The sequence below is a fragment of the Girardinichthys multiradiatus genome, chromosome 23 (genome assembly GCF_021462225.1).
Source record: "Girardinichthys multiradiatus isolate DD_20200921_A chromosome 23, DD_fGirMul_XY1, whole genome shotgun sequence".
Lineage (NCBI taxonomy): Eukaryota > Metazoa > Chordata > Actinopteri > Cyprinodontiformes > Goodeidae > Girardinichthys > Girardinichthys multiradiatus.
Genome location: NC_061815.1, coordinates 1,361,358 through 1,433,446, shown reverse-complemented (window position 1 = coordinate 1,433,446; position 72,089 = coordinate 1,361,358). Strand labels below are relative to the sequence as shown.

General features: G+C 40.4%; 1 protein-coding gene across 2 annotated transcripts; it reads left to right on the top strand.

Moving 5' to 3' along the window:
* Window positions 1-38,735: 38,735 nt before the first annotated feature.
* c23h5orf22 (chromosome 23 C5orf22 homolog) lies at window positions 38,736-69,316 on the top strand. 2 transcript variants are annotated; one of them, XM_047354548.1, is made up of 10 exons: window positions 38,736-38,997; window positions 43,603-43,748; window positions 48,094-48,243; window positions 48,934-49,067; window positions 57,273-57,577; window positions 57,838-57,900; window positions 58,122-58,243; window positions 63,908-63,974; window positions 68,585-68,724; window positions 68,809-69,316. In XM_047354548.1, the coding sequence occupies exons 1-10, from the start codon at window positions 38,929-38,931 to the stop codon at window positions 68,963-68,965; spliced, it is 1,353 nt and encodes a 450-aa protein (XP_047210504.1). In that variant the 5' UTR covers window positions 38,736-38,928; the 3' UTR covers window positions 68,966-69,316. The 2 variants fall into 2 exon arrangements, with proteins under 2 accessions (XP_047210504.1, XP_047210505.1); XM_047354549.1 differs by having other exon boundaries at window positions 38,986-39,119.
* The last annotated feature ends 2,773 nt before the right edge of the window (window positions 69,317-72,089 follow it).

The window sequence follows — 72,089 nt, the reverse complement described above, 5'->3', positions numbered from 1 at the left end:
AATATTTCCATAGTTTCAGAAAACCCAAAAATAATTTCAAAAATGGTCTAATCTGTGGAGATGTAAAATTTCACAAAAGAATCAACACCATACTTTCAGAGAGGTTTTCAGAATGTGGTCTTAGGGAGCTATGCACCATTTATATAAACAAAGTACAACGTCTCTCTCGCATTGTCACTAAGTCCTCACTGGAGGTCTGAGCTACCCTTTTTCCCATGAGTGCTAAAACTTTTGGAACCCCATGTTACTTTATTCTGACATTCCCCTCTTCTGGCGCAGGGTCCAACCCATGCAACAATCCAGCAAAAAGTTTGTACAAAAACATTCTAGTAACCAAGATCACATAACCTAGAACCAAAGAAATGAATTCTGACATAACTATGTGTCACTATGAATTTAACGAAAGCAACATAAATGAAATCCAGATGTTTTTAACTGTAACTCAGTTCCATTAACAACAAAACACAAACTTCAGTTATTCAGTTCATCAATATTTCACTTAGAAATTAGTTACATATCATCCTGATTTGTCTTGTATGAAGATGAGTATTAGATTAATGGAAATCTAATGTAATTCTGATGCATACACTCTACAAATTTGACCTAATAAATAATTCCTGTTAAGTATGAAATCATAACTCTGATTCTTTATCAAAAATACTGTCAGCCAGCTTAATGGCACCAGGGAAAACTTTCAATCTAATAAATCACCAATGATTCTGTATGAAAAACTAATTCTTCAAACTAGTTTAAACTATTTCATTAACCTTTTAATAGTAAAACACATAAATCTAAATGTCATGCTACATCCTTAATTATTATGATATAAAAACATGTTAAAGCAACAATCACTACAAGCATTTTGATTCTATTGTCTCTTAAACAGCGTTAAAACTCAAGAAGGGAGGTGCTGATCGTCACCATGAAACCAAAGGCATGAACCAACCTGGTAGGTGGGCGGAGTCAGGCAGAACTAACCTCTGATTGGCAGCCTATGGGCGGACCCACAGTTTCTTCATTCCAACCCATCTTAGTGAACCTTAAACTGCAAAACTGTTAACATGCACCTACCTCAGAAACAAGCTGCTTCTTAACTCTCCTGAAAACTCAAAGTTTTAATCAATCTGGGATTTAGAAACATTATTCTAAACATGGATTATTGTTTCATGCAACATATAAACAAACATTTATTCCAACAAAACAAAAACAAAACATCAAAGACAGACAAATGGCCAAATTTGAAGCTTCAAGAATTCAAAGAAATTTTTAACAATCTCTTTTCAGAATATGTTTTCTCAGCCATATCTTTTAATGCTATAATTGATCAATTTTGTTATGACAATCTTCAGGATCCTTTTTAAGATGAGTGCACATAGTCCAAAAAGATCTCAAAGTATTTAGAAGCACAGCAACAGTTTTCTCTTAAATGAATCCAAATTCACTGATGCTGAAACATTTTGCCAATTCTTTGTACTGTAACTCTATAATAATAACTACAATCCTGAGAGTTATTGTTATAATTCTCTTTTTGTTTTGCTCAATTTGATTGCAGCTGCATTCAAGAATTTCTCTGCTCAGGTTAAATGCAAAGAAGTATTATAAGCCGGCGTTGACATTTTTATGCAGTGTTAAACTTAACCAGGAATTAAGCTAAGAAACGTGACTCCAAACTGGACTTTTTCCCACATAGCGTTTCAAAGGGAGGACACATATAATTTTCCTTAATTTGGCATATAAATTTTGAGAGTTGGGGAGAAAATTATTACTAGAACCCCTCTTTAATAATCCAAATGCTGATAAATGTTCCAATATTTTATCTCTTAGTAATCTGAAATTACCTTGTGTACCTTTCTACTCCTGTGTATTCTTTTAATCTTTAAAACCCTAAGAAATCAAACAAGGAGACTGGAGTTTTAGCCGACCATCCTCTTTAGTGTTGAGAAAGCCTTTATTTCTTTTTTTTTTTCCTAAAATGAAGGATTATCTTTATACTGTTATAAAAATCCTAACCTTGGTTCCAAAACAAAACTCTTCAACCCCAGTCTGTGTTCCCCAGAGTAGAAATTTTGAGTATTATTGCATTTCAAAGCCACCAAATGACTGGAACCCATCATTGGCTTAGATCTATTTTAATAGGTAATCGGTCTACCTTTAATTAAGTATTATAATTTTATGGACCCAAAATCTATGGCTCACGGGCTTCAGGAGTCCAGGAACCACAGGTTGAGTACTACTACATTGAACAATGATGTTAGCTCTCTTGGAGGATTGGCTAAATATCCCCAGACCTGTTAGTGTATTATTTCTGCTTGGACAATAATCAGATTTAAAAATCACTAGTTCACAGCTCCTAATTTACCTCAGATCATATTTGCTCCTAACCCAGTTCATAAGAAGCTTCAGACAAACATTATGCCAAAAAAAAAATCAAGAACAAAACAAAAACACAGATCTGTTTTAAAATAAAGAAAAAGCATGCTTAAAAAACTTGGTACTGTGGTGAAAAATAACTCCACGGTTCTGAAGGACTTTTCATGCAGAGTCTTTTAGGGAACATGAGATTAGTTTAATTTTTGTGTGGTACCACTGTCCAATCAGATTCTTTCTTACCTTCAAAAATAACCCAATTTGTTTTCCATTCTCATTTTAAAGGTTTGTTTTACCAAGGAAAATGTGTTTAACAAAACCAATTACTCTCAAAAGTTTTAAAAGTTTTAGCCGGTGATATCTTAGAAAACAACAAGTGTTTTAATATTTCTGTGCAGCACAGAACTGATTAGGTTTCCTTTCCTTCCCCAAAGGGAGAAAAAAGAACCTGCAGAACCAAGCCTTTCATAGTTTTTGTCAGGACCTGATATAAGGTACAGTGTAACTCAACACGCTGCATGAATCAGAAGAGGGAAGAAAAACCTAATATAACCTCTTTCCAGCAGCTGCTGTGAAAAACAATGAATTTGTACTTTCCATAACACTTGCGGACAAAAACTGCACCAAACTGTAAGTACTGTGTCAGAGACTGTATGAAGACCATCTGCAGTAGAACTAAGCCTGTTTTAATGAGGTCTCTACCCATTAGATTTATGGGATACAAAATCTGACAACAGAAAAGAATATCTGAAGGAGAAACCCATCAGGTATTACGCATGCAATGGGTTTTAAAAATGCTCCTTCATGAGATCTGTCCTGAGAATAACATAGAAACACATGGTTACTGCTGAGTTTTGGAGATGTTGTAACTTCCTCTGCATTTTAATAACTTTTAATAACTAGAATAATTGACCCTGAATATTCCACGACGAAAGAGAACTTGCTTCTCTAAAAGAATTAACTGGAAAGTATCAAATTAGTTAAGTTATCACCCTTTTGACAATACTTTTCTAACCCTAAAATAATATTTTAACCCGCTATATCTGTCAACGTCAAGCAAGCGTCACATGAGCAGCGGTTAATAAGCGTTCTTCATTGCAGAAAATAGGAAAAGATTTATGCAAATGTGTGTGTGTTTGTACGTTACCCCCATCAGTTTCTAAATTGCTCCAGAGTCAGACTGTCATGGCACACAGTCCTCTATCAGTCCAAAAAAAAAAAAAACAACCCAGGCCTTTCAGGTCTGTTGGTGAGACATTCAATCCTTCTTTGTCCACTTTAACTTCTCCAGGAGGGAGAAAGAACTTTGCTCCGGCCTGTTTCTCTTCTGCCCGCATAAGATGTGCTTTCAATATAAATCCAGTGGATCACTCTTCTGGCTCTGGCAGACAGCATGGATCGCTGTCCATCTCAGTGGGTTTGTGCCAGACTTCTTCTGAGTTTCGTTCTGGTGGAAACTCACACTGTGATTTGCAGCAGGCAGACAGGCTCTCTCTCTTTCAGGTCATGATGAAGAAGCATCTCTGGTGGAGTAGCCATGGGAAGGGCAGGTTTCTAAATCTAGACTCAAAAACACAGATGTTGCACTCAAATCCCATATATGTGTGGATGTGTGAGAGAGGCAGATGAAAAAGTTTAGTATAGGTTCAGATTTTGCACACAGAAATATTATCAGTCAGTCAGTCAGTTGTCCACCATAACATGCACTATACTCCTTTCTTTTCCGACTGATCGCAATATTTAAGACAAACGAAACTTCCTGCAGGAAAGTTTTAACTCTTTAACACCTTAATTGATGGACTCTGTGCTTTTTAATCTTTTTCTTATGTTTTTTATTTGTCTTATCTCCATCCATCAACTGTTTTACTTGAAACTATTTAAACTATTTAACTTATTTACACTCAAACTTCCACTCTGTGAAAAACCAAACTCATCTTCCCAAGTTAAAGCACATTTAACACAATCATCCCCACCTTGATGTTTAGGAGATGATGGTTAATGTGTAATAAAAATAATAATATACATTATATCATACAGAGCAACTTCTCACCCAGATATATTTGTAGACAAATAGTTCAGATCCAATCGGCCAGAAGCCGCAGGCGGGCACCAGGACTCCCCTCCGTAAAATGGAGGTGGACTGACAACAACGTCTCCAGGCTGGCCAGGTGTCCGTGTCCCCTCCTGCGGTTTCCTCCGGCACGTTAGATCCTGTTCGTGATGCTAAAATTGTTGTGGAATTTTCTTATCAAAGTGGGAGAGAAGCTGACTCACAACAAAAGAAAATCCGGACTTTGTCCTTATAAGTTTTATTCAAAGGCATTCAGCGTTTGAAGACCCTGTCACTGAGGTTAGTCAGTTAAGCAGAGCCCCGATCAACATTTACACACAGTATTTATACCAAACATGACAGTGTTATCTCAACTTCAAAGAGTCTGTGTTTTATGACTTAGACCCTCCTCAGGTTCAGAGGTGACAAAGTTATCTAGGAACAAACCATCTGCTCTTCCTGAGGCATCACCCTAAAGCATGGGTTTTAACCATTAAACTTCTGATAATGGATTTACAGCTACTTCCTCTAACACAGATGTTCTGAGGAGTGAGGTAACCTAAAGGTCATACACTTTGGAACACTTAATAAAATAATTTCCATCACAGCGGAGCCGGGCCTTCAATTCCGACACCCTCCCCTCCAAAGCTACAAAAATGCTACATTTATTACACGTACCATTATCACTACAGGAGGCAGAGGAGTAACTGAACATCTGGCACAGAGAGCAGGAGAGAGGAGGAGACTCAGAGAGAGAAACAGCAGAACAGGTAGCCATGGTGGAGCTAAAACTAACGCTAAGCCAGCGACCCCTTACCACTACTAGAAAAAAATGTGTAAAACATGGAGAGTCCCCAAACGTTAAAAGCAGCAACAGAAAGTATGTATTTTATGTATTAGAACAAGTAAAAGGTATCACAGTAGAGAGAAATCAGATCAAACGAATACGCTTTACCACGCTTGTCCCTGTACATAGACCATTCTAATCGGCCTGATTAAAGTTCCACTTCCTATTTTCTTTTATATTATTTTCCATTTTTAGTTTAATTTCTACTATTTTCTTGCCTTTGATGAAGGCACTGGCACACACTTTCCCTTTTTTCAGCTCTGCGTCCAAAGGTTTCCATTTTTGTTGATCTATGAAGAGTGTCTCTCCATTCTCGAGGCACAGCTCACAAACAGTCAAACATACCAGTGGTGGTAATAGACGTCCATTCTTCTCCTTTCTGCTGTTAAAACAGTACAACATATTTTTACCAAACACATAACACACACTTTGTTAACATAATCAGAGAATGCTGTAAACCATACTCTAGACTGACACTGGAAATATGAATTGAACATTTTATAATAGTGTCAAAAGGCTTTATGAATTTGGGTCCAAGACATACAGTCTATTTTATGTCTACCTGCCTTTATGTCTATAAACATGTCTGCAGTATTGCTATATATCCCTAAATATACTGTATATCTCTGTACCACAACCAACACTCACTGTTTGAATAATTATCTAAATTAAGAAGGACTTGCAAAAGTGTTCATACTTCATGAACCTTTCCACATTTTGTCACATTACAACCACAGTATTTAATTGAGATTTTATGTGACAGACCAACACAATGTGTCACAGTATTGTAACGAAAATGATACAAGGTTTCCATTTTTGTTTTTATAGAAAAATGAGAATTGTGGCCCGTATTGTATATCTCCATATAACCACAGGGTTCAGTACTTGGGCCAATTCTCTTTACTATATATATGCTTTGAATAGGTCAAAGTATCAGCCACCATAGGATACATTTTCACTGTTACACTGATGATACTCAGCTTTACTTATCCATAAATCCTAATGAGCCCAACCAGTTAGATAGACTACAAGCATGTCTTGAAGACATAAAAACTCGGATGACTTTTCTGCTTCTAAATTCAGACAAGACAGAAGTTGTGTTATTTGGACTAGAGTCTTTAAAAAAGACATAACCTGGATGGCATTAAATTGACCTCTTGTAATAAAGTAAAAAACCTTGCTGTTATTTTTGACCAGGACATGTCATTTAAATCCCTTTAAATGACATGTCCTGGTCAAAAGGACAGGTTTCTAGTGCACTTCCTCTGAAGAACTGTGTTCTTTTATTTATATTAATTTGATATGGAGGAGCTTGCCCCCTGAGGTCATGGCCCCTCAAAATATAGCTTTCCCCCACAGCAACTCTGTGGGCAAACTCCTCATACGTTACTTTGTTCAAGGTCTCTCTATCTGACAGAACAGCTAGTTTATTCATTTTGGTGCTCACTGCCCTTGCAGCTAGTAGCTACAAGACAGGCAAGCGGCTTGTGTTAAAGGCACATCACTGTGGTCCACTTTTCGATAACGATCTAGATGGTTTATAAGCATCTTTCCCAATTTAGACCCACTGGTAAATAATTTGATAAAGATAATTAACCGAATTTCCATTACATATTTCACATTAAATATCCTACCTCTTTTTAGTCAACTGTAGCTATTGTTTCAACATGGAGTGTCAGACAGAAAAAGCAAAAAGTCTGTCCAAGTTGACCGCACCTGTGGTTTCTATAAGTGACGTAGCCTGTTGTCAAGGCTCTAATTCATTTAATGCTATTCTTTTAACTGTCTCATTGGTTAAAATTTTGTCATGTGTGTATATATGTGTGTACTTGTGAGTGTGTGTGCTTGCCGCTTGCTCCAGCTGAAATAAACATTTAACAAAGAGTAAACATAATGTACAGCGGAACCTTTTAATAATTTTCCTTTAAAGTTTCCGCTGCTCTCTGTAGCTTCTAGAAGTCACGCAGACTGTTACCAAGACTCTAACTTAATGCCATTGTTTTGATTGTCCCATTGGTTAAAACAGGGATGTCCACAATCAGTCACCGATGGTCGGTGTCCTATATTACATGGTTCCCGGCTTTTTTAACATACAAAATTCAGATACTTGTAGTTCTGCAAAGGCCAGTTAAACAACCAAAAATGGAAATTGGGTGTGTTGAAGCAGGGAAAAATTTAAAACATGCAGACTTATGGCCCTGTGCCGACTTAGGTGGGCCATAAGCTAAATCTAACATCAACAGCCTAATAAGTATCTTCTGCGACATGATTAGGAAAGGATAACATCATCCCCACGGTTCTGGTGGGGATGATGTTATCCACACAGAAGTTTATATAGTCGGTTACACACTCAGTCATGGCATTGATGTCCTCTCCATGTGGCTGGCACATTGCGTCCCAGTCTGTAGCCTCAAAGCAACCTTGCAGGGCTTCTTCAGCTTCCTGTGACCATTTCCTCACAGTCCTCTTTATTACAGGTTGCCTCTGAACAAGGGGCTTATATTTTGAGCAGAGAAAAACAAGATTGTGATCTGATTTGCCTAGAGGAGGTCTTGCTGTAGAGATGTAAGAGTCCTTGAGATTTGCATAAAACAAATCCAACGTTTTGTTTTCGCTTGTAGAGCAGCTGACAAACTGTTGAAACGTTGGAAGTGTTGCAGAGAGTGAAGCATGGTTAAAATCACCAGAAATTTCCCCAAAAGCTTTGGGGATTTGTGTCTGTATCTTAGCAACAACTGAGCTGATGGCATCACATGCAGTGTCGGCAACAGCGGAAGGTGGAACGTAAACTGTCGCCAAAATAACACTGGTGAACTCTCTGGGTAAATAATATGGACGAAAACTTACTGCCAACAGTTCAATATGTGGACTGCAGAGATGACACTTCACAGTTACATGTCCTGGATTACACCATCTGTTGTTCACAAGTACTGCCAGTCCACCTCCTTTACATTTGCCGCTCCTCTTTAAATCTCTATCTGCTCGTATGGTTAAAAAGCCTGCCAGAGAGACGCTGGAGTCGGGGATATGATCCTGCAGCCATGTCTCAGTAAAACACATAATACTGCACGCCCGGTACTCTGGCTGGGTCCTTTGTAGGGCTTGGAGTTCATCCAACTTGTTTCCCAACAATCTCACAGTGCCCATCATAATCGATGGAAGAGTTGGCTAGAACTTCCTTCTTCTCTCTGTTCTTTTAGCTCCTGCTCTGCATCCACGGCGTCTCCTTTTCAACTCATCAGGGATTTGGGATTGTAGTATATATATTAAAGTATTATTTGAGCTTTTGAGATATTAATCAGCTGCTCCTGGTTGTAAGAAACAACCCCGTTGCCATGGCAATGCATCATAACAAATGTCCAAAAATAGAAAGTATTAGGAAAAATCCTCCAAGCTGCACAGCATCTGACACCGGAGAGGACAGTCGTCCAAAAAAAATCAACTGTATCCACCACAAGAGGAATAGTTCCCAAAAAAGAATAAATCAACGTTGGATTTATTTTATGCAAATCTCAAGGACTCTTACATCTCTACAGCAAGACCTCCTCTAGGCAAATCAGATCACAATTTTGTTTTTCTTTGCTCAAAATATAAGCCCCTTGTTCAGAGGCAACCTGTAATAAAGAGGACTGTGAGGAAATGGTCACAGGACGCTCAAGAAGCCCTGCAAGGTTGCTTTGAGGCTACATACTGGGACGCACAGTGCCAGCCACATGGAGAGGACATCAATGCCATGACTGAGTGTGTAACCGACTATATAAACTTCTGTGTGGATAACATCATCCCCACCAGAACCGTGAGATGCTTCCCCAATAACAAACCTTGGATCACCAGTGACCTGAAGGACCTGCTTAACAAGAAAAAAATAGCCTTCAGAGAGGGAGACAGAGAATTATTGAGGAGTTTACAGAAGCAACTTAAAGTCAAGATAAGAGACAGCAAGGAGGTGTACAAGAAGAAGCTGGAGAGCAAGCTCCAGCAAAACGATATCAGAGATGTGTGGACAGGGATGAAGAAGATCACAGGCTTCAATCAGATGGATGATCGGACGGATGGAGGTCTGGACAGAGCCAATGAACTGAACACATTCTTCAATAGGTTCAGTTCAGAAACAAGTTTGGCATCCTCCTCTCCTGCTCACAGCCAAACAGACATTCCACCCTCCTTTGACTCACGGGACCCACAGCTGTCCAGTAACACCTCACATTTTTTATCTTCCACCTCAGCCCTAGACCCTTCTGCTTCTACATGTTTGCCTTCAACCATATCAGAAGATGCTGATGCTTCTTTTGCTTCCCCCTTTCACCTGTGTGTCTCAAGAAGTCAAGTGAAGATGCAACTGGAGAGACTGAATCAGAATAAGGCTGCAGGTCCAGATCATGTCAGCCCTAGAGTCCTGAAGGCCTGTGTAGAGCAGCTCTGTGGGATTCTGTAGCACCTCTTCAACCTTAGTCTGGCCCAGAAGAAGGTTCCGGTGTTGTGGAAGACCTCCTGTCTTCCGGTACCAAAGAAAACTCACCCATCAGTCCTCAATGACTATAGACCTGTTGCCCTGACATCCCACATCATGAAGGTCCTAGAGAGACTCCTGTTGGCCCACCTGAGTAAGCAAACAGTAAACCATCAGGACCCCCTTCAGTTTGCTTATCGCTGTGGAGTTGGAGTTGAAGATGCCATCATACACCTGCTTCAACAAACCCACTGTCATCTGGACAAAGCCAGTAGCACTGTGAGGATCATTTTCTTTGATTTCTCTAGTACATTTAATACAATCCAACCTGATTTTCTTTGTCTGAAACTCCAGAAGACTCAGGTGGAGGCCTCAACAATCTCCTGGATCAAAGACTACCTGACAAACAGACCACAGTTTGTGAGACTGAAGGGTTATGAGTTTAACCACAGGGGACTGTACTCTCACCATTCCTTTTCACTCTGTACACCTCAGACTTCCAGTACAAGAAAGACTCCTGTCATCTGCAGAAATACTCGGATGATTCTGCAGTCGTAGGGTGGATCAGAGATGGACAAGAAGCTGAGTACAGGAAGGTGGTGGACCGCTTTGCGGAATGGTGTGGAAACAATCATCTCATTTTGAACATGACTTAAACAAAGGAGATGATTGTAGATTTTAAGAGAAACAGGAATAAGTCAAAAACTATTTCTATCATGGGAGAAGAAGTGGAGGTGGTGGAGGAGTATAAATACCTCGGTGTTCACCTGGACAACAGACTAGAGTGGAGATGCAACAGTGAAGCCATCTACAAGAACGGACAGAGCAGACTGTACTTCTTGAGGAAGCTTAGGTCCTTTGGTGTTTGTAGCAAGATGCTGTATATCTTCTATAAGTCTGTTGTGGAAAGTGTGATCAACAGGGAGGGAGGAAGGCTCCCTCCCTGTTGGATGGAGTAAGGGGGAGTCAGGTTTAGCCTAAACCGGCTCAGTTAAGGTTGCGGTGCAAACACACCCTCCATTTATTCTACCTGTATGACCCCTTCTCTTTTCCAATGGTTATAATCAATCTGACAGAGAGAGGTATCCCAATCCTTGTGGTTTTTAGTATAACAATGACCATCAGTGGGACCCTTTGTGGGGTGCCTTGGGACGACATTGTTGTAGATAGGCGCCGTTTAACTAAATAATCTCAACTCAAACTATCTGTGTAGTTATGCTGCTATAGGCTTATGCTGCTGGAGGACATAATGACCACTTTCACCCTCTTCGCTACATTCTCACACTACTGTCCAATTTTGCATTATTTGGTCTTATTTCAGCTTTTAACTTTGTTCTCTCTTTTCTCTTCCTAGAAGCTACACCTGGCCTGACTCTGTGTCTACCTGTGACACCTTTCTGGAGAGGGGAATCGTCCGAGCTTCTGCTGGCAACAACTTAATGCTCACCTTCTACAGTTGATCCACATGGCCCTGTCTTTCACTATTTAACCCTTTCTCTCTCCTAGACATGGCGATTGACTGAGCTTAAATGTAACAAACTCTATGTGCTCTCTTTCAGACTCTAACCTTGAAAACTGGCTCAGAGTTATTCTGTTCTTTCTTTCTAGGTGAAATGACTAAAGGAGCTACATCCATTAACATTTACTTTTCCTTCCCATAGAAAGGACTCCTGAATCAGTGCTTCTTTGTTCTCTTTGTGTCTCTGCTCTGTTCTCTCAAACCCCCAGTCGGTCGTGGCAGATGGCTGCACACACTGAGCCTGGTTCTGGTTCTGCTGGAGGTTTCTTCCTGTTAAAAGGGAGTTTTTCCTCTCCACTGTCGCTACATGCATGCTCAGTATGAGGGATTGCTGCAAAGTCAACGCCAGTGACAGTCCACTGTCTCTACGTGCTCATCCGGGAGGAGGGAATGCTACAAGTCACTGACTGGATGCAATCTGCTGGGTTTCCTTAGACAGAAAAACTTTTTATCCAATTTGAATAAATAACTAACTCTGACTGCACTGTTCAATGATTAGGATTAATTGGAATGTATGTACCTGACTTTTGTGAAGTGCCTTGAGACAACATGTGTTGTGAATTGGCACTATATAAATAAACTGAACTGAAATTAATTGAATTACAGTACACAGCTGATAGTCCTACTGAATAGACTATTAGAATTTGTATTATGGCAAGAAAAAAGCAGCTACGTAAAGAAAAACGAGTGGCCATCATTACTTTAAGAAATGAAGGTCAGTCAGTCGGAACAATTGGGAAAACTTTGAAAATGTCCCCAAGTGCAGTCGCAAAAACCATCAAGCGCTAGAAAGAAACTGGCTCACATGAGGACCGCCTCAGGAAAGGGGGACCAAAAGTCACCTCTGCTGCGGACGATAAGTTCATCCGAGTCACCAGCCTCAGAAATCACAGGTTAACAGCAGCTCAGTTTAGAGAACTGGTCAATGCCACAAAGAGTTCTAGCAGCAGACACATCTCTAGAACAACTGTTAAGAGGAGACTGTGTGAATCAGGCTTTCATGGTAAAATAGCTGCTAGGAAACCACTGCTGAGGACAGGCAACAAGCAGAAGAGACTTGTTTGGGCTAAAGAACACAAGGAAAGGACATTAGACCAGTGGAAATCTGTGCTTTGGTCTGATGAGTCCAAGTTTGAAATCTTTGGTTCCAACTACCGTGTCTTTGTGCGAAGCTGAAGAGGTGAACGGATGGACTCTACATGCCTGGTTCCCACCGTGAAGCATGGAGGAGGAGGTGTGATGGTGTGGGGGTGCTTTGCTGGTGACACTGTTGGGGATTTATTCAAAATTGAAGGCATACTGAACCAGCATGGCTACCACAGCATCTTGCAGCGGCATGCTATTCCATACGGTTTGCATTTAGTTGGACCATCATTTATTTTTCAACAGGACAATGACCCCAAACACACCTCCAGGCTGTGTAAGGGCTATTTGACCAAGAAGGAGAGTGATGGGGTGCTGCGCCAGATGACCTGGCCTCTACAGTCACCGGACCTGAACCCAATCGAGATGGTTTGGGGTGAGCTGGCTCGCAGAGTGAAGGCAAAAGGGCCAACAAGTGCTAAGCATCTCTGGGAACTCCTTCAAGACTGTTGGAAAACCATTTCAGGTGACTACCTCTTGAAGATCATCAACAGAATGCCAAGAGTGTGCGGAGCAGTAATCAGAGACAAAGGTGGCTACTTTGAAAAACCTAGAATATAAGACATATTTTCAGATGTTTCCCATTTTTGTGTTCAGTCTATAATTCCACATGTGTTAATTAATAGTTTTGATGCCTTCAGTGTGAAGCTACAATATTCATAAGTAAGTATAAGAAAAAAGGAGAACTTCCCAGAATATGAAATGACCTCAGTGTCCTATTCACCTGTTTGACGGCCTAAGAAACGATATAGGTCTATCATGGAGTGCTTTCCCTCTTAATAATGGATAGATGTGCCTATACAATACCAAAAATGTCCATGTGCGAGACTTTATATGTGTGTGTGTGCGTGTGTGTGTGTCTGTGTACTTGTACTTGTTGCTGAGTGAGAACCAATTTTTGTATTTTTATCGCAAAGTGAGGACATTTTGACAAAGTGAGGACATTTTCCTGGTCCTCACTTTTCCAAATTCCGTTCTTGGGACAGGGGTTAGGTTTAAGACTAGGGTATGAATTGAGTTATTGTTAGGGTTAGGGTTAGGTATTAACTGGTTAGGGTTAGTGTTCGGGTCAGGGTTAGGCACTAAAAATCAAGGAAAATGAATGGAAGTCAATGGAAGTAACTGAAAAGTCCTCATAAAGATAGTAAAACACAGATGTGTGTGTGTGTGTGTGTGTGTGTGCGTGCGTGCGTGTAGGGGCATATAGATCTATAAACTGACATATAAAAGTTTATCGGATGAGAGAACAGTAGCTAGAAAACCATGTTTGAGCTTTCACGGTGGCTGTAGTCCTCTTTTATGGCAAGCCAACAGGGTCAAAAATCAGAATCAGAATCAGCTTTATTGCCAAGTTTGTACATACAAACAAGGAATTTGTCTCCGGTACACTTTGCTCTTTTTTTCTGTTTTTGCATTACAGAATATACAAATTTACAATTTACAATATACAATGCAATATTCTGCATTACAGTATATGAGCACTGTGTTGGGATTATGAATCTGAGAATATTATATATAAAATATTTAATATAAATATTTTAATATTTTATCAAATAATATTTCGGTCTGTTAAGGGTTGTCCTGTGAATACCAGCCCAGTAAGGCGATGGTATTAGGACAAAATAGAAAGGTGTGAGACGAGCTCTGACATTATTGAACAGCATAAACTCTGCACATATATGGAATGAATTCACAAAATTTCTTAAAATACAAGAATTTATTAACAAAAATAAGTCAACTCAAAGTCAAACATATTTCAATCAACAAACTCTTTACTTTGCTAAAACAATCCAACTAACTACCAAACAGAATTACAGAATAGGGAAGACTAATGGACTATGTACAATATAAACAAGTTGATTAAAGATGATTGGAAACCATGACCGAAAGAGTGATGCAACATTACTATGCAATGTTATTTATGTTTGAGAACCAAGGATTATCTTGAAGAATCTGGAAGTGAAGTTAAGTTAGTCTTGGAACCAACTTAGGCAATAATCAGTACACATTTAGACAACCATTCACAATGCAAGATCAGATCAAATATTATTTTAATAAAATAATGTTTTAAATAATAATCTGCTGAATAAAACCAACCAGGATGAGCATTTCTCAACGGTGTCTCATTAGCTGCCTATATTTATTGAAATAATATTTAAAGAAATATTATTAAGGGAATATTTGGAAAGAGCCAAAACTTGGAGAAATGGGGCTTAATGATGTTTACTTAGTTATCAGATTTAGTGAAATAATGTTTAGGGACTATTATTCACTACCTTGAAAACTAACAACCTTTCTGTTAAATATTCTTTAGCACCAGAATCAAACACATACCTTTAAAATACAAGGGTCAATAAAAGGATTAAAATGCATAAGCGCGGACGGCGCCTTATGATCAATCTTCTGTTTAAAATCACCCTTCAAGTAAAGTTTGTCTTAACTTTAAAAACACACAAACAAAGAACACAACCTGAGCACGTGTGCTGCAGATATTGTGCTAGCACCAAGATAGCTGAGTTCAACACAAACAAAACCAAACTTCATAAAATGGAAAACGTTTAGATAATTTCAATCTAAATATCTCTCTATTACTCTCAAAACACTTAACCTCATGAACTGTGGTGAGGAATGTTGTCCAAGTGACGATGAAGTTTGAAGAAGGTATCCACAGTGAACAAAGGGTTAGCTTCCCACTAACCTCCAGCTGTGGATGAAAAACGGCTCATTGTGTCCGCCAACCACACTGCACGTTACCAATACCACGGTGATGCAGTCTCTGCTGTCTTCCTTCCAGACTGGGAGATCGTTCCGCACGGCTTCATAGAGACCACTTCTCTGTAGGGAACTTCTCTGGGACAGTTTGCTTCTGCAGGCCTCAGAGAGAGAGTCAGGCAATGCTTATACCTTAATTTCCCCTTTTTTTTATGAATACTGGGTACACAAACAGTTATTCACTCATACTTAACTTGTGCATATGATCGCGTGATCTTATGACACTCTTGGATCCAGTTGAAGAGTTATGTCTTTTTGCCAGCAAAGAGACATCTCTGGAAGGCCGTGTGGAAGAGAAAGACTTGTGGGAAGGTGGGGGTTTAATGTGGGCATTGGCATCATGGAAAGTCCGCTGTTACCCCCAATTCCTAAGTTGTGCTGGAAGTAGGTTAATGCAATTTATTTTGAAAGTTCCAGAAGAGTCCTTACCGGAGTTTAATGTTGAAATCCATGGCTGGGTCCCAACAACTGCTTGCTGTTTACGAACCCGGAACAAACGTGCGTTTTATGCCACCTGGGCGGTGCGGAGCTGCAGCGTGGATAGATGGCACAAGCAACGCACTGTTCCTCCAACAGTGTCCCTCTGCAACGCCAGTGCCAGTGCCGCGCAGAGCTCCAAGATGATTGCCCTGGGCAACATGAAAAGGATAGTAAGACATGAATCATCATGTGCCAGTAGGTCAGTATGATCTCTAAAACCACACTCCCTCCTAAATATTTATGAAGTAAAAGTCAAGAATTTACACATTAGGAAAGAGCAAAACGAGATGGATGGAATCAGGCATGGAAGAAGACAGAAACAGCTGCAAAAATAATAACAAAATATAGCAAAACCGGTTAGAACATTATAAATCATAAGGAAATTCTGAAAACAGGAAACACAAATGAAATCCGTAACCTAACAAATCTGGATTGTTACATAATATGTATTTCTAAATGAATGTAATTTTAGAAAATTATATTTAATTATTTAATTGTGGATTTCATAACTTCATAGCCCCTCCTTGAACCGCCACCTTAACGTGGTGGAGGGGTTTGAGGGCTCGAATGATCCTAGAGGCTACGTTGTCTGGGGCTAAATGCCCCTGGTATGGTCTCCCATGGAAAACACGCTCTAGGTGACGGGTCAGACAAAGAGCAGTTCAAGAACCCCTCATGACGATTATTAAATCGAGGCATGTGATGTCGCTTGGTATGGCGGAGCCGGGGTCCCACCCTGGAGCCAGGCCTGGGGTCGGGACTCATCAGAGAGTGCCTGGTGGCTGGGTTGCTCCTCGCGGGACCTGGCGGGCCAAGCCCGAATGAGAGACACGAGGCCATACCCCAGTGGGCCCACCACCTGCAGGGGAACCGTGAGGGACCGGTGCAATTCAATTCAATTCAGTTTATTTACATAGCGCCAATTCACAACACATGTTGTATCAAGGCACTTCACAAAAGTCAGGTACATACATTCCAATTAATCGTAAACATTGAACAGTGCAGTCAGAGTTAGTTATTTATTCAAATTGGATAAAAAAAATTTCTGTCTAAGGAAACCCAGCAGATTGCATCCAGTCAGTGACTTGCAGCATTCACTCCTCCTGGATGAGCATGAAGATACAGCGGACAGTCACTGGCGTTGACTTTGCAGCAATCCCTCATACTGAGCATGCATGTAGCGACAGTGGAGAGGAAAAACTCCCTTTTAACAGGAAGAAACCTCCAGCAGAACCAGAACCAGGCTCAGTGTGAGCAGCCATCTACCACGACCGACTGGGGGTTTGAGAGAACAGAGCAGAGACACAAAGAGAACAAAGAAGCACTGATTCAGGAGTCCTTTCTATGGGAAGGAAAAGTAAATGTTAATGGATGTAGCTACTTTAGTCATTTCACCTAGAAAGAAATAACAGAAAAACTCTGAGCCAGTTTTCAAGGTTAGAGTCTGAAAGAGAGCACAGAGTTAGTTACAGTAAAAGCTCAGTCAATCGCCATGTCTAGGAGAGAGAAAGGGTTAAACACTGAAAGACAGGGCCATGTGGGTCATCTGTAGAGGGTTAGTAAAGAGGATTGGGCGGCAGACGAAGGAGGAGACCTCAGCGGCCTGATCCCTGGATGCTTAGGTTGGCTCTAGGGATGTGGAATGTCACCTCGCTGGGGGGGGAAGGAGCCTGAGCTTGTGCGGGAGGTAGAGAGATATCGACTAGAAATAGTCGCGCTCGCCTCCATGCACAGCGTGGGCTCTGCAACCCATCTCCTTGAGAGGGGCTGGACTCTTTGTGCTAGTCACAGATTGTCCATAATGAACACCATGTCCAAACATAAGGGTGTCCATCAGTGCTCTTGGCACCAGGACACCCTAGGCAGGAGGTCAATGATCGACTTTGTTGTCGTATCATCAGACATTCGGCCGCATGGTTTGGACACTCAGGTGAAGAGAGGGGCTGAGCTGTCCACTGATCACCACCTGGTGGTGAGTTGGATCCGCTGGAGGAGGAGAAAGCTGGACAGACTTGGTAGGCCCAAGCACATATTGAGGGTCTGCTGGGAACGTCTGGCGGAGCCCTTGGCCAGGGATGTATTCAACTCCCACCTCCGTGAGAGCATTGACCAGATTCCGGGGGATGTTGGAGACATAGAGTCCAAGTGGACCATGTTGTCCACATCTATTGTTGATGGTGCTGCCCGTAGCTGTGGCCATAAGGTCTGCGGTGCCTGTCACAGCGACAATCCCCTAACCCGGTGGTGGACACCAGCAGTAAGGGACGCTGTCAGGAGGAGTCCTATCGGCTGTGGTTGGCTTGTGGGACTCCTGAGGCGGCTGACGGGTACCGTGAGGTCAAGCGTGCCGTGGCCAGGGTGGTGGCAGAGGCAAAAACCTGGGCCTGGGAGGAGTTCGGTGAGGCCATGGAGAAGGACTACCGGTTGGCATTCCCTGGTGGAAATAGAGGCTGGGGACTCGGGGTTGGACTCTTTCATCACCCAGGCTGAAATAGCCGAGGCGGTTAAAAAGCTCAGCGGTGGCAGGGCTTCAGGGATGAGATCCACCTTGAGTACCTCAAGTCTCTGGATGTTGTGGGGCTGCCATGGTTGACACGCCTCTTCAACATTGCGTGGCGGTCGGGGACAGTGCCTCTGGACGGGTAAACTGGGGTGGTGGTCCCCCTTCATAAGATGGGTGACCGGAGGGTGTGTTCCAACTATAGGGGGATCACACTCCTCAGCCTCCCTGGTAAGGCCTACGCCAGGGTATTGGAGAGAAGAGTCTGGCTTCAGGAGGAGCAGTGTGGTTTTTGTCCCGGCCGTGGAACACTGGACCAGCTCTATACCCTCTACAGGGTACTCGAGGGTTCATGGGGGTTTGCCCAACCAGTTCACATGTGTTTTGTGGACCTGGAGAAAGCATTCGATTTTGTCCCTCGTGATACCCTGTGGGGGGTGCTCCAGGAGTATGGAATTGGGAATCGGGGGCCCTTTACTAGGGGCCATCCGGTCTCTGTACAAGCAGAGCAGGAGTTTGGTTCGCATTGCCGGCACTAAGTCGGACCTGTTCCCGGTGCATGTTGGACTCCGGCAGGGCTGCCCTTTGTCACCGGTCCTGTTCATAACTTTTAGGGACAGGATTTCTAGGCGCAGCCAAGGGCCGGAGGGGGTCTGGTTTGGGGACCAGAGGATTTTGTCTCTTCTTTTTGCAGATGACGTGGTCCTGCTGGCCCCCTCTAGCCAAGACCTACAGCACGCACTGGGGCGGTTCGCAGCCGAGTGTGAAGTGGCAGGGATGAAAATCAGCTCCTCCAAATCCGAGGCCATGGTTCTCGACCGGAACAGGGTGGTTTGCCCTCTTCAGGTTGGAGGGGAGTTCCTGCCTCAAGTGGAGGAGTTTAAGTATCTCGGGGTCTTGTTTACAAGTGAGGGAAGAATGTAGCAGGAGATCGACAAACGGATCGGTGCGGCTGCCGCAATAATGGGGGCGCTGTGCCGGTCCATTGTGGTGAAGAGAGAGCTGAGCCAAAAAGCGAAGCTCTCGATTTACCGGTCAGTCTACGTTCCTACCCCTCACCTATGGCCATGAACTTTTGGAAAGAACGAGATCCCTGATACAAGCGGCTGAAATGAGCTTCCTCCGTAGGGTGACCGGGCACTCCCTTAGAGATAGGGTGAGGAGCTCGGCCATCCGGGAGGGGCTTGGAGTAGAGCTGCTGCTCTTCCACTTCGAGAGGAGCCAGTTGAGGTGGCTCGTGCATCTATACCGGATGCCTCCTGGACGCCTTCCTCGGGAGGTGTTCCAGGCACGTCCCACCGGGAGGAGGCCCAGCGGACGGCCCAGGACACGCTGGAGGGACTATGTCTCTCAGCTGGCCTGGGAACGCCTTGGGCTCCCCCCGGAGGAGCTGGAGGAGGTGTCTGGGGAGAGGGACGTCTGGGTGTCTCTGCTGAGTCTGCTGTCCCCCCGACCCAGTCCTGGATAAGCAGAAGACGACGAGTACGAGTACGATAACTTCACAGTATATTCAATTATTTAATGATGAATTAAATAGATAAATGTTACATTAATTATTTTAGGGGACAGTTAATGGTACATTTATTTATTTCATTTTCACCCTTTTGGCCCTCTACACACTGACATGCTTCTTAGTGGTTCTAAAGAGATTTCTTCCTGGACTTGATGAAGTTTAGACCTGGTTCTGATTGATGTTTCTTCATGGTTCTGATGGAGGGGTCATTCTGGTTGTGATGAAGTTTGAATCTGGTTCTGACGGAGGTTTCTTTCTGTTACACATATTAGTGTGAACATTAGCTCAGTGTCAGCAACTCCTCCCCAACAAATCCTATATATATATATATATATATATATATATATATATATATATATAAACTGCTCAAAAAAATAAAGGGAACGTTTAAACAACACAATATAACTCCAAGTAAATCAAACTTCTGTGAAATCAAACTGCACACTTAGGAAGCAACACTGATTGACAATCAATTTCACAGCTGTTTTGCAAATGGAATAGACAACAAGGAGAATTCTTTGGCGATAAGCAAGACTCACTCAATAAAGGAGTGGTTCTGAAGGTGGGGACCACAGACCACTTCTCAGTACCTATGCTTTCTGGCTGATGTTTTGGTCACTTTTGAATGTTGGTGGTGCTTAGACACTCATGGTAGCATGGGATGGACTCTACAACCCTTACAAGTGGCTAAGGTAGTGCAGCTCATCCATGATGGCACATCAATGCGAGCCATGGCAAGAAGGTTTGCTGTGTCTGTCAGCGTAGTGTCCAGAGCCTGGAGGCGCTACCAGGAGACAGGCCAGTACACCAGGAGACGTGGAGGAGGCCGTAGGAGGGCAACAACCCAGCAGCAGGACCGCTACCTCCGCCTTCCTGAATATGGGGTACAACGATGATTCAACTCTGCCTGTGATCCCAAACAGTGACAGTCAGCTCAACAACTCAGCCGGCAATCAGAACACTGAGAATAAACTTACCGGCAGACCCCCCTGGCATGTTTTAGGGGCATGCCCAAAAAATCAAGGTGGACGACTCACTGGAAGATCTCAGCAATTAAATAAATTACAATGGCCAGAATTACAGAGAAATGCCCCCGTTTCCCCTGGGAAAAGGAGACTTCGACAGCGAGCTGCTGTCACAACAACTGATAGGAGTGAGACAGCTGGAAATAATGGAGTTCTCCTCCAAAACAGTTTTGCCCTACTACAGAACGAAAACCAGGAAAATGATCCATCTTCTGAGAACAATAAAAGGTTTGAGAACAACCTTCATTCTAAAGTCTTCTCCTAAGCTGCCAGAGAAAAAGCGCCCCACCGGACCAAGAACCCTAATGGTGGGCAACACAGCTGTGGCTGGGATTAAAAACTTTTGCAACAAGAAAAACACAGAAGTTATGATTGGTACCAGTAACGTGGTCTCTGATATCTCAGAGAATATTCTTGCAATCACAGAAAAGCGCCCGTCTCTAGAAAACCTTATTATACACTGTGGAGCCATGGATGACGTGGCTAAGAAAAAATCAGAAGGATTGAAGGAGGATTTCACTTGTCTTCTGAATATTGTTGGAGGTCTCAATATCAAGGTGTTTCTCAACGGACCCTTTGCACCGATTTTCTGTGGAGATGAGGTTTTTTCCAGACTTCTGATGATTAATAAGTGGTTGAAAAAAGCATGTGCCACCACACCTGTGAACTTCATGGACAACTTTAATATTTTTTGGGAAAAAAGACAATTCTTTAAACAAGATGGTTTCTGTTTGAACAAGCCAGGAGCCAGACATCTCACATCTAATCTCTTCTATTCAGTAAATAATCCGCCAGCAGCTTCGACCTTCAGCAGAGAACATGGAATATCAACAACATTGATAACGCTGCCTCCAACAGCTCCAGCAGAAACAATCAGCCAGTTGGCTGAGAAAGATAGGTCATCACAAAAGTCATCCCCGTCGACATCCACAGGAGAAGTGGACCCCCCCATTATACCCCCATCCCCCCAATCCCAGACCGACAGCCCCGGTAAACCCCCCTCAACCCCGACCCAGACCGCACAGAATTCTCCCATCTCCCTACTGAGCCCACTTTTTGCTTTACTGGATTCTGATAACATGAAAGGAGCTCTTAAAATCGGGACCCAAATGGCTCTGACATCTTCTCCATTCAACACCCCCCCGTGGCCGAGGCCCTGCTACTGGAAATGAGCATGTCCAGGAAAAACTTGGGCCCCTAATAGGAGATAGTTGTAAAATCTCTGTGCTTATACGTGACAGAAAGAACAAAGCTAAAAGGATATGAGACAGTAATAAACAATCAAAAAAAGCCATAAACTGTCAGGTACAACCAGACACAGAGTTAATATCAGCAACTAAGTCATATAAACTGGCTTTATTGAACATTAGATCTCTGTCAGGAAAATCATTTTTAATCAATGATTTCATTACTGACTGTTAGGTATTATTTAGTCAACTCAGAGGTAAGAACGATACAGTCAGAGTTACTTGCAGCAAGGGTAGCCCACTTTGCAGTGAAACTACAAAGTTTTTGACACCCTATCTTTTTATTTATATGCACAGTTCAACAGACAGTTCAGACAGGGTGTGTGTGTGTGAGACGGAAAGGAGGCTGGTTCACACAGAGATAACAATGATCTCACACACACAGGGAGGAAGGCATAGTGCAGGTGCCTTGCAACACAAGGTTTTTACATGAGTGATAACAAGTTTTTGCACCCATCCAACAGTCCCTCCTTTTATCACAAGTAAAAACATTTAATATAAAAACGAGTAAGAAAAATACTTTGTATGAGCGAAAACCCACGGACGGTAAACAGATTATATTTTGTGGGAAATACTCATACGGCCCCGCCGCCCTCGGCGACCATTAAAAGTTAAATGTTGATTAATACTTGAAATCATAAAAATAAAAGAATGATACTTGAAATCATAAAAATAAAAGAATAATACTTGAAATCATAAAAATAAAAGAATAATACTTGAAATCATAAAAATAAAAGAATAATACTTGAAATCATAAAAATAAAAGAATAATACTTGAAATCATAAAAATAAAAGAATAATACTTGAAATCATAAAAATAAAAGAATGATACTTGAAATCATAAAAATAAAAGAATAATACTTGAAATCATAAAAATAAAAGAATTAAAAAATCTGCCCTGTTTATGTCATCATTGTACTTTTTCTCATTTCACTTAAGCAACAACTTCTTTCGATTTTCTGCTGTAAGGTCATTTTATGAAATACAATGTATGAGTACACTCAGGCTTTTGATGTGATTTATTTACAACATGTCATCATAATCGTCCCCTTCATTTTCGTGCATTTCTACCTAGTTCAGTGTTGCATATGCCACCATGAACAATACCAGAAATTCTGTAGGAATGGATGTGCGTCATGTTCGTCCGTCAGTGTTCTGAGATGGGTCCCGTCTGATGTCCATCTCTTCTGGTTCGGTATCACCTCCTGTGGATCCTGCTTTAGATAGAGAAAGAGTCCTGCTACCAGAATTAAGCTCAGGCTTATCAGTCCTGTCCACATGTTACAGAGAGCCATTTTATAATTGGGCGCAGATCAGCTGTTTTCTTCACCGGTTTGAGACGCTGGGCCATCTTTGAACCCGGACTTCCTCTGCTACCCCATCGGTTGATCTGGCTCCTGTAACGGCAAAACTGGCTTACAGTGGCTTTTATGGATCCAGGAAGGCCTCTCTGCTATTTTCAGAGCTGTGGGCGTTGTCAGGAGTACTTGAAACGGCCCTTTCCACCGAGGAGTGCTCCAATCCTTCCGGTGGAGTGTCTTAATCAGGACCAGGTCTCCAGGCCTCAAGTCATTCTGTGGGATAGGAGCAGAGATTATCGGCAGACCACTGGACATTTGTTCTTCTTTTGTCTGCAACATTTTATTCATCCACTCAGCTAATGAAGTTTCCTGTTGTGCTTTCTCTATTTCATTCATGTCAGAGGGCAGAGAAAACGGTCTGCCATGTACTATTTCTTTGAGAATACAAATTCACATCAGCAACTTGGTGCCACGTGATCTCAGGCTCAGAACACAGTGGGTGGAGTTATACAATGATGTACAGTAGGTGGCAAATGGAGTAAGACCAGTTTGATTTGGAGTTATTCTCATCCATAATTTAACCAGGGATAGGCATTCGGGTCATGGCCTCCCTATTTCTTCCATTGTTTTCCTTAATCTTTAACTGAAACCCTAATGCATTAGAACTTAGTTCTATTAATTTATTTACAAAATGAGTTCCATTATCTGACCTTATAATCTGTGGGATACCATATGTGGGGAAGAAATGTGTCACTAGGTTCATCTATTACAACTAGGCAATATTTCTTCCCCCGTGTTTGCAACAAATTATGCATGATCTGCAAAAATGATTTGCATAGTCAGAAATATTTATAGTGTAGCATTAATGCTTTACCAGATGTGACATATTCCCCCCTTGACACGTGGGTCTTCCCAATGTGTCACTGTAGCCGCTGTGTTGTATAAATTTTTTGGGAGGATTGGTTTATCTTCTATCTGATAGATGTCATCTTTTTTCTGTGCTCCTCTCTTTAGCCAAGCCTTTATTTCTGTCTTGGGTGCTGACTGTTGGGCGTCTTTCAGCACGTCTGTGTCTATAAATAGCAGATCTGACATTTTCTCTTTAATAGGTTGAAATGAGTTAGTTCTGTCCCTGGTGATGTTTTAAAACCTCTATTTTGCCAAATCTTAGCATGGTGATGTACTGATCCGAAAACGTATTGGCTGTCTGTGTATATAGTAAGTATTTGTCCCTCATGTAGTTCACATGCTCTTACTACAGCATATAATTCTGCTGTTTGGGCTGAGCATGTATTGGGTAGAGATTTAGCTTATATTATCCTATCGATGGTTGTTATTGCATAACCAACTCTATTCTTTCCATATTCATCTTTAGATGCTGAGCCATCTACAAACACAACACATGAATCTGGTATAAGGGTTTGAGAAATGTCTTGTCTGGGTTTTGTGTCTTCTTCAACTTTTGCTTTATAAGAATGTGGTTTTCCATCTTCTGCAGTAGGTATTAGAGTACTTGGATTTAAAGGGCACATCTTTTTAGAGTTATGTTTGGCTGTGATAATAATAGCGATGTCAGTGTGATATGCCTTGCATGTAGCGTCAGGTGCTTCTCTTAATATTCCTGACTTCAACATATCTTGTATTACTGGCTTAGTATCTTCTTCAGCTTCTGGCTTTAAGGGGTATTGGCGGACTAATAGTCTTTTTTCAGATATTAGTTTAACCTTGTATGGTGGGAACCCCTTTATAAGCCCTACATCAGTTGATGATTGGGACCACAGTTCAGGTGGGACAGCAGCTAGGGCAGGATGCATGTTGCTCTCTTTTTTGCCCTGTATTTGTCCCTCTGCCTCATCTAAATGTGTCCTTGGATGGACTTTGACTATCCACGCCAGAATGAGCTTCCAGATTCCTGTATTAGGATCTACCTTTGACTGTCAGTGCTGTTCCTGCAGAGGTTTAAAGCCTCTGTTTTTCCAAATTCTTATTATTATTTTTTATCATATTTTATAAAGTAAGTCCTTATTACATTTAAAAATGAGATCAATATTTTTGGTAGTTGCTATTATTATAAATAATGCTTGGTTTAGTTCTTATTAAAAATACAAAATAAAAACTCACTCACTGATGAACACAAAAAATGAAGGGCATATTATATCTTATAATCTTAGTTTGTTTTACCCAGTTTTATAGATACAACATCCTGTTTCAGTCAACTTTGTATTTAGTTCAAGTAACTAAAGTTTGTTTCAATAAACTCAAGTTTTCTCTATTTCAGTCCAGTGCAGTAATTCTGTTAAGGTTCATTTCATCTTATGTTAAGTTTGAGTCTAATCTGATCATTTTGAACCTGACTGGAAAACGTCTAAACATCTGTTAAAATCTTTTTGTTTTACCATAGAGAACTGACCTAATATTATTATGATAATGTTGAGAACTCTAATTTTTACATAACATGAAACAGACATTTATTTCACAAAAACAGAAAGTCAAACACAGACATTTGGCCACATGAAAGTTTAAATAACCTGTTTGTAAAAGAATTATGAAAAATTGAAGACAGATTTATGAACTTTCCTATGGTTATCAGTATTTTCAATACAGGTAGAACCTTTGCCATCTTTATATGATTTTTCGAAAAAGATTCTGGAAACCTTATTAAGATATAAATTTGGCAAAGATCATCAGAACATCAGACCTTTATTAGCGCTTTTAAAGTCCCTCAAAGATGCATTACAATGAAATCAGTCATTCCCATTCACACACATTCACACACTACTTACTTATTTCTCTGTCAGAGTAATTTTATTTGCAAACATTTGAACATAATTTGACTTCTATTATTCTTAAAATGCACATCGTTTCCTCATAACCCCTTTTGTTTCCACTAGGTCTGTTTTGAACGCTTCAATTCTTTTTTATTCACCAAGAATCAATAAGGTGGTCTTAGTGGGTCCACCTTAAAAGTGTTGTCTGTTGGGTGTCATGTTATAATTGTCAGGTCAGTGAGGTTCATAAGTCAGTCAGAACCTTGGTCATTTGGTCTGTGCTCATAATGTTTCATAGATCCAGCCTATGATTAGTCAGCAAAACTTCCACCTATAGGAGAAAAATTGATTGTTAATAAATGAGCTGCATTTCCTAGGAACACTGTCTTCCTCCTGGATGAGCATCACCTGTTGAAAAACTTTCATCATTGTTTGTTTCACATATTCATTCAGATCTTTATATTATACCAGTAGGTGAAGTTGTTAGTATCTCATGTAGACTGATATATACTGTTGCATTTGGAGAGGATCTCAGATTAAATAAACATAGTTAGAGCTTCAATCCAAGTTCATTTTGTGTCTGCAGACTTTAGCCAATTTTTCTTTTCTTTCTTTTTTTTTTTGTATACATAAAGAGCAAGATTCAAAACATTTTAAAAAGGCAGATTGTGGCAGAATGTAGACAAAACTGCTTATTGATTGACAAAATAACATTCAAGCACACAGTCACCATATTAAAAGGCTCTACTTCTAGAGAATCACTAAACTTCTGAGGTCCGGTTTTGGCCCGCGGACCTTGAGTTTGACACATGCAGGGTAGAGTTACAATTTTTTTTTCAGACCTTTCAGCAGAGACAGGCTTCTGCTGTTTGCAGAAGTTTTATCTTTGTTTTCAGGCAGCTGCATCTCTTTGTCAAGGTCATTTCACAGAGCTGAAATTTAACTTCTCTCAAAGAGGAAAAATCAAGAATGCACACAATCTGAGCCAAATATGGAATTATTTCCCTGTAAAATGAATCTTTTGCATTTTATCATGATATTGTTGGTAGTATAACACCATAGAATGATTTTTAAAGCACCTGTTTCTCACTAATGCTTGCCTACAAAATCTTTTACTCTCAGATTACTTCTTTAACAACTCTAGTCATTGTTCACTGGGTTGTCCAGTTGGACAGTTTCCATGTTGTCCACATTGTCACCTCCTCTTTTAACTTCTTTTACCACGTCCTCTAAAACCATCTCTTAGTCTTTATAATTTGGGGCTACCTTGGTATTCTAAACTGGGATGGGTGGCGGTCCGCACCCCTTTATTTGTTTTCAGTTAAGCTGAAAGTTTTTCCTGTGCTTTTCTTAAGGCCTCAGTATTATGGCTATGTCAGTTAAAAGCTGCTCTTATTGTTGTTTTTTTTTAATTCATCTTTTTGTTTTAATCTGTTTATCAACTGTGTGCACTCAGGGACTGAAAAGTCCCCTTTGAAATCATAATCTGGCAAGGTTTTTTATTGTCTCTTGAATCTTTTGAATGCATAATCTCCAGTTTAAGATCCCCGTGTAGTTTTAGGATTTCAGTGATAATTAAGTTACCTGAAAATCCGTATTTTTATGCCATCGTGTACATATTTCTGTTAAATCAGAGATTTTTCTCTGTTCTTTCCCCATTGTTCTTTGTTATTTTTCTCTTTTTAGTTTTCATTATTTCTAATTTTAGATCCCCTTGTAATTTTAAGACATCCTTTGTATCTAATTTGCCCAAAAACCCATGTTTTTTTATTTTTTATTCCATCTATGACAGATCATACCTGCTCCTTTTACATAATTCTCCATAAACTTTACCTCCCCTTCTAAGTCAATTAGTTTACTTTGTTTCTTCCCCATTATGTTTTATGTTAGTTTAATTATAGTATAAATGTCCCAGATAAAAGGTCACTGGCATGAGACTTTAAGGAGAGGACATTAACACGGCCTTCTACTGCAACTAGTTCGCAGCGGTGTTAATTTTCTGGAATGAAATCCGACCTGAATCTCCAAAGTCACCAGTACGTAGTTTTAATCTGGGTAAATTAAAACACAGGACTAGCAGAATCCTGCTATGATTCTATTAAAATGCTTAGTCCTCCATACACACACAACACAGTCACACAGTTAGTTTCAGGTACCTTGTAATTTTTCTAAGTTAACTTGGTGTTATTTTATGAGCTCAATTTACTCCGTTCTTTTTACTTTTACAGCGCTTATTCTATTCCCTCGCAGGGGAATAACCCTTAGTCATTTTATTTGGCCCCCTTCTTGGCGGGGCCCTACCTTAATTTGTCACTATTCCTTTCACGGTGGAATAAAACCATCCCAATGCAGCGTCCTTACCGGCGACGCACTACCAACGACTTTTAAGTACTTTTCTTCTTTTATTTATATAGCGCTTACTCTATTCCCTCGCAGGGGAATAATCCTCAGTCGTTTTCTTTAATCCCCTTCACGGCGGGATTGTACCAAATTTGTCACTATTCCTTTCACGGTGGAATAAAACCATCCGAATGCAGCGTCCTTACCGGCGACGCACTACCAACGACTGTTAAGTACTTTTCCTATGAACTGTATTTTAAAACTGTCTCACCTCGGAGTTGACTTCTTGGTGACTCTCTGGACCCTGTGAGAGTCACCCCGCGCAGAGGAAGGCAATAACCCACTGGCCAGGTGTGAATTCACACACACCGGGACTTTCAGCCACTCCGGCTAAAGGAGGCTGTGCAGCGGTGCTTCACTCGACGTCAGGCTTCCCCCACGGATCCCAGAGTCACTGTTAAAGCAAAGAGAAATAAGGTTATTGAATTACTCCGGCTCGAAGGACCAATAAATGTTAGGTATTATTTAGTCAACTCAGAGGTAAGAACGATACAGTCAGAGTTACTTGCAGCAAGGGTAGCCCACTTTGCAGTGAAACTACAAAGTTTTTGACACCCTATCTCTTTATTTATATGCACAGTTCAACAGACAGTTCAGACAGGGTGTGTGTGTGTGAGACGGAAAGGAGGCTGGTTCACACAGAGATAACAATGATCTCACACACACAGGGAGGAAGGCATAGTGCAGGTGCCTTGCAACACAAGGTTTTTACATGAGTGATAACAAGTTTTTGCACCCATCCAACACTGACCATGATCTTGATGTTCTGTTTTTAACAGAAACAAGGTTACATGAATTTAATGAAGCTCCCATTCTGATAGAGGCGACGCCTCCAAACTACAATTTTCTTTGTGAGAGCAGACAACAAAGAAAAGGTGGAGGGGGGGCCACTTTGTTTAAAGATTTATTAGAGTGTAAAAAAGTATTTCTGGGCAAATTTGACTCTTGAATATTTGGCTCTCCAGGTAAAGAGCCCGGTCCGAACCATATTCTTGAATATTTACAGGCCTCCTAAGTCCAAAACAAACTTTCTCAGTGATTTTAATGAGCTTTTATCTGTGATATGTGTTGATTATGACTGTTTAATTATTGTGGGAGACCTCAACATTCACATGGACAATCCTGAAGACAGAAGTCCAATAGATCTATGTGACACTCTTAGAAATGTTGGTTTGACTCAACATGTTAAACAGCAAACGCACAAACAGGGACGTATTTTGGACTTGATCATCACTAAGGGTCTAAACATCTCCAAGATGTCTGTAACTGATGTTGCTCTATCTGACCACTTTTCTGTTATTTTTGAAAGCATCATCTGCAATGACTCAGTTTGCCAAAGAGACATGATAAGAAAACGCATCTTTAAGGACGGTGCTGCTGAAACCTTTAACCAGATTTACTCTTCTACCTCCACTTTGCCCTGCAACACTGTAGATGAGCTGGTAGAAAACTTTCATTCTAAAATCTCAGACATCATTGATTCAATTGCTCCAATTAAAGTGAAAGTCGTTTCTGGGAAGAAAATGTCTCCGTGGAGAAGTGCTCCACCAGTCAGAAGTGATAAAAAGGAGTGTCAAAAAGCTGAACTCAGGTGGAGAAAGACAGGACTCCAGGTTCACTATATTATCTATAAAGAGAGACTATACAGATATAACCTACAACTGAAAAATGCAAGGGAATCTTTCTTTTCTGAGATCATCATCAAAAACATTAACAATGCTGGTGCAATATTTGCCACGGTTGACAGGTTAACAAACCCTCCTGTAACTGTAGCATCTGAACTCCACTCTACCAGGGCCTGCAATGAATTTGCTAAATTCTTTAATGAAAAAACCTAAAAGATCAGAGAGGCAGTCAGCACATCCACATCAACTCCAGTACCAATGTTGTCTCCAACTAGAACTGATTTTGACAAAATTTCCCAATTTCACCAAATCAACTACAAAAACTTAGAAGAAATTGTGCAGCAACTAAGCTCTTCTTCCTGCTGTCTTGATGTTTTACCCACAGCTTTACTTCAGAAAGCTTTGCCTGAAATAACATCTGATTTAACTCAAATAATAAACACGTCCCTTTTGTCAGGTGTTTTCCTCCAGGCCCTGAAAACAGCAATTATCAAACCTCTATTGAAAAAGAGCAACTTGGACAAGCTGCTACTACAGAACTACAGGCCTATATCAAACCTCCCCTTCATCAGTAAGATTATTGAAAAAGCTGTGTTTAAGCAGTCAAACAACTTCCTAAAAACGATCAACCGCTTCGATGTCTTCCAGTCAGGCTTCCTGCTCACCACAGTACAGAGACTGCTCTTGTCAAGGTGTTCAATGACATCCGTAAAAATACAGACTGTGGAAGAACCACAGAGCTGGTATTATTGGACCTTAGTGCAGCATTCAACACTGTTGATCACTCCATTTTATTAGAGCGCCTGGAAAACTGGGTCGGCCTTTCTGGTACAGCACTCAACTGGTTTAAATCCTACTTGAAGGACAGGGACTTTTTTGTGTCAGTAGGTAACTTTACATCAGAGAGCACAAAAATCACATGTGGCGTTCCCCAAGGGTCCATCTTAGGGCCCCTCCTATTCAATATCTACATGCTCCCCCTAACTCAGATTTTAATAAACAACAACGTAAGTTATCATAACTATGCAGACAACACACAGCTATGCGTTACGATGTCACCAGGTGACCATGAACCCATTCAAGCACTGGGTAAATGCTTAGAAGAAATCAATGCATGGATGGGCCAAAATTTTCTTCAGCTGAATCAAAACAAAACTGAAGTAATAATCTTTGGACCAAAGGAAGAGCGTTTAAAAGTTAGCACACAGCTTCAGTTAATACAGCTAGAAACCACCAGTCAGGCTCGAAACCTGGGTGTAGTGATTGACTCAGACCTGAGCCTTCAGAGGAACATAAAGACAGTAACAAGGTCGGCCTTCTATCACCTAAAGAACATCTCCAGGATTAAAGGACTAATGTCTCAGCAGGACCTTGAAAAACTAATTCATGCGTTCATCTTTAGTAGAATTGATTACTGCAACGGTGTCTTCACAGGTCTGCCTAAAAAGTCGATCAGACAGCTGCAGTTGATCCAGAACGCTGCTGCCCGCGTCCTCACTAGAACTAAGAAAGTGGACCACATCACCCCGGTTCTAAAGTCCCTACACTGGCTCCCTGTAGCTCAGAGAATAGACTTTAAAATACTTCTGTTAGTCTATAAATCACTGAATGGCTTAGCACCAAAATACATTACAGACTTGTTGTCAGTGGATCAACCACCCAGAACTCTCAGGTCTTCTGGCTCAAATATACTCTGCAGAACCAGAACCAGAATCTGGAATAAACTGCCAGAAAACTGTAAAAGCGCCGAAACCCTAAGTTGCTTTAAATCAAGATTAAAAACTTATTTGTTTAGAGTGGCCTTTGACTGGGCCATCTGAACATTATTAGTTAAGTTTTCAGTCCAATTTTCCTTTCATTGTCTTATCCATCATTCTATTCTCTTTATTTTATTTTAATTTTTTTAATTAACTCTGTTGTTTGATTTTATCATTTGATTTTTTTTTTCTGTGTCTGTATCTGTGTTTATTTGCTTTGTGATTGTATTGTAATTGTATGTACAGCGCTTTGAGTGTCTAGTTCCTGAAAGGTGCTATATAAATAAACTTACCTTACCTTACCTTTCTGCAAGGAGGAACAGGAGGATTCACAACCAGCGCCTTGCAAAATGACCTCCAGCAGTCCACAAATGTGCATGTGTCTGCACAAACGGTTAGAAACTGACTCCATGAGGATGGTATGAGGGCCCGACGTCCACAAATGGGGGTTGTGCTCACAGCCCAACACCGTGCAGGACGCTTCGCATTTGCCAGAGAACACCAGGATTGGCAAATTCACCACTGGTGCCCTGTGCTCTTCACAGATGAAAGCAGATTCACACTGAGCACATGTGACAGACGTGACAGAGTCTGGAGACACCGTGGAGAGAGATCTGCTGCCTGCAACATCCTTCAGCATGACCGGTTTGGCAGTGGGTCAGTAATGGTGTGGGGTGGCATTTCTTTGGAGGGCCACATGGCCCTCCATGTGCTCGCGAGAAGTAACCTGACTACCATTATGTACCGAGATGAGATCCTCAGACCTCTTGTGAGACCATATGCTTGTGCGGTTGGCCCTGGGTTCCTCCCAATGCAGGACAATGCTAGACCTCATGTGGCTGGAGTGTGTCAGCAGTTCCTGCAAGATGAAGACATTGAAGCTATTCGAATTGGATAAAAAGTTTTTCTATCTAAGGAAACCCAGCAGATTGCATCGAGTCAGAGACTTGTAGCAGTCACTCCTCCTGGATGACCATGCAGCGACAGTGGACAGATTTGGTACACAATGATACAACATCTCAGTGAAACATCCAAAGATGTCTTATTAGAGCTTTATAATAAAGTCTGGGAGGAGGGGGAGCTGCCTCAGAGCTGGAAGGAGTCAATCATCATACCAATAGTTAAACCAGGAAAAGACATCACAAAACCAGAAAATTATAGACCCATCGCATTAACATCAAATATATGAAAACAATGGAAAAGATTATTAATAATAGATTAACATATTACTTGAATATCATTACTAAGGTGCAAAGTGGTTTTAGAAAAGGGAGAAATATTAATGACCCAACGTTATGTTTAGAACATGAAATCAGAAGAGCGCAAGTTAATGAAGAAAGTGTAGTTACTGTATTTTTTGACATAGAGAAAGCTCATGACATGATGTGGGTTGAAGGATTACTGATTAAATTAAATTCAATCAAAATTACTGGGAAAATGTTTAACTGGATTCAAAACTTTTTAACAAATCAAACTCTTTAAGTTAGAAAAGATCAAGAAATGTCAACAAAATATGTCATAGACAATGGAACACCTCAAAGTAGTATTATAAGTCCAATATTGTTCACTATAATGATAAACAACATATTTGCAGTCAATGGAAAAGAAATAGGATGTTTACTTTTAGCTGATGATGGAGCCATATGGAAAAGGGGGAAAAATGTAAAGGTAACTAGAAAGAAAATAAAGGCTGAGATAAGGATATAATCTCAATGGGGATTCAAGTTCTCAGTCGAGAAAACAAAAGTTATGGTACTTACACAGAAATAAATAAGAGAGGAAATAAAATTAAAATTATATAATCAAGAGTTAGAACAAGTTAAAAGTATAAGGTTTCTAGGAATATGGTTTGATGAGAAAATCCTATGGAATATACGTATTCAGAAAATGATAGATAAATGTAAGAAAGTATTAAATATGAGATGTTTGGCTGGCAGTGACTGGGGAAGCATACAGGGAAGCGTTAAAACAAATTTACGCAGGATTGATCAGATGAAATATAGATTATGGAAATATTATATATGGTTCAGCAGCAAAGACACTTATGGAAAAATTATGGAGGTAAATTGGGGCCAAATTTTTTTTCGAACTTGCTTCAAACTTTTTGCCCTGTTTTGGCATGGGGAGCGGGGCCTCAGATCACGGGAGTGTGGAATCATGACTGACAGCTCAACACAGCGGCTGAACAACATTTTACCAGCTGTTGCATTCAGGGACCGTGGGAACTGGAATTATCTGTAACACATCATCGATATTCTATATATATGTGATTGGTTTTGAAAGATAACATGCTTCACCGATAGAAGCAGCTTACGTGAATACACGACACGCATCTCAGAGGAGAAAATATGATCTTGACTGATTTGCACAGCATTTTAAGTCCGTGTTGGAGATTTCCCATGCTCTCAACATAAAGCAAAAGAACCGCCAGACTAAGCGGTGGGAATGAAACCAGATGCAAAACGAGCCGGTATTTTCCGAATATCCTTGCATAATTAAGCATGGACTTGTTTTCACATGGACTGGACTTGGGTTTTGGTTTCTGGTGCCTTTTTGATTAAAACGTGTTTGGTCTTCATTTAATGAAGTGACTCACAGCCAGAAGTGAACCACTACTTTATATATATATATATATATATATATATATACAGGGGTTGGACAATGAAACTGAAACACCTCGTTTTAGACCACAATAATTTATTAGTATGGTGTAGGGCCTCCTTTTGCGGCCAATGCAGCATCAATTCGTCTTGGGAATGACTAATGATTATTGCTTAAGTTGGTTCCAAGACTAGCTTAACTTCACTTCCAGATTCTTCAAGATAATCCTGGTTCTCAAACATAAATAACATTGCATGGTAATGTTGCATCACTCTTTCGGTCATGATTTCCAATCATCTTTAATCAACATGTTTATATTATACATAGTCTATTAGTCTTCCTTATTCTTTAATTCTGTTTGGTAGCTAGTTGGATTGTTTTAGCATAGTAAAGAGTTTGTTGATTGAAATATGTTTGACTTTGAGTTGACTTATTTTTGTTAATACATTCTTGTATTTTAAGAAATTGTGTGATTTCATTGCATATACAGGGGTTGGACAATGAAACTGAAACATCTGGTTTTAGACCACAATAATTTAGCGTCAATTCGTCTTGGGAATGACATATACAAGTCCTGCACAGTGGTCAGAGGGATTGTAAGCCATTTTTCTTGCAGGATAGTGGCCAGGTCACTACGTGATACTGATGGAGGAAAACGTTTCCTGACTCGCTCCTCCAAAACTCCCCAAAGTGGCTCAATAATATTTAGATCTGGTGACTGTGCAGGCCATGGGAGATGTTCAACTTCACTTTCATGTTCATCAAACCAATATTTCACCAGTCTTGCTGTGTGTATTGGTGCATTGTCATCCTGATACACAGCATCGCCTTCAGGATCCTCAAGAATGGTTCGGTAGTCCTTGGCAGTGACGCGCCCATCTAGCACAAGTATTGGGCCAAGGGAATGCCATGATATGGCAGCCTAAACCATCACTGATCCACCCCCATGCTTCACTCTGGGCATGCAACAGTCTGGATGGTACGCTTCTTTGGGGCTTCTCCACATCGTAACTCTCCCGGATGTGGGGAAAACAGTAAGGATGGACTCATCAGAGAACAATACATGTTTCATATTGTCCACAGCCCAAGATTTGCGCTCCTTGCACCATTGAAACCGATGTTTGGCATTGGCATGAGTGACCAAAGGTTTGGCTATAGCAGCCCGGCCGTGTATATTGAACCTGTGGAGCTCCTGACGGACAGTTCTGGTGGAAACAGGAGAGTTGAGGTGCACATTTAATTCTGCCGTGATTTGGGCAGCCGTGGTTTTATGTTTTTTGGATACAATCTGGGTTAGCACCCGAACATCCCTTTCAGACAGCTTCTTCTTGCATCCACAGTTAATCCTGTTGGATGTGGTTCGTCCTTCCTAGTGGTATGCTGACATTACCCTGGATACCGTGGCTCTTGATACATCACAAAGACTTGCTGTCTTGGTCACAGATGCGCCAGCAAGACGTGCACCAACAATTTGTCCTCTTTTGAACTCTGGTATGTCACCATAATGTTGTGTGCATTTCAATATTTTGAGCAAAACCGTGCTCTTACCCTGCTAATTGAGTCATTCAGTCAGTCATTTTCTACCGCTTATTCTATAATGGGTCGCGGGGAAGCTGGTGCCTATCTCCAGCAGTCTATGGGCGAGAGGCGGGGTACACCCTGGACAGGTCGCCAGTCCATCGCAGGGTAACACACAAACAACCATGCACACACTCATTCATACACCTAAGGGCAATTTAGAGTGACCAATTAACCTAACAGGCATGTCTTTGGACTGTGGGAGGAAGCCAGAGTACCCGGTGAGAACCCACGCATGATGCACGGGGAGAACATGCAAACTCCATGCAGAAAGACCCCCGGCCGGGAATCGAACCCAGGACCTTCTTGCTGCAACAAAACAGTGCTACCAACTGCCCACCGTGCAGCACTCTACATATATATATATATATATATATATATATATATATATATATATATAGTTTTTAATAAGTGTCACTGTTTGTTTTAGTAGCCTAGGCTTTTTTTCTGATCTCTGCTCTTCATTGTCAGCTCAGCTGGCCGCCCTGCAGCGCATGTCATGTGTTACAGACAGCACACAGCAGAGCTGATCTGCCTGACTGTAGCAGAGGAGAGGTTTGTCCGAGCTACCACACCCTGTTGGCGGTCAGACCTCTCGGAGTTCCTCCAGTCCTTGGTCCCCAGAAGCGATCACACTCTATCTAACACTGACTCTTAAAGGAATGACACTCAAACAGTTTCTAACTTTCAGTTCCTTTAATCTAAATTAGGCAGAGGAATGATTGGAGAGATCAGTGCTGAGGCTCCCGTCTTGGACCGTCGCGTCTGTGAAAGGATGACGAAAGAGCCCCAAAAGACGGTCACATGTAGTTTTATATCTGGTACTCCAATGCAATGGATGTTCCCTCCCTCAGTGATTATCAGTAGACTATGTGTCACCTTTGTGGTGTCTATCTGTTAGATTGTGTAGTAGCGGGTGTCCATCCTTAATCTAAGTGTGCTGTGGCCTTCTAATGAGACCAGTTATACCGACTGCTCCACTGTCAACCCAGTGCCCCAGCCACAGGTCATTCATGGCAAACCTTGGGCCATTTATCCTTGCAATGTGTGTCGATGACCATTCTTATCCTATTCTAACAAGGAAACTTTAGACCTTATCATTATGGTATAAGTGGGAAAAACAGCTATGAGTCATATAATAAAGGTTATCCCTAACAGGTTGATATGGCATAGTTTAGGGCACAATGGTCCAGCAAAATATCAGCGCCCCTGAAACTGTCGCCACTTGCGTACTTGATGTCGGGCCGGTGGTTCACTTCATCTCGAGAACCACTGGTTGTGGAAATATAAATGCCTTATTATTATTAGCTAATACTAAGATATATTTGGGACTCTGCTGCTTATAGATTGATTTTAATTAGGAGTTTTATTCATGCTTTTGATAGTTAGAAAAAAACCTTAACATTAGCCTCTAGTATCATAACAATGAGTGTTTATTATTCTTGCAGGTGTTTTCTGTCTGTATCGTGAGGAGCCGGGAGTGTATGTGGGGAGGTGTGCCACTCCTCTTTGTGCTGGTCGGAACTTCTGATAACTATTCCACCCCGGAACTTCCTGAAGATGTGTGCAAAACAATTCTTTAATTAAATGATGAAATGTATCTCTGTTTTTTTTTCCCGGTTAAAGCGAAAGACGATGAGAACGAGAAAATACAAGACGTTTTGGATGGATTATTAAAAAGATAGCAGAAGAATTTCATATACAAAATATAGTAATAAGTAGGGGTTGCAGGGTGTTGTACCACCCTGGATCTTACCAGAAGCAAAGGTAGATATGTCATTAATGGAAAAAAGAAAAGAACATGTATGTTAGATTTAAATACAGTACAGGAACATGTTAATAATTATCATCAATACCTTCAGATTTATACAGATGCATTGATAACAAATGGTAAAATAGGAATAGGATTCATAGTAAAAATAGGAAAACGAACCACAAATGGTGTATCAGTATACACAGGAGAAATGTTAGCAATACTATTAGCAGTACAGTGGGTGGAAGACATAAGACCATTAAAAACAACAATTTATTCAGATTCAAGCTCAGTATTATTGATTTTAAGACATAATAATTCAGACAGCAGGCCAGACATTCTATTAGAAGTACAGGATACTTTACTCAGACTACAAATGATGGGTTTATCAATAGTATTTTATGGGTTCCAGCACATATTGGAGTTAAAGGATATGAGGTGGCAGATAAGATGGCTAAGAAGGCAACACAAAATCATATACATTTTACAGTACATTTAAGTATATCAGAGGCAAGGAGCATCATCAAACAGAACTTGAAGGAAGAATGGCAGAAAATGTGGGATGGAGAAAAAAGGAAGATTGTTTTATAGGATCAAAAAGGCCATAGGTGAAATAAGAACTGGAAGAATGAGTAGAATGGAGGACAGAATAATAACAAGATTAAGATTTGGACATACAGGACTTAATTATACACTTTTTAAAATACAAAAACATAATGCAGGACAATGTGACCACTGTGGGATGGATGAAACAACTGAACACATTTTTATAGTGTCAGAAATATGAGCTGGAAAGAAGAGTTATGAAGAAAGAATTTGAAAGGATTAAATAAACTTTTTGCATTATAGATTCATTATAAAAAAACATAGTGAGCAAACATATACAAATTATTTCAAGATTCCTAAAAAGAACAAAATTATTTAATAGAATTTGATTATATAAGAAAGATATGAATCCATGTTTAACCACACTCTATACCTGTGGTGGCGGTAATGCACACTCACAGATTTTTGCCGACCGTCATTAAACACCAAAAGAAGAAGAAGAAGAAGAAGAAACAAGAGAAAACGGTTTCTAGCCGTAAAACCACTGCTAGGTTAATTTCTGTTTAGTTTTACTTTTCGTTTACGGACATGACTAAACCGTACGTTCAGATTCAGAGGAGTTTACTGTTCGTTAGCTTCAGCCAGTCTGATTAAGAACTACGTTAAGGAGACAACTTCCGGCAGAAATGAGTTCCCTGCTGCGGAAAAGGTCGTACAAGAAGTTGCCCGTGTGGATAGTGGAGGACCACCACCATGTAAGGGTCTTTAGGGGAATTACGGTAGTGGCGCTTGCTGATATCTTATGTTGTACATGTACTGACTCGAGGGCCCCGTTTCAGAAAGCATGGTTAGTGAAAACTCAAGAGCGAGTTCAGGGGTAAGTATGTGCATACCCGGGTATAAATCAGGTAGCCGTTACCCTGAGTCCAGTTACCCTGAGTCCAGTTACCCTGCATCTTACTCCGTGAACCAACCCTGCTCGTTAGCAGGTTTTATGTAATGTAATGAGCTTTGGCACAAGGAACATCGTAGAAACGGCGTGTCCTTTTCTGAAGGAGCCTGTAGACTTTGGAGCGCAACTACTCTGCAGAAATGTACCTCAGGAGGTGGTGATCAGACCGTGATTCGACATCTTTTCATTTTCTGGAATAATATATTTTTGAGCGTTACCGTTTCTCGCCACAGTCAATAAGTGAAATTGGCTGGCAGAGGTTTGTTCCTAACTATTACAATAGAATATTTATAGGATAAAGGAATCATTGTGAGACACATTTGCGCATCACAAATAGGTTGTACTTTCAATTCTTTTCAATTCAATTCAAAAATACTTTATTAATCCCAAAGGGAAATTAAATGTAGTTGTAGCTCATATTATGAAGGTTTCTTCAAAGAGCCGTTGTAGATGCTGATGGCTGTGGGCAGGAAGGATCTCCTGTAGCGCTCCGTCTTAACAGCAGATCTGAAGAAGCCTCTGACTGAAGACACTGTTGTTGTAGGACAGTCTGATGAAGAGGATGCTCAGGGTTCTCCATAATGTTCTTCATTTTATGAAGAATCGGTCTTTCCACAATGATCTCCAGAGGTTCCAGAGGAGTCCCCAGAACAGAGCCAGCCTTCTTTATCAGCTTGTTGAGCTTTTTTAAGTCCCTGGCTCTGATGCTGCTTCCCCAGCAGATGATAGCAGAAGAGATCAGACTCTACACAACAGACTTATACATATATTAAATGAAAATACTATCTATTTAAAAATTCACATTCACTTAAAGATGGCGCCCTTTTAGAAGTATGAGTGCAGTCCATGGCTCTGATTACATTCAAAAATCGGCTCCTCGGTGGAAATGACAGCCACAGTTCAGGTGTACTTTATATATCTGAGTAACATGCGGATGAGGCTGTCCCATGTGGCTGCCATGGCGTGGGTCAGGGATGACTGTTAAATGTCAGAGCTGTCAGTCAGCGCCATCTGAAAAGCTCTGGTTAAAAGGATCGAAGCATAGTGAAAACTTTAACTGGTACCAGCAACGCACGGTTTTCTAGTTTCCCTCTGTAACACTGAGGCCAGCTCCGCGCAAAGCTCCCAAACAATTGCCCTGGGCAATCTAAGCCGACTGATTAGCCGTTCGTCATATGTGCCTGCAGGTCAGTACGATCTCTGAAAAAAATGCTCCTTCCGACTTCTATTATTGGCGATGTCGTCCAACTGTGCCAAATCTATCGTTCCACAATAACTTGCGATTTTGCGCTGCTATTTATGGATATGTTTGACTGTCTATGGCATGTTTACCTTATGCATCATCACACCTGACTTGTTTGGGGTGATCACACCTGATCTGATCCGACGCAGTTTTCTTTTTCAGTGAGAATGAAAGTGCCCCTTAGATAATCCACATTTTATGCTCCACAGCGCACAAGCAGGTGCGTATGGAGCCCGCGAGGGGACATGCGGGAATTTTTTTCTTTTGCGCCCCTACGCAATACTTTTGTGTTGCTCGAAATACTTTTTTGAGGTGTTACACTGTTGTATGAGACTAAATGTGACTCCATTTCATCGCCTGTGTTTAAACCATAAAAGCTGAAATTCATGAAAAAACTTTACAGTTGATGCTCCACGAATTAAATAAAACTAGATGGAACGAAGCTGAAGTTTGCTTCCGATTCGGGAAACAGTTAAAGGTCGAATACACCTCATTTTTCATTACTTTGAGGACCTTTAATCCGCTCCAACTTAAAAACTACAGTACATAGACTCTTCACACCAGAACTAGATTGTTGGTAATAGCAGAATCTTATACACCTAGTTTGTGATTTGTAAAGGTTTTATTTGATCTCTGATAGTTCCATAAAGGGTCATATTTTGGGAAGAAACTTGTGCCATCAGAAACTGAATTTGAATTTCTCAAACTGAATCTGTATTTGTGTAATTTGAAATTAAATGCATTGGTTTGAAATGAATTTCACTTAATTGAAACTGAATGTAATGGTTTGAAACTGAATTCATTTGCTCTGAAAATGTATTTTGTTGAATTAAAAATTCCGTTTCACTACTTTTACTTTCAGTTCTAAAATTCAATTTCAGTTCTAAAATTTAGTTTTTTGTGTCACACATCCGAGTCCTTGAAGCCACAGATTAATCAAACACAGATTGACCGATTCATGGATGTCATTCACTATTGCTGCGTCCAAATTGAGGGGCTGCATTCTTTGAAGGACGCATTTGTTGGCCGATTACATAATTGTGAGGCAATTAAGTCTACAGCTTCGCAGGCTCCTCCAAATAGGGCCGACAAATGCGTCCTTCTTTTCCCCAGATATTAAGGATGGGTCCGGTGTATCCTTCGTGGGCCACCCTATCCCATGATTCATTGCGGGTCAAAGTAGATTGTGTTAACGGAAGTAGCAAAGCCTGGAGGAGAGGGGAAAGCTGTGAACAAAATTGGAAAAACTGCGATTTCTGTGAAACAAAATGAACTTGTTTTTAGACTAGAATGTAGCTGTATAAACCTGAAATATCTGCTCGGTTTATCAAGATTTCGCTTAATTCCACACGTGCTCCGATGTGTTTGGAGACAACCCGCTTCTGCTGCCCTGACACCGGGCTCCCAGCTGGCTCACCTCGCCAGCGCACAGCTGACCTACGGGTTGAGGTGCGATGAACCCCGAGAGAACAGCTGACTCCCGGCACGTTGTTTTCAAGCTCCTGCTGGGTTTCCCCAATGGATGGAAGTTAAACACAGATATAATTCATTCAGATGATATGTAATATTGATGTTTGGTTCTTTTATTTTTATACTCTACAAATAAACTGATTTAAACATTGTTCCTGAAGTTAATATGTTAGTGTTTAAATTGTTACATTTTTACAAATAGATTTACAAATATATTTTTATATATATTTTTTATATATGAACACAAAACTTTAACAATTTAAATGGCTGAATAATGAACAAGATTATAAAACAAGAAAATAAGCCATTAGGGCTCCATTTGTTCAGCTTCACAGCTCTGTGCTTCACGCTATCACTGTTGCTAGGCAACATAAATTATGCTGAGGTAAAGGCAGCGGAAACGCAGACCGACGTAACACCGGCTGCACCATGCTAATCTGGCATGTTTAGCTAATAGCTACAGGTAGCATAAGTGTTGCTGTTTGACCATCATTTATTTACATGACACTTCTTATAGATGCTCATTTGACTTGGTGATGGACATCTGCTAAGCTCATGTATGCTGCTGAGCTCCAGCTCAACATGCCGTAAAGGAAGTTTAACTTGATGTGAAACGTAAATCAATGAATCTGTGTTTGATTAATCTAAGGCTATCCTCAAAGACCCGGATGTGTGACACAAAAAACTGAATTTTAAAAGTGAAAGTAGTCAAACTGAATTTTCAAAACAACGAAATACATTTTCAATGCAAATAAATTCAGTTTTCAAACCAATAAATTCAGTTTTCAAACCAATAAATTCAGTTTTCAAATTACACAAATACAGATTCAGTCTGAGAAATTCAAATTCAGTTTCTGATGGCACAAGTTTCTTCCCATACCATATCAGTGTTTCTTTGCATCTGGACTACCTTAGAACTGGTCAAAACTACAATACCTAGACACTTCAGACCTGGACTAGATTTTTGTACACTAATAGCAGAATGTTTAAAACCTAGTTTGAGGTTTGTGAAAGCTTTATTTGATTTATGAAAGTTTACAAAGGTGTCATATTAGTGTTTTTCCTTAGACACTATAAAAATTACTAAATTAGTTGATGATAATTTCAATAATCAATTAATCATGGTTAATCCGATTCGTTTTTTCAGCCCTTGACGAGTGTTAAATGTGATTATTACCAAAGGCATTGAAACTCACTGTTTCAATGCCTTCATTGAGTATCTACGTACAATGTAAGTAGTCATGAACATAAAGAAAACCATTAAATGAGAAACTTGTGTGTAAAACCTTTGTAGTTCGTTTTATCTAACTAGTACAATTTGTTTAATTAAATAATAATACTAATGCCAATTTTAAATAAAAACCATCTGATTGTTTCTGGTCTTCGCTTTACATCATCATTTTGTGCTATTAAAAACAAAACCCTGTAGTTTTCTGACACAAGCATTCCATATGTTTTGTCCGTGGACATTGGTACACTTTCACCAATGTGCAGAGCGCAATATCGCCTTAGGTGTGACAGATCCTGCTACAGGACAAGAAAACTTCAATTGTTTTTGAAAGATAGGGTGCTTATCTGTACAAGTAATAAACTGTGACAGATTACTGTAAAATAGGCATCTTTATTAGTTTTGATAAATTTGTCATCATATAAAGTAAAATAAGGGATCTGTGTAAGTTCTCTATGTTGTTGCAGGTGGTGTATCACATCTACCGAGCTATTGCATCAAGACATCTCCCCCTCAAGGACATCAGGATAGTTCATTTGGACTCCCATCCTGACCTGCTTATTCCTGTCAACATGCCGGCTGACACAGTGTTTGATAAGGAGAAACTCCTCAGGTATTAATTTTATTTTTTGAGTTGTGCAGTACATCTTTTATGGCACGCTTTTCCTTTTTCCAGTCTCCTTCAAAGGGCTCTTATGGTTTGGGTTGATTCAATTCAGTTTATGTATATAGCGCTAATTCACAACACGTCGTCTCAAGACACTTCACAGAGTCAGGCACAGTGGCTCAGTAGGAAGAGTAGTCGTCTTGCAATCAGAAGGTTGTGGGTTCGATTCCAGCTTCCTCCTGCCATATGTCGATGTGCCCCTGGGCAAGGCACTTAACCTCAAGTTGCCTACCGATCTGCGTATCGGTGTATGAATGTGTGAGCGTTAGTGAGTGCGATTTGGTGAGTGTGGCTCTAGTGTAAAGTGGTCTGTATGACTGGAAAAGCGCTATATAAGTTCAGTCCATTTACCATTTACATTCTAATTAATCCTAATTGTAGCTCCTTTAGTCGTTTCACCTAGAAAGAAAGAACAGATAAACTCTGAGCCAGTTTTCAAGGTTAGAGTCTGAAAGAGAGCACATAGAGTTAGTCACAGTAGAAGCTCAGTCAGTAGCCATGTCTAGGAGAGAGAAAGGGTTAAACACTAAAAGACAGGACCATGTGGATCATCTGTAGAAGGTGAGCATTAAGTTGTTGCCAGCAGAAGCTCAGACGATGCCCCTCTCCAGAAAGGTGTCACAGATAGACACAGAGTCAGGCCAGGTGTAGCTTCTAGAAAGAGTAAAGAGAGAACAAAGTTAAAAGCTGAAATAACAGCAAATAATGCAAAATCGGAGAGTAGTGTGAGAATGTAGCGAAGACGGTGAAAGTGGTCATTATGTCCTCCAGCAGCCTAATAAGCCTATAGCAGCATAACTACAGAGATAGCTCAGGATAAACTAAGCCACTCAAACTATAAGCTTTATCAAAAAGGAAAGTTTTAAGCCTAGCCTTAAAAGTAGACAGGATGATAACTAAAGGATCTGCCTCGCATTCTACTTCTAGAGACCCTTGCCATATTAGAAATGTTTGTAAATGTATTGGTGCAATAATACATTTTACCACAATTTATGTAATTAGAGAAATCAATTGCAAAACTATCTGCCACATGTCACATGTAAACCCTTAGTGACACCCTTACCTTGTCTTTTGTAAATCCAGTTGTTCACTACGTTACTTTTCCATTTTGTTTTGAGCTGAAAAATACTACAAACAAACAGTATTTTTCATATAATCCGAGTGTTGCTAAAAGCGCTGTTCTTTAGAACCGTTCCTCTTGCTATAATTTACATAATAGAGCATACATGCTTTTGGTTTGTCTCCTAAAATACATCAATAATACTTCCTTTATTTGTGGCCAAAAAGCATCAGAACACAGAAATGCTGCTGTTGGTGTAGCTCTTTTTTGCAGTTTAAGAGTTATTCACATGCACACATTTTGGTTTGGATACAATTTGCACACACAAATAACTAATCTTTTCTCCCAGTGCCTTATTTTTACCTAACTACAGTCAGGAAAATAAGTATATGAACACCCTGCGACTTTGCAAGTTCTCCCACTTAGAAATCATGGAGGGGGGCATCGTCCACTTTGTTTGCAATTACAGAGGTCAACATTTCCTGTAGTTTTTCACCAGGTTTGCACAAACTGCAGCATGGATTTTAGCCCATTCCTCCACACAGATCTTCTCCAGATCAACCAGGTTTCTGGGTTGTTGCTGAGGAACATGACATTTGAGCTCCCTCCAAAGATTTTCTATAAGGTTTAGGTCTGGAGACTGGCTAGGCCACTCCAGAACCTTGATATGCTTCTTAAGGAGCCCCTCTTTGGTTATCCTGGCTGTGTGCTTTGGGTCATTGTCATGTTGGAAGACCCAGCCACAACCCATCTTTAATGCTCTAACTGAATCTCGCCTTACATGGCCCCGGTCATCCTCTCCTTAATACAGTGCAGTCGTCCTGTTCCATGTGCAGAAAAACGCCCCCAAAGCATAATGCTTCCACCCCCATGCTTCACAGTAAGGATGGTGTTTTTGGGATGATACTCATCATTTTCCATCCTGCAAACACAGCGAGTCAAATTAAGAACAAAAAGTCATGGGCAAACTTAAGACAGGCCTGTATGTGTGCTGATTTAAGCAGGGGAACCTTCCGTGTTATGCATGACTTTAAACTATAACGTCTTAGTGTATTACCCACAGTAACCTTGGAAACAGTGGTGCCAGCTCTCTTCAGGTCATTGACCAGCTCCTCCCTGTAGTTCTGGGTGGATTCCTCACCTTTCTTAGGATCAATGATACGCCACAAGGTCAGATCTCATGGAGCCCCAGTCCGAGGGAGATTGACAGTCATGTTTAGCTTCTTCCATTTTCTAATAATTACTCCAACAGTTGCTGCTTGGTAATTGCTCCGTAGCCTTTTCCAGCCTTGTGGAGGTCTACAATTTTGTCTCTGGTGTCTTTGGACAGCTCTTTGGTCTTAGCCATGTTAGTAGTTAGAGTCTTACTGATTGTGTGGGTGGACAGGTGTCTTTATGCAGCTAACGACCTCAAACAGGTGCTTCTAATTTAGAATAATAAGTGGAGTGGAGCTAGACTTTTTAGAGGCGGACTAACAGGTCTCTGAGGGCCCGAATTTTAGCTGATTGGCAGGTGTTCAAATACTTATTTGCAGCAGTAACACACAAATAAATTATTTTAAAAATCATACACCGTCATTTCTGCATTTTTTTTAGAATATGTCTCTCACAGTGGACATGCATCTAAGATGAAAATTTCAGACCCCTCCATGATTTCTAAGTGGGGGAACTTGCAAAGTCGCAGGGTGTTCAAATACTTATTTTCCTCTCTGTACTTCAGAACAGGTTTATGCATCTGGCACTGACTTTTAAAAGTTATCAAGATGTTTCAAAACATTTTTACACTTTGACTCTATGTTATGGTTTGGCAATGCTCAAGAACCTGATCCTTAAAAAAACTGACAGCAGAGGAACAGCCTGGAAACATCAGACCAGGAACAAATTTCACTTATTGTATTTTCCGCACTATAAGGCGCACCGGATTATAAGGCGCATCTTCAATGAATGGCCTATTTTAGAACTTTTTTCATATATAGGGTGCACCGGATTATAAGGCGCATAGAATAGAAGCTACTGCAGTCAAACGTTTGACTGGGGTTGCGTTATGCATCCACTAGATGGAGCTGTGCTAAAGAGAATGTCAACAAAACAGTCAGATAAGTCAGTCAGTCAAACTTTATTAATACACTACAAACCAGCGTTCTGATAACTCCATTCACTCTCATGGTAAGGTCTCCTCTACATAGAATTCTATTGAATAGAGCCAACCGCACGTTAGGAATGCATTGGAGTCTATGAAGTTGAAATCAAACGTTAGTTAAAACGTGAAAGGGAACTTTTTCCTGATTCAGTAAACACGTAAAAGAAACAGTTTGATGCACTAAATCAAACGTTAGTACTATTAACCTTTCCTGTTTCTGTCCCCTGACCGTAGTCTGATGACACAGGGGAGACGCTTTCTCCAGGGCCGAAGTTACTAGTTTCCTCGGGGTTAACTCCCTCACTCATACGTTGCTGAGTTGAGCATGAAGAAACAGCATCAAAACACTGAGTTGTTGACGAGATTCGGGGTTCTTTTTAATGACTTTGCAGCACGTAAAAACACAGGGCTTACAGACTCATACTCCGCTGCTCCGGTCGCCGTCTCTACCCACCCCACACACACAATAATACCGACGTCACTCCTTCACTCTTGATTCTCAGCTACGGCAGCACACAGCGCCACCTCTGTCCGGAGGAGTAATGTCAACATCTTCCATACACACACACGAAACATACACCCCACACACTGAGCTTCTAATCCCATATAGTTCAGGCAATTCCTGCAACAGTACATTCAAATGTTATACACACACAAGTGGTGTTGGACTAGGAGTAAGCACAGTACAGGTGTTTACCGCTATTACTTCGGCGACACCCCTGACTACGGTAGCCGTAATGCTGCAAGCGGTGCGGCTTTGTAGTTTACCAGTCGTACTGAAACATTTTGACAGAGCGCCGTGTACAACCAGTATGGATCAACCAATTAACCAATTGATCCATATATAAGGCGCTCCGGATTACAAGGTGCACTGTCATTTTTTGAAAAAATTAAAGGTTTTTAAGTGCGCCTTATAGTGCGGAAAATACGGTAAATTTTAAATTGGTACATTTTTTGGAGAACTTCAAAAGGAATCAGGCATGTAGTTTAAAGGGTTGTGTTTTTTTTCCCTACTCACTTCAGTTTGTTAAATCTGCCCAGTAATTTGGATGGTTGATTTGATTACTACTATATGTTTCATCTTTCTTTAGTGAGCTGAGTATAGAAAACTGGATAATGCCTATGGTGTATGCGGGTCATTTATGCTGTGTGGTGTGGCTACATCCTTACTGGGCTCAGCAGATCAGAGAAGGAGAACACACAATTATGGTTGGCAGAGACTCATCTACCAGCACCATCAGGTAGGACAAACACTGATAATAAAACAATTATTTCAGCTTTTATTGAAAGAGTTATTAGGCTAATGTAGTTCAGGGGTGTGCAACCTGCACCTTCAGAGCCACATGTGGCTGTTTGGCCTTCCATTGTGACTCTTCTAAAACCAAATAAGAAATGTTTTATAAATTGTAAATGCAATATAAAAGGTGGTTTTAGCAGTTCTGTATGTTTATAATCAATATCTACAAAAACTATGTTCAGCAGAAGAGCACCAATGGTACAATACCTTTTTCAAACTTTAAACAGCGATCTGTTTAAGTGGCCTATGTAGTTTCTTCATTTTCCATATTTAGGGAAAGGGCTCACCCACCCGGCATCATTTTGCGAAATTAAGATGTTTTTTTGTTGTTAAATTATTCATTTTGTTGTAAATTCTGAATATTGAAAATTGTTTAATTTCTTTAGCTTTTAAAATAAATAAAAATTATTTAGTACACGTTTATAAAATCTTTACAAATTTTATTTTGTAACAGCAGGGACAAAAGTGGCTCTTTGAATTGACGAGCTTGCTGACCCCTAGTCTGGTTAGATTACCGTCTCAAAATATCCCAGAAGTAAAGGCATTTTCAGTTGCAGAAAAATGAATGTAAAGCATGTCAGAAAAGGGCCACTTGTGCCTGTCTGCTTATCTCTGTTCTGATGTTACTTTGCAGGGTGACCAGTACAGACAACTACTTCCTTAGTGACGGTCTGTATGTTTGTGACGAGCAGCTGGAGAACTCGAAACTTCTCAGACTAAACGTGGTCAGAGTCGATCCTGTTAAACCATCCAGTGGGTCAGTTCCAGGTACCTGCAATTGATAGATCACATCTTTTAGGCCAAGCAAGCTTAATTTGAGCTAAATTAATTTTATTTCCATCAAGTAGATTTCTTCCAAAATGTCTCTCCAATGTTTTGTTTTCAAAATGCCATTACCCAGCCAGTGCCTTTAGTGACTTTATTGCATGCCATTATCATCCATTTAAATAGGTAAACATCCTCAGCTTTGACAACATTTGTAGGTAACAATCCCAGGTATTGATCCCGGTTAAGATTGGCAATTTTATACTTTAAAACTTGTTTGAGCGTAATTTAACACATGTCCAGAAAATATGGGAATGATCGGCATTGATCTGACCACAGAGTCTTCAACATTGTTGTGGAGATTTCAACTGTTTACTTTTAATATTAGGAGTGATAAAGAATCTCATATATTTTATCCACCCGAATTCCCTCCAGATTCTAGAAGTAGTGGAGGTGATTTGCAACAAGCAGATCAAATGCCACTCATCCTCTGACAGAACAATGTGAAATTCCTTTTCCCTGCATTGACATTGCAGCAATCCCTCATACTGAGCATGCATGTAGCGACAGTGGAGAGGAAAAACTCCCTTTTAACAGGAAGAAACCTCCAGCAAAACCAGAACCAGGCTCAGTGTGAGCGGCCATCTGCCACGACCGACCGGGGGTTTGAGAGAACAGAGCAGAGACTAAAAAAGAACACAAAACTTCTAATCCAACTCTGAGCCAGTTTTCAAGGTTAGAGTTTGAGAGAGAGCACATAGGGTTAGTTACAGTAAAAGCTCAGTCAATTTCCATGTCTAGGAGAGAGAAAGGGTTAAACACTGAAAGTTTTAAGCCTAGCCTTAAAGGTAGACAGGGTGTCTGCCTCGTGGACTAAATATATGGACCAATCAAATCTCTGATGTATGATGGAGCTAGATCATTAAGGGCTTTATATGTGAGGAGGAGAATTTTAAATTCTATTCTGGATTTAACAGGGAGCCAATGAAGGGAAGCTAAAATAGGAGAAATATGATCTCTCTTTTTAATTTTCATTAGAACTCTTGCTGCAGCATTTTGAATCAGCTGAAGGCTTTTAACTGCATTTTGTGGACATCCTGATAGTAAAGGATTACAATAGTCCAGCCTTGAAGTAACAATGCATGGACTAATTTTTCAGCATCACTCCTGGACAGGATATTTCTAATTTTGGCAATGTTCCGGAGGTGAAAGAAGGAAATCCTAGAAACCTGTTTAATATGGGATTTAAATGACATGTCCTGTTCAAAAATAACACCAAGGTTTTTTACTTTATTACCGGAGGTCAATTTAATGCCGTCCTCACATAAATTGATTGACTAAGCAGTTTCCTTTTCAAAGATTCTGGTCCAAAGACGACAGTTTTTATGTCTTCAAGATATGCCTGTAGTCTATCCAACTGATTGGGCTCATCAAGATTTATAGATAAATAAAACTGAGTATTATAAACATAACATAACATAAGTTTTTGCAGTTTATTTGGTGAAATTGGAAAATTTATCAAATTCATTGCAGGCCCTGGTAGAGTGGAGTTCAGATGCTACAGTTACAGGAGGGTTTGTTAACCTGTCGACCGTGGCAAATATTGCACCAGCATTGTTAATGTTTTTGATGATGATCTCAGAAAAGAAAGATTCCCTTGCATTTTTCAGTTGTAGGTTATATCTGTATAGTCTCTCTTTATAGATAATATAGTGAATCTGGAGTCCTGTCTTTCTCCACCTGAGTTCAGCTTTTTGACACTCCTTTTTATCACTTCTGACTGATGGAACACTTCTCCATGGAGACATTTTCTTCCCAGAAACGACTTTCACTTTAATTGGAGCAATTGAATCAATGATGTCTGAGATTTTAGAATGAAACTTATCTACCAGCTCATCTACAGTGTTGCAGGGCAAAGTGGAGGTAGAAGAGTAAATCTGGTTAAAGGTTTCAGCAGCACCGTCCTTAAAGATGCGTTTTCTTATCATGTCTCTTTGGCAAACTGAGTCATTGCAGATGATGCTTTCAAAAATAATAGAAAAGTGGTCAGATAGAGCAACATCAGTTACAGACATCTTGGAGATGTTTAGACCCTTAGTGATGATCAAGTCCAAAATACGTCCCTGTTTGTGCGTTTGCTGTTTAACATGTTGAGTCAAACCAACATTTCTAAGAGTGTCACATAGATCTATTGGACTTCTGTCTTCAGGATTGTCCATGTGAATGTTGAGGTCTCCCACAATAATTAAACAGTCATAATCAACACATATCACAGATAAAAGCTCATTAAAATCACTGATAAAGTTTGTTTTGGACTTAGGAGGCCTGTAAATATTCAAGAACATGGTTCGGACCGGGCTCTTTACCAGGAGAGCCCAATATTCAAAAGAGTCAAATTTGCCCAGAAATACTTTTTTACACTTTAGTAAATCTTTAAACAAAGTGGCCACCCCTCCACCTTTTCTTTGCCGTCTGCTCTCACAAAGAAAATTGTAGTTAGGAGGCGTCGCCTCTATCAGAATGGGAGCTTCATTAAATTCATGTAACCATGTTTCTGTTAAAAACAGAACATTAAGATCGTGATCAGTAATGAAATCATTGATTAAAAATGATTTTCCTGACAGAGATCTAAGGTTCAATAAAGCCAGTTTATATGACTTAGTTGCTGATATTAACTCTGTGTCTGGTTGTACCTGACAGTTTATGGCTTTTTTAGATTTTTTTTTACTGTCTCTTATCCTTTTGACTTTGTTCTTTCTGTCACGTATAAGCACAGAGATTTTACAACTATCTCCTATTAGGGGCCCAAGTTTTTCCTGGACATGTTCATTTCTGACAGTTACCACTGGGGCCCAGACTGTACCACAGAGAAGTGATTTGAAGGTCCTGATTAGGAGGAGATAGATTAGGAGGTGGTGGAGGTCTGCGGCATTTGGAAGATATTGATTCAGTAGCAGGACCTCGGCCACGGGGGGTGTTGAATGGAGAAGATGTCAGAACCATTTGGGTCCCGATTTTAAGAGCTCCTTTCATGTTATCAGAATCCAGTAAAGCAAAAAGCGGGCTCAGTGGGGAGATGGGAGAGTTCTGTGCAGTCTGGGTCGGGGTCTGGGGGGAGGGGGGTATAATGGAGGGGTCCACTTCTCCTGTGGATTTCGACGGGGAGACCTTTTGTGATGACCTCTCTTTCTCCGCCAACTGTCCGATTGTTTCTGCTGGAGCTGATGGAGGCAGCGTTATCATTGTTGTTGATACTCCATGTTCTCTGCTGAAGGTCAAAGCTGCTGGTGGATTATTTACTGAATAGAAGAGATTAGATGTGAGACTTAGATTTTGCTTTAGAACCATTATACTCGGAAAGGGACCCTTTAGAAACTCAGTTTTACAATTCACCGTTTTATCGTTTTAGCCAAATACACACTATGCCATTAAATAATGACCTTTATACAAAAATTAGGTTGTTTAAGTGAAGATCACACAAACGTCAAAAAGAGCTCTTAGGAGGTCTTATTAATAACCAGTTGCTCTGGGATCAGTTAGGACATATTAGCTGTGTAGTACTTTCTGGCTCTTTAACCCTTCAGATGTAGATTTCAAAAATTCAAAAAGTTCTGCATATTCTTAAAAAAACAATATTAAACCACTGGATGACGTTTCTATCATTGAGTAAAAAATGGCAGCTTCATGTTCAAATGTTTTCTTTTCAGTTCCTCCTTGCTCTGTAACCAACTGTTCCACAGACTTTTTATGCAAATCTGCATAACCACTTATTAATCATCAGAAGTCTGGAAAAAATCTCATCTCCACAGAAAATTAGTGCAAAGGGTCTGCTGAGAAACACCTTGATATTGAGAACTCCAACAATATTCAGAAGACGAGTGAAATCCTCCTTCAATCCTTCTGATTTTTTCTTAGCTACGTCATCCATGGCTCCACAGTGTATAATAAGGTTTTCTAGAGACGGGCGCTTTTCTGTGATTGCAAGAATATTCTCTGAGATATCAGAGACCACGTTACTGGTACCAATCATAACTTCTGTTTTTTTTGTTGCAGAAGTTTTTAATCCCATCCACAGCTGTATTGCCCACTATTAGGGTTCTTCGTCTGGTGGGGTGCTTTTTCTCTGGCAGCTTAGGAGAAGGCTGTTTAGAATGAAGGTTTTTCTCAAACCTTTTATTGATCTCAGAAGATGGATCATTTTCCTGGTTTTCATTCTGTAGTGGAGCAAATCTGTTTTGGAGGGGAATTCCATTATTTCCAGCTGTCTCACTCCTATCAGTTGTTGTGACAGCAGCTCGCTGTCGAAGTCTCCTTTTCCCAGGAGAAATGGGGGCATTTCTCTGTAATTCTGGCCATTCTAATTTATTTAATTGCTGAGGTCTTCCAGTGAGTCGTCCACCTTGATTTTTTGGGCATGCCCCTAAAATATGCCCAGGGCGGTCTGCCGGTAGGTTTATTCTCAGTGTTCTGATTGCCGACTGAGTCGTTGAGTTGGCTGTCACTCTTTGGGATCACAAGCAGAGTTGAATCATCGTTGTACCTCATATTCACCTCCACATTCACTTTTAGTTGATGGATTTTCATCTCCAAAACAGACAATTTCTGTAAAAGTTTGTCAAAGTCCACTGTGGTGAAGGGAGGCATCTTGTGCTGATTAGCTGGCGTCAATTTGTCCTTCTATCGGGTTCACTTATGAAAACATCAAAATCCTTTAGAAAAGAAAATTATAAAAAAAATAATCCTTGGGAGTCGCTGGTAAATGTAGGTTTAGTCCCATATTTCCATAATTTTCACTAAGAGATAAAATGTTAGGAGTAAAAGAATGCAAGTAAGCACGGAGCTTAGAAGAAAAGCGTCTGAGCAGGCAGAGAGGCGGAAGCGGAAATTGTAATGATTTTCGGTTTTTATTTAGTGAGATGTCCTTGAAATTAGATTCCCACACATAACTGCTTTGATTGTGTCCTACATTATAATTGGATCTGTTTGGTTGTCCCTATTATTGGCAATACAGTCCATTATTTCTTTCTTATTTTCACTTATTATCGTTTCATTCTTAAGTAAGCCAATGTTCATTTTCCATAATGTCTTTCTGTTAACATTGTCTAGGTTTAATAAGTTTATAATATTATGGTGCGATATATCTGCCTGTCCTATAATGCAGTCTTTTACTAACCATAACTCTCTTTTGTGTTTAATAGAAAAAAGTTTATTCTGGAATGTACCCTATGAGCTGCTGAATAATGAGTGTAATCACTTTGTAATGGTAGAAGAAACCTCCAAACATCGCACAGACTTACCCCCTTAATCAGGGAAATGAGATCTATAGATATATGAACCAAGATGGCGTCGACAATGGCAGCCTCGGAGCTTCGCTCTCTCTTTGTTTTTGTATTTTGTCTGTTTTTATGTTTCTCGGGCCACATTACTGTGGTCTCATTCAGTAGAGAGGAACTTCTCAACATCAGAGAGTCCTCTCTTTGGATTTTTTCACCCTCTATCATTGATCCGAGGTTCACTGAGCTCCTGGCAAGCGGAGCTGCGGCTCTATACGGGATACTGCGCCGAAGGGGAAAGTGTGCTGGTGCGCTGGTAAAGCTCTGCCAAAGAGGACTTCGTACACCACTGCCTTCAATCCACCTAGCAAATGTCCGCTCTCTAAACAACAAGATGGACGAGCTGCTTCTCCTCACCGGTAAAAACACGGACCTCCACGGATCATGGCTGAGTGAAAACATCCCGGACCGTGCACTGCTGATGCCGGACTTCCAGCTGCTCAGAGCGGATCGCAGCGCGGAGCTATCGGGGAAGAAGCGAGGAGGCGGAATCTGCTTTTATATAAATGAAGGTTGGTGCAGAGATGCAAAAGTGCTGGAGAAACATGTAGTCCTGATCTGGAGTCATTTTCCATAAACTGTAAACCGTTTTATTCACCGAGAGAGTTTTCCTCGTTTATAATAATCGGCTCATATTTTCCACTTCATGGCTGCACTTCTGCTGCTGAAAAACATCTTGCTGAGCTGATTACAGACCTGGAGAAAAAATACACGGACTCTTTCATCATAATACTGGGAGATTTTAACAGAACAAACCTCTCCCATGAACTCCCCAAATACAGACAGCATATTAAATGTCCCACCAGAGACCAAAACACACTGGACCATTGTTACACAGCTTTAAAGGACTCATATCATGCTGTTACCAGGGCTGCTCTGGGTTTTTCAGATCATTATCTAATCCACCTCATCCCAACCTACAGACAGAGACTAAGAGCTTCCAAACCCAAGGTTCACACTGTTAAGAAGTGGACTGAGGAATCAAAGCAGATGCTACAGGCCTGCTTTGAATGCACAGACTGGACTGTTTTTGAAACCTCAGCCACTGACTTAAACCAACTAACTGATGTGGTGACATCATACATCAGTTTCTGTGAGGACATGTGTGTGCAGACCAAGACCTTCTGCACCTTTGGGAATAACAAGCCATGGTTTACTCCACACCTCAGGAATCTGCACAGGGATAAGGAAGAAGCTCACAGCAGTGGAGATTGGGCGCAGTACAGGCAGGCCAGGAACAAACTAACAAAGGAGATCAAAGCCGCCAAGAGAAGCTACAGTGAGAAGCTGAAGAACAGCCTTTCTACTGGTGATGCTTCAGCTGTATGGACCGGTCTGAGAAACCTGACTGCCTACAAGAGCCCCTCCACCCATTCTGAACAGAGTCGTTTCCTGGCCAACCGTCTGAATGGCTTCTACTGCAGACATGACAAGAAGCCATTCACACCTCAAACCATCTCCTCCACATCCCATTCAGGAACACTTTGAATTGTCTTGCTACTGAGATCTGCTATATAAATAAACTTGCCTTGATTTAATGGTTGTACTCACTAGTTCATGCTGCACTGAACTGAAAATCCTTTTCATCTACAGGACTTGCTAATACAGTAATTCAGCTCAACTAAAATGAAATCTGTTCCATCTCAAGAAAATAACCCCAGACCATGACGCTGCTTCCTTCATGTTTCCAGAGTTGCATTGTAATTTTTTAGTGTTTGGAAAAAACAGCAGTGTTGTTTTAGCTAGCTTTTTGAACTATAGCAAAAAGATTAAACCGTGGTGTTATCAGACACCACGGTTGTTCTCCCACAAGCATTCTCCCCGTAAGCATACGGTAGTTTTGGTGATTTTTACTCAGCCTTTTTTTTTAATTTATAAAAATCGCTTCCAGTCTTGTAATTCTACCTTCTATTCCCTGTAGAATACAGGGTGGCTTCAACCTCATGGCAGCCTACCCGACTTGTTTACTCTGTCTTTTCTTCAAATGTATAGAAACGTCTTGTTTTTGTGATGTTTCTGTTGCCCCACATTTTCTGACTTCTTATCTATTTCTTTAATGTGTTCCATGGTAAATTTGATATTAATATTTTCTTGGACCTTTACCTTAAATGAAACAGTTCTACATTTGATACTCTCATAGCTCAAAGCAAACTCTGCACATGTTAGAAAAGTCCTATCAGTGTAGGGGAACTTTATTTCAGAGTTGGCAGGTGTGAACATAACTGGACTGAACTTATATAGCACTTTTCCAGTCATGCAGACCACTCAAAGCGCTTTACACTAGTGCCGCATTCACCCAATCACACTCACATTCATATACCGATACGCAGATTGATAGGCAACTTGAGGTTAAGTGCCTTGCCCAGGGGCACATCGACATATGGCAGGAGGAAGCTGGATTCGAACCCACAACCTTCTGATTGCAAGATGACTACTCTTCCTACTGAGCCACAGTCACCTAAGAAGAATGAAAGCTTACATTAAATTCAAAGGTGCCTTAACCACGTATTAGTTAAAAGGTAAACAAGTGCAATTATGTCATTGGGTTTTTGGAGCTTTCTTTCTTACAATTTTCCTCTAGCACATTTCTTAAAATCTTTTTATGTTTTTCAGTTGAATTGTGGAAATATTTGTCTATCAAAGGTGGAATAAGTTCAGAAATGACTCATTGTGGTCATCTTTCTATGTCACAAAAATAAATTAAAGAGTTTTGTTACTTATTGTAACCCCATCCATTCTGTCAAACTAAATACATGTTAATTGTTGTTTTGTTTTGTTTTTTTCATTTTCTTGAATGCTTTCTGTGGAATTATTTTCCCTATCTAGAACTTTCAGTTTTTAATGCAATTTATTCTATCTTGTCTTTGGTTTTCAGGTCATGACACAGAGAGGGACTCTATGTCATGTTTAGCTAAAAAGGCTCGGACAGATCTGAGGGAGGATGGGGAACCTTCCTCAGTAGCAACTGCTACACTGCTGTCAGTAGTGGGCAGCAACTGGCAGGGAGAGCTGAGCAGCAATGACATGGACCTTGGAGATGGAGAACATGGAGATGAAGGATCAACTAGTTATGTTGTTGGAAGATTAACTACATTTCTCAATGAAACACATCCATATATCCTGGATATTGATTTGGATTTCTTCTCTTGTAAAAACCCCTTCAAAGAAATGTACACTCAGGTATCTCATCTATGCTTGAATGTTGTTCTTCCAACAAGTTCATTTATCTTCTAAAAAATATTTCAACCAAGAAGTACAATTTTGATTGGAAATGAGATGGGCATCTTCCAAATGACAATACAAGGGGTTACATTGTGGAAAAAAATTTCAGCTTTTATTTATGTTTGAACTAAACCCTTCTCAATAATCAAGGAATACATGATTGCATACCTGTTTTTTGTTTTTTTTAAGCTAACCTAATATCTGTATTGCCTCTCCAGGAAGAGTTTTCCATCCTTAAGGAGCTCTACAACTTCAGAGAACCCAGCGTGGGTGCTGATGAGGTCAGAACAGTCCATTCCAACTATAGAAATGTTGTGAAACGTTTTAACGGACAAGATCTATCTTTATATATTAAGCTCTCTAACTGTAGGACGAGAAAAAAATTGATGTAATTTAAGAACATCATAGTGATTCCTCTGTGGTGAAAAAAGGTAATAGGAATCTTGTGGGAGAAAAAGAGGTTTCTTTCTTTGTACTTAACATAAGGTGTCTGTCTGTCTAGGCAGATCTGCAGGAGTGTGTAGATCGCCGTATACACCAATTAGAAGACCTGGAGGCAGCATTTGCTGATCTGCTGGAGGATGACGGAGAACAGACTGTTGCACGATGGGCAGCTAACCCAGGGTAAGGTTGCACTGGTTGTATTTCATTAGGAAATCTTCAGTTAAACATATCTATAAATAATGACAGCTTTGTACAATTTATTATACATGTTAAGTAACTTGTTAGCTTTTTCATGACAACTTTGTTTCATTCAAGTTTAGCCATATTTTACTTTCAGTTTCATGTGGATTTATGTTTATTTCTTGTCTTTATGGCTCTTTGATTCCATTTATCAACTTAATTCATTAAATTTATATAAGCTGTATTCCATTTTACCCCATTTCCTCATAGCTACTTTTATTTTTTGTTCTTCAAAAACATAGTAATATACAGGGGTTGGACAATGAAACTGAAACACCTGGTTTTAGACCACAATAATTTATTAGTATGGTGTAGGGCCTCCTTTTGCGGCCAATACAGCATCAATTCGTCTTGGGAATGACATATACAAGTCCTGCACAGTGGTCAGAGGGATTTTAAGCCATTCTTCTTGCAGGATAGTGGCCAGGTCACTATGTGATACTGGTGGAGGAAAACGTTTCCTGACTCGCTCCTCCAAAACACCCCAAAGTGGCTCAATAATATTTAGATCTGGTGACTGTGCAGGCCATGGGAGATGTTTAACTTCACTTTCATGTTCATCAAACCAATCTTTCACCAGTCTTGCTGTGTGTATTGGTGCATTGTCATCCTGATACACGGCACCGCCTTCAGGATACAATGTTTGAACCATTGGATGCACATGGTCCTCAAGAATGGTTTGGTAGTCTTTGGCAGTGATGCGTCCATCTAGCACAAGTATTGGGCCAAGGGAAGGCCATGATATGGCAGCCCAAACCATCACTGATCCACCCCCATGCTTCACTCTGGGCATGCAACAGTCTGGGTGGTACGCTTCTTTGGGGCTTCTCCATACCGTAACTCTCCCGGATGTGGGGAAAACAGTAAAGGTGGACTCATCAGAGAACAATACATGTTTCACATTGTCCGCAGCCCAAGATTTGCGCTCCTTGCACCATTGAAACCAACATTTGGCATTGGCATGAGTGACCAAAGGTTTTGCTATAGCGGCCCGGCCTTGTATATTGACCCTGTGGAACTCCCGACGGACAGTCACCATATTGTTGTGTGCATTTCAATATTTTGAGCAAAACTGTGCTCTTACCCTGCTAATTGAACCTTCACACTCTGCTCTTACTGGTGCAATGTGCAATCAATGAAGACTGGCTACCAGGCTGGTCCAATTTAGCCATGAAACCTCCCACACTAAAATGACAGGTGTTTCAGTTTCATTGTCCAACCCCTGTACTTCAGAAACCAGTTATATACATACACTGTATTAAAAAGAAATAACCTTTACCTGTTTTGGGTCAGTAAGGATTACCAAAACTATTTCTGCTCAATACCAGACTAATAAGAAGGTTGATTTCTTATTCCTTTATTTACAGTAAGTAATTTGCGTACATGAAGAAAACTATGCCTATAAACAGTTGAGGAAGGCCCAGATGATGTTATTTTGACTTTGTAAGCTTATGATAGGTCACTTCTTCCTATATGATTTATACCAAGGCTCATCTGTTAAAATATTTTCAAGCAACATCTTAAATAAAGTGTGTCTTCGTGTGACATAATGGAACAATAAAAAAGTCAGCCAAGATATCAGGAAGAGAATTGTAGAGCTCTACAATTCTCTGGGTACAATTTGCAATGTCTAAAGGTGCCACATTCATCTGTTCAAACAGCCATATGCAAATATAAACAGCATGGGGATATCTAGGCATCATACTGTTCAGAAAGGGGACAAGGTAACAAAAGCAAAAGACCAAATGAAGACACTGACTGAAGCTGAGAATTCTATCATCTATTATCCACAATTCCAGTACTAACACTGGATGATTAGCAACTCAGAGAGGAAGAAGCCATCACTCCAAAAACATTACTGTTGACAATGAACTCAGAGACTTAGACCTTAATTTCTAGAGACGTGTCCTATGGTGTAATAAAAATAACATTGAATACTAACTATTGTAACATTTTGAGTAAAAAAGAGGAATTTTGCAAGTCTGACAACTGCATCTCAACTGTAAAGTATGTGGCTGGCAGGATCCTGTTGTGTGGATGTTTTGCCGCCGAAGGGACTGGTGCATTTCACAAATAGATGACATTATGAGAAAAAATACTGAACCAACATCTGAAGACATCAGTCAGGAAGTTAAAGCTTGGCCACTAATGGGTCTTCCTAAAGAACCATTACACTAAGCGTACTGCCAAATTACCTTCAAAGTGGCAAAAGGACATCAAAAGCCCACTTTCCACCGAAAGGAGGCTTAATTGTTCAATTAACACAATCCAACCTGATTTTCTTTGTCAGAAACTCCAGAAGACTCAGGTGGAGGCCTCAACAATCTCCTGGATCAAAGACTACCTGACAAACAGACCACAGTTTGTGAGACTGAAAGGTTGTGAGTCTAACCAGGTAGTCAGCAGCACAGGAGCACCACAGGGGACTGTATTCTCACCATTCCTTTTCACTCTGTACACCTCAGACTTCCAGTACAAGACAGACTCCTGTCATCTGCAGAAATACTCAGATGATTCTGCAGTCGTGGGGTGGATCAGAGATGGACAAGAAGCTGAGTACCGGAAGATGGTGGACCGCTTTGTGGCATGGTGTGGAAACAAACATCTCACCTTGAACGTGACTAAAACAAAGGAGATGATTGTAGATTTTAAGAGAAACAGGAATAAGTCAAAAACTGTTTCCATCATGGGAGAAGAAGTGGAGGTGGTGGAGGAGTATAAATACCTCGGTGTTCACCTGGACAACAGACTAGAGTGGATATGCAACTGTTAAGCCATCTACAAGAAGGGACAGAGCAGACTGTACTTCTTGAGGAAGCTTAGGTCCTTTGGTGTTTACACCAAGATGCTGCATATCTTCTATAAGTCTGTTGTGGAAATGTGATCTCTTCTGCCATCATCTGCTGGGGTAGCAGCATCAGAACCAGGAACTTAAAAACGCTCAACAAGCTGATAAAGAAGGCTGGCTCTGTTCTGGGGACTCCTCTAGAACCTCTGGAGATCATTGTGGAAAGACGGATTCTTCATAAAATGAAGAACATTATGGAGAACCCTGAGCCTCCTCTTCATGAGACTGTCCTACAACAACAGAGTGTCTTCAGTCAGAGGCTTCTTCAGATCTGCTGTAAGACGGAGCGCTACAGGAGATCCTTCCTGCCCACAGCCATCAGCATCTACAACGGCTCTTTGAAGAAACCTTCATAATATGAGCTATAACAACATTTAATTACCCTTTGGGATTAATAAAGTATTTTTGAATTTGAATTTTGAATTTGAGTTAACACGCCTGTTTTTCTTTGATTATCACCAGGTGAACTCATTTTGGATAATTACAAAACAGTGGAACAGGATGGCAGGATCACTGGGAGACTGCATCCAAACCTGGAACTGTAGTCTCTCCTCCTGCAGAGCCATGTGCATAAAACTATGAAACATTTTAAATATTAAAAAGCTCATACTCCACCAAGTTATGTTTATATCTGAAGACAGTCTTAGGGAAATGTGTATTTTTTTATGTACATGGAAAAGTTAAAGATCTCTGATCATCAGCGCTGCATTAAAACATTTGTCCTAAATAACTGTGGCAAAACAGTTTATGATTAATGCCTATAATAACTTAAAATGTCACAAATATCTGGTGAAAAATAATTTTGTTTTATTTTCGGGTACTTACGGTTATTCACCACATACCTACTAAACGCTTTATATTCACTTTCAGCCGCCACAAACAGATAAAAGTTAGCAGGAAATCCAGGAGGATTGACTGCTACAAATCTCTTGACGCGATGCAATCTGCTGGGTTTCTTTAGATAGAAAAACCTTTTATCCAATTTGAATAAATAACTGAATCTGACTGCACTGTTCAATGGTTAGGATTAATTGGAATGTATGTGCCTGAGATTTGTGAAGTGCCTTGAGACAACGTGTTGTGAATTGGCGCTATATAAATAAACTGAATTGAATTGCAATCCCAGAGTGCCAATCCGAGATCAGGCAGCAGTCAGTGGGGAAGTCCCAGTCCAGCCGCCCGGTTAGCTTAGCTTAGTTTAGCAGCCAGACCAGCCTGTAAAGTAGAGCTCTGCTGCTCTGAAAATGTAGGCTCATTCTTGATGAACTGGCTGCTAGACGATGTTTTAAGGACTACTTTCTCGCTTAAAACATCTTAAAACTACTTTCTGTATAGTAACCTTTGCCATTACTGTTGCTGCTGGTGCCATACCTCGCTGCACACAGCCCCTACCCCCACCCCTTGCAAGTACCGGGGGAAAGCTGAAAAGACCATGTCCAGAGTAGGACCATTTTCTCGTGAGAGTAAAGCCCCGGCAAAGTAAATTTGTATCGAAACAAGACCTGGGCTTTACAAAGCCTTGGCCTTTCTACAGGCAGTGGGAAAGGGGCTAAAGTCAATCTTTGAGTGGCAATCACAAAGCCTTGGTCTCAGGCCCATATGAAATTCATGGCCAGAGCTGAAAAGGTGTGTGTAAGTAAGGCAGATTATAGATAGTAGAACAAAATAAGGCTATGTGTCTTTTTATACAATGTAAATTAGAATTATTTGCTTTTGTGTAAGTTTTTCTACATCTGTGTTTCTCGCCCTGGTCCTAAGGGCAGTGTGCCCTGAGGACACTCCCCTTAGGAAATTTCATATTATCTGAAAATGTGTGAAAAAACTTTGCAGTCACACATTAGAAAGTAAACACATGTTTAATATGCCTGCGCATTTCTTATCTTCAACCTAATAGATAGGCAAAACAAGTTTATTTGTACAGAAGCAATCTGTAGCAAGAAAAATAAACTAAGAAAAGTAAAAACTCATGTTTAATCACAAATATAAACGAATGGATATCCTGGTGTACACAGATCAGCTTACATTTGTGTAAAAACCAGCTTGTTTGGTTTATCTTGGTTATTAGCAGGTCAATATGCTGTTCCCTTCTGTGGTTATTCAAATTTGGCAAGACATTTTTTTAAGTACAGCACATTGCCTCTCAATTTGAAAAACAGTTCTGCATTTCTTTTTTTTGTCAATTTATAGAAATGTTAAATATATAAACTGTTTTACCTGTAGCTGAGCAGTAGTCTGGGCAAACTATTTGTATCTTATATATAAATGCACCAAAATGTACTTGTGTTTTCATAATGTTGCAAATATAGATAAATAAGCCTATATGTTCTGAATGAGACAACTCTACTTTTGATTAATCTCTCTCTTGCATTGATATGGAGGGAAAAAAAGCACTTGAATCCGATTTAAAAACCCAGAAAATTTACTTTCTGACAACACTTAAACACGGCATGTGTTTGTGCCTCTCTTTAAGACATGACAGCGTGACAAGGTCTAAAATCACTTTGGGCAAATATAAGCTTGTGTATGTAACTTAGGCCTTTCACTCAATAATTCAATTGCAGTTCTATTCCAAGTTCTTAGCTTGCTCCATTATATTTTCATCTCAGTGTTAAACTGAGGGACCAAGATCTGTGCATGCATGTTGTATGCCACACTGCTGCATCCTTAATGTCATCTCAACACTTTACGTATTTCACAACTGTAAAAAGCACTATGCCTGGCTAAAAACAGTGTTTCATTTTCTTTATATCCTTTAGCATGTCTTCATTAGGCCAACTAGTTTCCAGTTTGAAGGCAAGACATTCTTCACCTGACTATGAAATGGTAAGCATAAGAAAATTGTAAGAATTCTCTTGTCTACACTATACTGCTGTCAGCCTAAAGCTGCTGTTCCTCACCTTGCCATTTTGCAATACCTATAAAACATGTTTTACATGGCTTTAAACACGAAAAAATGAAAAGCACTTTGTGAAACATTAAGTGACTTCCCATAATTACAGTCTGTGTGTTGCTGATGAATTAGTCTTGGAACTTGGTATACCTTCAAACAACCATTCCAAATGCAGTCAGATAAAACATTATTTTAAGAAAATAGTATTCCAGAAAATGATTTGCTGAATAAAACCAATCTTATGGATGACTAATTCTCAATGGTGTTTAATTGGCTGTCTTTATTTAGTACAATATTATTTAAGGAAATATTCAAATAATATTCAAGGAAATATTATTTTGAATAAGAACCATCAACCTTTCAGGATAAATGATCCTCAGTGGTGTTTAATTAGCTATCACATTTAGTAAAATAATATTTAGGGAGATATTAGTGTGTAGATTGGAAGCTAACAACCTTTCTAGATAAATGATTCCTAATGGCCCTCACATGGTGACGAGGAAGTCTATGGACTCATATGATGGCAGTGAGTCACGTGTTACCCCTAACTTGACTGGCGTTAGCCGTTAGTGGATTCAGCTAACAAAGGAAAGTCTTTAGCTTCCTTAAAGTCAAAAATGAACCTTAAAACACCATTAATACAAAGATCAAACATGCATAAGCATTGACAGTGTGTTGTAGCCAATCTGCATTTAAAAACCACCCTTAAAATAGTTGTCTAAACTTTAAGTGCTTGCAGAATTTTACATTAAAAATGCCAAATTAAAGAAATAAATTGACATGTCTCTGAATAATTTGCAAGGTAAGTAAATCATACATACCAAAGCATCGCTGTGGTTGCCAAACACTCAACAACTCAACTGTCTGGCTGTCAGTAATCAAACCTCTCTCTACCTGAGGACAAGGTAACCACTCCTATTACTTCCACAAAGCTGGATGGTCTTGCAGTCTCTCGCATTGCTAGTTGTGCGATGCATCCAGCTGTCACCTATATTGACTCTTGTGATGGCATATAATCTTGTTGTCATATTGTCTTCATCAGGATTGTCTCTCCAGATAAATCTATGAAGGTGCATTTTGCATTCTTCCAGCCAAACTAGTCCATGCATTTGTTACTTCAAGGCTGGACTATTGTAATTCTTTACTATCAGGATGTCCACAAAATGCAGTTAAAAGCCTTCAGCTGATTCAAAATGCTGCAGCAAGAGTTCTGATGAAAATTAAAAAGAGAGATCATATTTCCCCTACTTCAGCTTCCCTTCATTGGCTCCCTGTTAAATCCAGAATAGAATTTAAAATTCTCCTCCTCACATATAAAGCCCTTAATGATCTCGCTCCATCATACATCAGAGATCTGATTGGTCCATATGTTCCTAACAGAGCACTTCGTTCTCAGACTGCAGGTTTACTGGTGGTTCTTAGAGTCTCTAGAAGTAGAATGGGAGGCAGATCCTTTAGTTATTAGGCTCCTCTCCTGTGGAACCAGCTCCCTGTTTTAGTCCGTGAGGCAGACACCCTGTCTACTTTTAAGACTAGGCTTAAAACGTTCCTTTTTGATAAAGCTTATAGTTAGAGTGGCTTAGTTTATCAGGGAGGGAGCCTTCCTCCCTCCCTGTTGGATGGAGTAAGGGGGAGTCCGGTTTAGCCTAAACCGGCTCAGTTATGGTTGAGGTGCAAACACACCCTCCATTTCTGCTACCTGTATGACCCCTTCTCTTTTCCAATGATTATAATCAGTCTGACAGAGAGAGGTATCCAGATCGTTGTGGTTTTTAGTATAACAATGACCATCAGTGGGACCTTTGTGGGTTTTCTTGAAACGACATTGTTGAAAATAAGCGCCGTTTAACTAAATAATCTGAACTGAAACTTTCTGTGTAGTTATGCTGCTCCAATTTTGCATTATTTGCTGTTATTTCAGCTTTTAACTTTGTTCTCTCTTTTTACTCTTTCTAGAAGCTACACCTGGCCTGACTCTGTGTCTACCTGTGACACCTTTCTGGAGAGGGGCATCATCTGAGCTTCTGCTGGCAACAACTTAATGCTCACCTTCTACAGATGATCCACATGACCCTGTCTTTTACTGTTTAACCCTTTCTCTCTCCTAGACATGGCTACTGACTGAGCTTCTACTGTGACTAACTCTATGTTCTCTCTTTCAGACTAACCTTGAAAACTGGCTCAAAGTTTATCTGTTCTTTCTTTCTAGGTGAAACGACTAAAGGAGCTACATCCATTAACATTTACTTTTCCTTCCCATAGAAAGTACTCCTGGATCAGTGCTTCTGTGTTCTTTTTGTGTCTCTGCTCTGTTCTCTCAAACACCCAGTCGGTCGTGGCAGATGGCCGCTCACACTGGGCCTGGTTCTGACAGTTTCTTGATTACTACTGGGTTATTCACTACACTAGAGTTTCCCAGTTCAGTCAGATCTTTCAGAGCTTTATCTACAGTCTGTATCAGGTCGATGACTTGTCTTGGCTGATTTGCTTTCAAGGGTGGAATTTTCTCCAGTTCTTCTAGGATTGCAATGGCAATTTTTGACTTATTTCCACATGGGTTTTCAAAGATTTCGAAAATCTTATCAGCTGTGTTGTATGATGACAATGTGAGATCCTCTTAATAATGCATCATCAACACTGTTTAGCAGTTGCACTTTTTTTTACCTCAGCGAATCCAGATGGCTCTCCTTGTCTTTGAAGGATTTCCCAGTCCTTGGTCCACCTGTGATATTCCCTTTTGTTCCCACTGTAGATGGGAAGTGCTATTGGTCTGATCTTCACAATAGGTGAGGATGGTACAATAAACAAAGTGAAATAGATCAAATTCAAATCCATTCTTCAACAAACACATTTGATATAGTCATAGGTTGTCAGAAACTTGCATTCAATTCAATTCAGTTTTATTTATATAGAGCCAATTCACAACAGATGTCATCTCGGGGCATTTCACAAAGGGTTATGAATGGTGTGGGGTTGTTGGGGAGGTTAGAATAAACTACTGAGTGTTAGAGTTTGGCCATTTTAGATTGGGCTGTGTGTAGGGGTACTAAGTAAAATAATAAACTGATAAAGTTTGTCCACCTAGAGCCCACTGGTGGCCATTGTTATCCTAAAAACCACAAGGATTGCGAGTACCTGTCTGTGTCAGACTGATTATAATCATTGGAAAAGAGAAGGGGTCATACAGGTAGCAGAAATAGAGGGTTTGTTTGCACCTCAACCACAACTGAGCCAGTTTAGGCTCAACCTGACTCCCCCTTACTCCATCCAACAGGGAGGGAGGAGGCAGAGGTAACAATAATTGGCAAATATTGTTTCCTGTTGCATTATGTGAAAGGTTGGTAACTTTAAAATGGGCAAAGTCAATTCAATCGAATCATACAGATTTCAAGTCAGGTATATGCATTCCAATTAATCCTAACAATCAAACAGTGCAGTCAGATTCAGTTTATTCATCCACAGAGGAGGACAGAATCATTTTTTACTTACGTGTTTTTAATATATTAAAGAGGTGCAAAAAAATAGAAAGTGTTACCTTTTAAGCCTTTAATGAAAAATCCGATGCCACATAGAGGGTTACGTCTAACTGGAAATGACAGCTTTGCAGCAGTTCATCTTCTTACAGCAACATGTCTTATCAATGTAGAGTTGAGACAAACTGGTTCCAACCACTGTGGTCAAACGGCAACACCAAAGCCTCTTGTGCGTTGGTAGATTCACAAAAGAATGTTGTTCTGAAAATCCAGGGGAAACTAATTTAAATGATTGATAAAGCTTAGAAAACCACCAAATAAGGCTTAAGTGAACACAACATAATCGAATACCTTAAAAAGGGCCGCCGGGAACAAAACCTGGGTCCAGGCAGTCTCACACCCAGGTGTTGATCAGTGTTATTAGAAGCCTATTATTGGGGTTTTGTAGGTCTCTGCTGCAAAAAGGTCAATGACTCAAGACATCTATACCTGCACAGAGACAACGTAAAAAAAAAAATGTCAGGAAGCGGAGAGGTGTCTGCATGATTCATCATTGAAGCTTTCTGCGACGTTGAGTGCTACAGGTGACTGTGGCTCAGTAGGAAGAGTAGTCGTCTTGCAATCAGTAGGTTGTGGGTTCAATTCCAGCTTCCTCCTGCCATATGTCGATGTGCCCCTGGGCAAGGCACTTAACCTCAAGTTGCCTACGTATCGGTGTATGAATGTGAGTGCGATTGGGTGAATGTGGCTCTAGTGTAAAGCGCTTTGAGTGGTCTGTATGACTGGAAAAGCGCTATATAGGTTCAGTCCATTTACCATTTACACCAAACAATCCACTGAGTGCAACAGTGAAAACAGGAAGTGACAAATACGCTTTACCATGCCTCCTCTAATGTTACCTTTATATATGACCATATTTTACATTGTCTACATACTAGAAATTATAAACTGTGACAGGCATGGACAATCAGTAGGACAAACTGAAACTGTAAAACCATTTTGCTTTCTGCCCTTTTCTTCCGGTTTTAATGAAACTTTTGCCTACTTTAAACCATCACCACATGACTCAGGTTCACCAGGCAGGCCTCACCTGTGACTCAATAGAGCTGCCACATCACATCAGCACTGTGGAGGAGATTGATAGACTGATTTCTGCTGTGCAGCTTGTCCTGAAGGCTCTTCCCACTCCCACTCTGGTGACTATGTCCAGGTAAACGTACACACCTAAAATCAGTCCCCAAGACAGGATTGGAGAGATGAGGAAAGAGGTGTAAATGTCTGTTTGTGTTGACAGGTCCAGTCTGGATGAATACTGCCCAGCTGAGCAGGTGGATTTAGTTCAGAGCAGAGTTCTGGCTGTATTAGAGGATCTTTATGGTGACCTGGATGTGCATAAAGACTACAACAGCAGCAATAACGATGGGCAGGACTGCCGGCCAAGGACTTCTTGAACTAGCACACAAATAATTAATCTTTTATGAAGGAAGTGTTTTAACAGTTCTAACACAAAAGGTCAAAAACTTGGTTCTCCTTTCACCCTTTTTGTACAGTTTTGGTCATTTTGTCCAAGTTTTGGGCACAAACATTTACTGTATTTTGAGGGACATTTTGCACCCTCTTTGACAACTGCTGATTTAAAGTAATTTTATCTGATGAGCTCATAATCTACTGTAAAGTAATGTGGTTTTATGAGTTCAAAAAAACATTGTATTGGTTTGATCAAGGGTCATAATCTGTCATTTTTCAACAGTTAGCAGCCCCAAAGCAAGATTAATACAACAATCTGTGGAAATACGCTCCAATGGAGAATTAATTTTGTTATATGTGGAATATGAGCATATTTGTCATTAATTACTTAATTTATCAAGATGCTTAGTGCATATGTAATTAACAGTTTTTAGGTGGTTGAAATGAAATGGCAATAGGTGGGAATAAACCGGGTGTAGAAATTGGCAAAACAGCAGATTGACCCAAACCTAAGAATTTTGCACTATTTGTATGTTTTGTTAGAGAAGGTTTATATTGATTTTTGGCTTACATACCAATAGAACTATACATACTGCCCATCTCATGGGGGGTATGTCATGCTGTTCAAAACGTATCCGAAACATTACGCATTAAGGTAAAAGTTATATTAATTAACTGCATTAATGTCATTCAAATGCAACATACGCTCACCGGCCACTTTATTAGGTACACCTGTCCAACTGCTCATTAACGCAAATTTCTAATCAGCCAATCACATGGCAGCAACTCAATGCATTTAGGCATGTAGACATGGTCAAGATGATCTGCTGCAGTTCAAACTGAGCATCAGAATGGGGAAGAAAGGTGATTTAAGTGACTTTGAACGTGGCATGGTTGTTGGTGCCAGACGGGCTGGTCTGAGTATTTCAGAAATTGCTGATCTACTGGGATTTTCACGCACTACCATCCCTAGGGTTTACAGAGAACGGTCCGAAAAAGAGAAAACATCCAGTGAGCGGCAGTTCTGTGGGCGCAAATGCCTTATTGATGCCAGAGGTCAGAGGAGAATGGCCAGACTGGTTGGAGCTGATAGAAAGGCAACAGTAACTCAAATAACTACTCATTACAACCAAGGCATGCAGAAGAGCATCTCTGAACGCACAACACATCGAACCTTGAGGCGGATGGGCTACAACAGCAGAAGACTACATCAGGTGCCACTCCTGTCAGCTAAAAACAGGAAACTGAGGCTACAATTCACACAGGCTCACCAAAATTAGACAATAGAAGATTAGAAAACTGTTGCCTGGTCTGATGAGTCTCGATTTCTGCTGTGACATTTGGATGGTAGGGTCAGAATATGGCGTCAACAACATGAAAGCATGGATCCATCCTGCCTTGTATCAATGGTTCAGGCTGGTGGTGGTGGTGGTGTAATGGTGTGGGGGATATTTTCTTGGCACACCAATTGAGCATCGTGTCAACGCCACAGCCTACCTGAGTATTGTTGCTGACCATGTTCATCCCTTTATGACCACAGTGTACCCATCTTCTGATGGTTACTTCCAGCAGGATAACGCGCCATGTCATAAAGCACGAATCATCTCAAACTGGTTTCTTGAACATGACAATGAGTTCACTGGACTCAAATGGCCTCCACAGTCGCTAGGCCTGTGGTGGAACGGGAGATTCACATCATGGATGTGCAGCCGACAAATCTGCAGCATCTGTGATGCTATCATGTCAATATGGACCAAACTCTCAGAAATGTTTCCAGTACTTTGTTGACTGGGGGTCCAACCCGGTACTAGCAAGGTGTACCTAATAAAGTGCCTGGTGAGTGTATGTGCGCTCCAAGTTCCTCGGAGCCTGAAGAAAGCACGTGTGAGAGGTACATTGGTTGACTTGGCTGGAGCAACAGAGGACCGGAATGGAACAGAAAATTGGAGTTGTTCCGTAATTTGACGGAGAACGACTGAGAGCAGGTCCATCGACAGTGACGTTCACATTAATTATGGAGAATGTGGAACCGCTCGCATTAATTAACATAACATGGAGTTGCTCCGTCAGTCGGAACGGAACAGAGCAGGAACGGAGCATGTGGAATTCTTTCGCCTCCCTCTACAAACAACTGTAGCAGCTGCAGGCAAGAAGGAGCCGGCGATGTTGGTTTTTCAAAATAAAGCAAATTTTAAAGGTATCGTGATATTTAAATTTCAAACTCTTTGATTATGGTTAGTGTATTAAAAATTAACATAACGAATGTATTAAAAAAATAAAATAAAAACTATTGAAGGTGTGGCGGCTTTTATTTTGCCGTGATGAATTACATGGAAACCCTGATGTGCATTATGAAGGCAAAGTGTCATCAGTCAGAGGCTTCTTCAGATCTGTTGTAAGACAGATCACTACAGGAAATCCTTCCTGCCCACGGCCATCAGCATCTACAGGTCCTTCTCAAAATATTAGCATATTGTGATAAAGTTAATTATTTTCCATAATGTCATGATGAAATTTTAACATTCATATATTTTAGATTCATTGCACACTAACTGAAATATTTTGGGTCTTTTATTGTCTTAATACGGATGATTTTGGCATACAGCTCATGAAAACCCAAAATTCCTATCTCACAAAATTAGCATATTTCATCCGACCAATAAAAGAAAAGTGTTTTTAATACAAAAAACGTCAACCTTCAAATAATCATGTACAGTTATGCACTCAATACTTGGTCGGGAATCCTTTTGCAGAAATGACTGCTTCAATGCGGCGTGGCATGGAGGCAATCAGCCTGTGGCACTGCTGAGGTCTTATGGAGGCCCAGGATGCTTCGATAGCGGCCTTTAGCTCATCCAGAGTGTTGGGTCTTGAGTCTCTCAACGTTCTCTTCACAATATCCCACAGATTCTCTATGGGGTTCAGGTCAGGAGAGTTGGCAGGCCAATTGAGCACAGTGATATCATGGTCAGTAAACCATTTACCAGTGGTTTTGGCACTGTGAGCAGGTGCCAGGTCATGCTGAAAAATGAAATCTTCATCTCCATAAAGCTTTTCAGCAGATGGAAGCATGAAGTGCTCCAAAATCTCCTGATAGATAGCTGCATT

What these genes read in the sequence shown, in the direction of transcription:
- c23h5orf22 (XM_047354548.1), top strand. Translation starts at nt 38,929, where the DNA reads ATGAGTTCCCTGCTGCGGAAAAGGTCGTACAAGAAGTTGCCCGTGTGG. An exon ending in ATCCAGTGGGTCAGTTCCAG is followed by an intron (nt 49,068 to 57,272) that starts GTACCTGCAATT and finishes TTTGGTTTTCAG; the next exon opens with GTCATGACACAGAGAGGGAC. An exon ending in CGATGGGCAGCTAACCCAGG is followed by an intron (nt 58,244 to 63,907) that starts GTAAGGTTGCAC and finishes TATATCCTTTAG; the next exon opens with CATGTCTTCATTAGGCCAAC.